Here is a 71,116-nt window from a genome sequence, read left to right as displayed (position 1 = left end):
AGCTTGCTTTGAGTGTTCTGTACAATACATATGATGGCTTTCAAATCTCTTCTGGGCCATCCAGAATTTGTTCATTCCTTCCCTTGATTAGACTCAGCAGGGAGGCTTGCCATGCAGGAAAGGGTGTTGAAGGGGGATAAGAAAGAGACTTCAAGCTGATAGAAAGAGTGAGATACGACTCAAGCATTCGGCATCTTAGAAACAGTAGAGACAGGCCAGGAAAGGCTGGGGGAGGGGAAGAAGCCTGCCCCCTCCTCCATTGTCAGGTTCAAAAATCAGGGGGAAGTCCTTTAGTGCAGGGCAGAGAGATTTGGCAGGAGACCTTAGTACAGGAGCCCTGCTTTTTACCTCTCAGGGCACATACCTAGAAAACAAAAACATCTCCCCTAGAAAGGAGGAGAGATGACCACAGTCCAACAGCATCCCCCAGCCAAGCACTCTGGAAATAGGGCAGAGGGCAGAACCCTCGAACACCACTCTCCCGTGAGTGTTCATTTGGGCAAGGGGCACAGCCCATCAGCGGGGCAGGAATGACTACTCACACAGTGACTTTGAGTGTTCCAAACCAGACTCTTACACATAATCCATTACTTACTTTAAACAGGAAAGTTTGGCTTTTTCCCCAGCGTCATCATCCCCAGAACTATGAACAATATGGTAATTTGCCCTTCTCTGCACATGTAAGTATGTTACATAAAATCTGCACATCAGCAAACCCAAACCTTCCTATCCGGAAACTAAGCCATGCTAATGGGGCACAGGGGACCAGGAGACTTGGAGAGACTGTACACCGGGGTCTGCACTCTGTCTCTACTGCACTCTCTGGAGGCTTGGGTCCTACAGCAAGCTGCTGTTCCATGGCCATGTGGGTGAGTAATGCCATCCTACTGTCTGACCAATGATGACAGTATAATTAGCACAAACAGCAATTAGAGTAATTGTTCTGTTTAGACATAACCAGACTTCACTGCTACAGGTTGGGAGAGAGGCAGTACCTAAGCCCTTTCCACGGGGCTGTGCACTGCTGCTCTTGGCTATCCCAACATCCACCTGCAAACCTCCCAAGCTAGGGCTGATGGTTCAGAAGGGAGAAGCCACCACTTGGAGAAGGAGGTCCCTTAGATGCACCTCCCAAGCCAATAGAGGGTGGGAGGCTAGACCATGTGGGGAATCCCACTAGCTTATCATCGCCATGGAAACTGTCATCTGTGCCAAGCCTCAAACACTTTAGACAGCAAATGGTTTCCCAGGGGAAAAGAAGAAGTGCAGAGTCCCTTGACTCCCTGCCAGACTCTCCCCCAGCTAGGTTTTGGTAGCTAAGGCCACAGACTCCAGGTGCAGTACCATCAATGAGACTGGACGGAAGGATTGGAGATCTAGTCTCCAGGAGAGTAGAAAGTCCTGGGACCCCATGGGAGGCTTTAGGAGCCAAGGCGTTATAGATAAAGTCCAGTTGGGAGGAGCAAGGGAAGGTGCAGGTGGAAGCTGCAAGTTCCTGCAACTGTTCCGTCCTGCAGCGTGGACAGCGGCTAGGGCGGGTGGAGGAGACCAGTGATTGTCATCTTACACAGGATCTTCTGCATCTAGCTGTTCAGTGGTCCTATCTCATTTCATCCTCCCCCAAAGCCTGTAACGTATATGCTCCTCCTGTTCCACAGGCACACACAGTGAAGTGTTTTCTGAGGAGTCCGTAGCTGGCGAGAGGTGTTAGGTCTTGATCTTGAGCCAAGTCTTTTGGTTTCGAGCATCCAGTCTTAATCATATTATTGGCGGTCTCTTGTGTTTGTCCAGGGCTTTACAGCACATAAAGTCCTCTTACACACCTTAGCCTACTTGTTTTTTGTTTTTCAGACAGTACCCTGGGATGGTGGTGACAATGAGCTGGTGGCACTTTACAGACCGTGATTAGTTAACTCGTTCTAAGTGTGCTACCTACAGCAAGGCATTCTCCTGGGAGCGCGGTAGAATGCAGAGCCTCAGGCCCCGCCCCATGACTGCTGCGCCACAGTCTGTGTTTGAACAAGATTCCTCAGAGATTATCTGCACCTTCAGATCCAAGAGCTACGGACTGGAGCATCTATTCCCACCTGCTCCTTTTAGAAGCAAAACAGGCAAACTGAAACTCAGACAAGGCCAGCGACTTGTCCAAAGTCACACAGCAAGTTGGCAGCCAAGCAGAACACTTTGTTCAAGTGTTTTGTATCAATCCAAACAAAGGGCCAGCAGAATAACGCTTTCTACCTCCAGGCTCACCATCCCATCATACCTCGCTGAGTTGGACGGGCTGTTTGCACTCCATTCTAGTCTTCTCTAAAAAGACACCAATCCAGAAAATAAAAAGCTTCCCTCTACAGTCTGGTAAGCCTTCAGAACTACATGTACGAAGGGCAACTTGATCAGACCCTGTGCTGGCTCTATTCTTGGACAAGACCTCAGTCTCCCCATTATTATAAAATAGCAGGTGGCCTCCCCAGAGCCTGGGTGCTGTCTGTGCTCTCCCATGAAAGGCTCATACAAAGACAAAGTCCTATTATGTTTTCTTGTGTTTAATTGTGGCTGCGTTGCTTTGACTGCCTGCAGACATCCCATTAAGTAGGAAAGTATGAAAATGATGGGCCGCCAGGCTGAGAGACTGGCAGTTATTAGAGGCTGGGCTCCTCTGACTTCCTGGCAAGAGAGGCGTAACTGGCTTCATAAATTCCTCCTGGCAGAGAAGTGACGTCTCTATGGCCGCTTCACTTTGCTGAGAGCCACGGGGGAATCATTCTCTCAACTTGGGGTGAAACCAAGTATCAGTGCAGGTGCAGGAGGAGAGGGAAGGGAGTAAGTGGTTGGCTCCCTGGCGCTGGGCAAGAGCTGGCTGTATATTGTGCCATCGTGAGGGATATTGCCATTCTGGTACCTCCTATTCCTAGTCAAGGGTTCCTGTCCCCACCAAGATGCATGTCAAGTGCCTTTGTTGCTGAGGAAGGCTAAAGCTCATGCTGTCCACTGGGGAGTTTTAGGGTCAATATCAATATCACATTCTTGGGCTCAAGCTCCCATGATCTCGTACCTTAGAATAGTAGAAATTATTCTCCCCCCGTTTTGAATGCCATAACCCCAGAATCAAGGTGTTTGCCTTTTTGGCTCTTTCTGGGGGTTCTGTTTCATATTTCTTGCAGTTTTCAGTGGCTTTTGAATCCCGTACCTGTGGCAACAGAGATATTATCACTGCTTCTGTCTCCACGAGTGGCTCACACCTCCATCCACCTTTCTCTTAGGAAAATACCTGATCTCAACTGTGGTCCAGCAAAGACCTCTTTCCCAAACACATCATACCCACAAACTCCAGTGGTAAGGATATTGATATTTGGCAAGAACAAAGACTATGTCCTTGGGCAGCTCTTTTGTCCCAGAGATGTCCTATGATGTGAATGGTGTGACCTGGAGGAAATTTGTCTCGGAATCACAGCAAGCATCTCAAGATTCATCCCTGCCACTAAGTAGTGGCAGCTTTGGGAAAGTCATATTTCTTCTCCAAGACCCAGTTTCTCATCCTCCCAGTGGGACGGGGTGTGATAAAAAGGTGAGTATACTTCTCAAGAAACTGAGGGGCAGAGCCCAAGAGATACAGGGCAGGAAGCCAAGACCATGGAATGCTAGACAGATTCGAATGTTATCAAAACAGATGGACGGGCAAATTTATCTGAACCACCAAGTAGTCCAGAAAACATTCATTCTTTGTGAGAATCCAAATGATCACTCTTTGTAACAATAAAAACAAAACCCTTTGCCCTGAACTTCAAACCTACCTTTCCTGTTTCGGTGGTCTCCAGAATTCTCTAGATTCTATGAGCCCTCCAAATCCTGTTTCCACATCGCCAGCCATTCCCAGTATTCTCCCTGCCCTCAGACTGAGCTCTTCAACCATGGACCTGGGATACCTGCCTAATCTAAGTTTCAGGAAGCAACAGGAGAGTCCTGGGCTCATGCCTCTTGCCGACTCCACTCCCTCTTATTGACCAGCTTCCAAGAGAGTAGGAGTGGGGATAAAAATCCTCCATGATAAAAGCCGCTTGGACTTTCTTAGCCTAGCAAAGGCTCTTGGAGCATGCCAGTCAGAACAGAATAGTTATTTTATAGCACACCCAGATGCTGCTTTGGGAAGAAGTGAGAAGGCTTTCCTCAGATGATCTGCCTCTCTGCTCCTGATGATCTGTCCTACTAGCTGTGAGGACAGCCAAGTTCTAAGTCTGGGGATGATTAGAAGAATAAGGTATCAGTGGATTCCCTCAAACCCTTAAGGACTCTTTGTCAAAATAGGTCCAAGCTCTGCCTGTGCCCCAGCAGTGTCTAAAGTTAAGGCCATGTGGGTGTTTTCCAACATGTGATCTGGTGACAGGGATGTCATAACGAAACATGTGACTGGAATGCAGCTTGGCTAGATAGGCATTTATCAAGCATTTCAATATTCAGAGCATGGTGGCAGGTGTGCTGCTGATGCAAATTGCTTAGAGTCACAGAAGGACAGCATGATGTGTCCAAGTGGGCATAGGAGTTGGCCATTTGCTGTAAGGCTTGAGAGGGGGAGGGAGGAAGGGAGGGAGGGAGGGAGGGAGGGAGGGAGGGAGGGAGAGAGAGAGGGAGGGATTACTCCCAGGCAAAGGTGTGCTCAGGGGAGCTTGAGATGGGTTCCGATTGGACAGAGCTGTCCATTTTCAGTGGGCTCTGGTGCAATAACAGCTATGTCTGGCAGAGAGAGCCAGAGTGACCAGGCAAGGCTCCCGCTCAGGACCAGTGGGTGGGAGACTCTAGACCCTTTGTTGCAGCCCACAGCTTGGGTTTTATTAAGTACAGGTGGGGGAGATGCTACGACTTGTTGCTGGTGATCTTAACAAGAAAGTGCCTGGCTTTCCATGGGAAGCTCTGGCTGGACCGATGGGGCAATACAGAGGGAGGCTTTGACACTCAGCAGATTCTTAGCCTGGCTTAAGGCCCTGGAGTGTCTTGGCTCCCACCAATGCCCATCCATGACCTGGCAGGCTGCCTGCCCAGCAGCTCAGAGCAGAAGCAATGAAAGGTGCCAGCTGCCTTGGGTGTGGCTGCCGTCTGCAGGCAAGGGCAGGTGACTCATCACATCACCAGCAAGCTGTGCAGGCCTGGGGTTGGGACTGGGCAGGTGACTGTGAGACAGAGAGGAAGAACACGGGGCCCTGCTGGGCTCTCAGGCACACACCCCAAGCTCCTACCAGATGCAGCTCCCACTATAGTCTTTCCTTGGGCTGTGGCTCCACCTCCTGAATACTAGCAATTCTCACAGCGTATGACATTGCAAGAGCGTTGTGAGAGCCGTTCTTCCCAGCTCAGATCTGTCCCAGGCACTTTACTCTCTTCCTTGCCTTTGAAGCATCAAGCTCATCACCCCATACCCACCTCACCAACCGAGAGAATACCAGTAACCCAGAAATGGAAGGAGGCAAGGCCAGACACCAAGGAGGTCCATCACAAGCCTACCTCACCAGGTCTCCATATACTAAGTTAGCAATTCCTAAAAGGCAAGGGATTCACTAGATCTCCGAGGGGCTCAACCTCTCGAGTATCCATGGGGAATGACAGGCCACTCTTGATACAAAAAGAATTGATTCAAAGAGGGGAGGGGGCAGGGACAAACAGAGATGGGTGTTTGAGTGAACCCTGGAAGGGGTATGACCCTGCTCTGGGAAGGAAGGGAATATCTGAGGGATTTGCCATTAAGAAGCAAGGGCCTGAGCTGAGCATATGGCCCTGGGTAGTATGGAAGACTGGCAGTTAGACAGGAGGTGGATGCTGCTGGTGGAAGATGCAAGCCCTTACTATATTTTCTTATTAAGTACCTACAACATTCTATGCACTGTGCAGTGTGTGTGTGTGTGTGTGTTGTTGTTGTTGTTGTTGTTGTTGTTTATTTATGGCTATACAAACCCTGTGGGGAAGTTTTTACTAACTCGATGCTGCCAATAAAGAATCCAAGGTACAGAAAGGCCAAGTGGTTCAATGAAGGTCACACCGCTAGCAGTGGCAAAATTGTGGTGCACACCTTGTCCTGTCGACTCCAGAATCCCGTTCTTGTCTTCCCAGGGCCCTTCTCAGAGTCTATTCTGAAGTGAGTGTTGGTGTCTTGGTGAGGCAGGGACTGACAGAACCCCTGAGGTCCACCAGGGAGTCCCAAGGCAAGACTACTAGCGGTGGGCTGAGGCAAGAGAAAAGGCAGCGCCTCGGGAAGCCCGTCTCAGGAGGACAGACAAAATCTGGGTTGGTAGCAGGGCAGGGCGTAGCGTAAGTCTAGTGCTGACAGCAACTGTCAGCCAGCGCTGGACCAAATCCCTGCCACTATCCATCTCCTTCTCTCGATGCTGGCAACTGCCCCACCCACCCCACCCAGAGAGACCAGAAGGGCAGCTCTGAGACAGTCCTGGTGGCCCAGGAGCCCTCAGTGCACACCCAGGCCTCACCCCTTAGCTGGTTAGCCCAGCACGCCCTAGATTCACCCAGGACCTTCTACACAGCCCCTTGATGCCTGTCTCCTCCCTCTGTCAGCCCTGCCCGCCCCCCCCCCCCCGAGCTCTTCCAGGACAGAGCTGGGCTATGTCTCTGCCCACAGGGACACAGGCCCTGGCCATATGCTCTAGTCTGCCAACTCGAGTGCTTGCCAATGGGACGTGGGCACAGCCTTTGCTGTTCCTAGGCTTCTTCCAGTCCCTCATCTCCTAGACCATAGCTGGGAACTTCTGGGTGCTCCTGTAACTTCTAGGACCAGAGGTCCTGCTGCCTGCTGAAAGGTGGTGTATGGTCTCATCACAAGTCAAGATTCACAAGTCTGGACCACAGGGTCTCTGTGAGGCATGGGTTTTAGAATCCTGGCGAAATGAGTCCCCAGGTGGGGTTATCTTTCAGTATGCTGGACAAAATGGAGTTAAATAAATTCTGCCTTCCTGGAGTAAATTTACCCTGGGACTTGAGAAAGAGGGGCTCCTTGTGTTCGCATGGACACCCAGAGATACAGGCTGGGAGGTGAGCGTGCATTGCTGAGATCCCTGCTAGCAGGTCGAGCCCTTAGGGGAGAGGAGACAGACTTTAGAGTCGAAGGCTTGTGGTATGCTGAGCCCGGCTGACTCAAGAGTCTGGGAAGGGTCTGCATCCAGGCTTGTTTGTGCACAAGATGAGAAGTTATTCACTCCAAACAAATGTTCATCAAGCACGTGGACTCAGGACGCTGCAATGAGCAACAGCATCTTCCCCTCAAGCTGCTCAAGCCGTAGAGACTCATGGGTCTCATGAAGGAGAGTGAGGGATAAGAACAGGGAGGCGCAATGGACTCCAGGAGGGAGATGGAATCTGGCTTGGGGTTTGCTCTTCAGGGATAACAGGAATGGATGTGGCAATAAGGAAGAAGTGGGACCGTTTGTCACCGCCTTTATTAACACCTGTAAATGGCTTCTCGTTACTCTGAGAAAGTTAAACTAGGTAGAAGTTACAGAGTCCTGTACAGACCGGCGTGGTGGCCACCAGCAATGGCTACCGGGGGGTTGAAATGTGGCAGGGTGTAAAATTCCATGTGGTTTTAACTAACAGAAGCAGCCATCACAGACAGACATTTCCCGTACTGCAGGAAGTCGTTCAGAAGCATGCTGCCTGCCTGCACACCTCGTGCCTCCCTGTCACTGATGTACGGCTTCCCAGGGTTTGCCAGACTCTGTGGAGCTCTTTCAGAGATGGACAGTTGCCTCAATGTTCCAGGTCTCAGCAAGCTGGCATTCTCTGTCCCAGTGGCTATAGCTGCCTCTCTGTGTTCCCTATCACCATTCACATTTCCCACAGGGTACCTAATACTATTCTCAGTAGTTTTGCTAGCTCATGTAATCTTTCATCCTTGTGCATCCCTGTAGCAGGTAAGCCTTGTGGGACACAGGCTGGGTGTTTCTTACTGGGTAAGCTCCAGGGGCTGGTATGGCCTCAAGCTCACTTAGGACTCAGTACACTTAAGTGTCTGACTGAGTATGCTCTGTGCAGAGGGAATAGTATCCATGTGAAGGCATGGGAGCAGGCATCAACACAGGGGTGGGAGCAACAGAAGGTAGAAGAAAAATGAAGGGGAAGGAAGGGCGCATATTTAGATTGCGGAGGAGGTGATGAGGATGTCTCAGGGAGGTTGAGTCCTGAGTTGGGCAGTCCTTGAGCAGCCTACTGTATGGCTGAAAAGCCTTGACAACAGAGTCAGCCCCATTGGCCACTGTCCTAGAGCACAGGACACATTCAGAGAGGTGGGCTAAATAAGGAACCCAGAAAACAAGAATATCCCATCTTTAATATCCCTGGGAATTCTGTATCAGTTTGGGGTACAGGTGGAGACAGTCCACTCATCTAGTAGGACTGAATCTAATCAAGAAGTAGCAAGAGCCCAAGGGACCTCTGTGCCTCCTCTGGGTCTTTCGCCTTCCTCCATTTGCCTGGCTTCCCTGTCATACAGTAAATAGCTGCTCAGTAAATAATTGTTGGATAAATGAATCCACACTCCACCAAGGCCACAAGATGTTCTCCTCTCACGGAGATAGGGAGGGAGCTTGAGTGCTGAGTGAAATCTGGGTCAACTTAATGCTGTAGGCAAGTGCCAAACAAAATTAGAGTCCATTCTTACTCATTCCTTTCAACAACATTGAGGATGCAATTTTGCTTGTATTGTTTCATAATTAGGTCAAAATAAAATTTCTTCTAGGAAGTTTTCCACAGACCGTTCCTTTAGCTTCCAAACTCAAACTTACCCATCAAAATTCTCTCCCTGCCTAAATGTGTGTTCAACGGTCTCCCAAAAGCATGCCATAGAACTCCACTTGGAAATTCTCTCCCTGCCTAAATGCGTGTTCAATGGTCTCCCAAAAGCATGCCACAGAACTCCGCTTGGGTGGCAGTACTCCTCCACTTTCTGTGACTTAGCACGATTACCTTCTTTTCTGGCTATTTTCTGAGGTAGGACCCCATACTGAGTGGGACAGGAGGGGAGAGATGGTGGAAACAGGCGAATATCCCCCTTCATCTGGTCTTGTACGGGTGCCTAGACTGTTCCAGATCCCTTCTCATAGCTCTCAGGCTTCACGGCTGCCCTAGCTTCAGGATAGCACCTCTCAGGGAAGGTTGGGGGATGGGGTCAGGTAAAGGACACGTGCAGTATAGACCAATGTAGACCTGCTGCAGTGCAGAGACACTAAGGGACATCACGAGGAAAGTCGGGGTTATATACCAGCTTGTCTGACTTCCGTGTGCTGAAAATCAATAGTTTTAAAATTGGGAGGGTTTGGAGGCTGCTGCTTGATAAGGAAACGGTAGGGAAGCAGCTGGGCCCTGCCATTCTCTGGATCCAGCTGTTGGTGCTCGGACTCGCTTCTGACAATTACTAACCTGGTAACCTTACAGTGCCTCAGTTGCCTCATCTGAAAAGGAGAAGCGATCGTGCTGGTACCGCGTTCATAGGATCATTCTAAGGAGGGCATGGGTCACATAAGGAGGACCTGGAGCTTGATCTGGAGGTAGTGCTTGTAATGGCATATTGAATGCTACCTGTTGCCATTGGTGCTGTCAAAATAATGCCAGTATCCAAATCATACCGCGGTAGCCAGACAAATTGAAATTTACACCTGGGAAAAGTTTTAAAGAAAATCAGTTTGGGCTTCCATGGACTTGATTTTCATAAGACTATTCCATCCGTGTTATTATATTCCATTGTGTGTATTATAGAAGGTAGCAAAATTATCATTATCTAAAGTCTCAATTAAGGTTTATTATGACTAACCCATTAGGTCTCAGGTAGTCCGAATGTATGATATAATGGAATTGTACTTTTATAAGCCTTCCTGTGAACTTGGTGGCACACTTGGGCTCTTATGTAACCAAAGTGTGCAGCACTTAATGCCCACTTTATAGGTGTTTGCTGAGAGAGGCTGGATAGTGTGAAGGAAGAAGCAATGGACCAGGAGCCGCCAGGCCTGGTTAGAAAAGAAGCTTTGTCACTTACTCACTGGGACACTAGGAGCAGGCTGCCTCTCTTCCTAACACTGAAATATGAAGCCAGGCAGGGTGATTTCAGGGCAGTCTATGGCTGGATGGCAAAGGATTGAGGTGTTTAATTTTAGTATTTAATGATGGCACATTTGGGGCCACATCTCTTAAGTTTGTTTTTTTTTAAGAACACAATCCTATACAGTATACAACTGTTTCCAGAGAAAGCTATTATCTGCCTTATAATAATCCGCTGTGCAGGTGGCTCCCATGCGTGCCCTCTGGAGAACCCCTGAGTGGCCTATACGTGACACCTGCTTCTCTGGACCCACTTCATGTGGTCACATCAGTCTCCTTGGCCATTCCTTGATGCGTAAGTAGTATCTAGTCTTACTTTGTGACTGTTCCTTCCTCTGCAGGTTAAAGGAGTGAACTACAAGGGACTTGTGTGGGCTATGAGCTACAGCTACACCTCAGAGCGAGAGCAGCGGCATTCACAGTTCCTGAGACCCTAAACCTAAGCTGGCCGGATTGCACTGCTACGCACTCCAGCGGTGGATGTCCAGAACCAGAAACCTGAGTCATCAAGAAAAGCATAAAATACTTCCAGTATCGCTTGCTTCGGTGCAAGGCTGGGTGTGAAGCCTTTTAGAAAGATTGTCATCAAAGAACTTTTCGGAGGACTCAGCTTCTGGTCCACACCAAGCTCACTGCCGTGGGCTCCCTCCGTAGCCCCGGAGGAGGATGCCGCGTGCTTGAAATATCCCTATGAACATTCTAAGGTTGCTCATACACAGAGGAGAACACACAGAGATACATAGTGCGGGGTTTTAGAAATGAGACAGTTTCCAGTTTTTCAGTCAGGGTCTGAATGGGTTTCGAATTAGAGTTCATCTTAACTTTCGTTGCGTGCCTATTGGATGTCGGCATTGTTGTAGGGGTAGTATACAATACTCCAGAGAAGACCCACTGTTGACACGATTTCTACGGTGGGTGGGTATAGCCACAAGTGTCAGAAGTGCTGCTTTGCAGGGTTGTCTTACTTTGCCCCTGCCTCGACTTCACTCCCTTCAAGCTGAAGGCTTCAGTAGAGTGGAATGGGTTGCCCTTGTAAAACTGAGCTATCTCTTGGGAGAGAAACTTCTACTATCAGCTTGGGAGCCCCCACAGCACAGGGCTGGTCTCTGCCATAGCCTCAGTGCTTGAGGGGCACCTCGCTTTAGGGGGCAGCGAGACGGGGAGTTGAGCAAGAAAAGCTTCCTTTTCCTCGACAGAGGTCCCCCTCGGCCCTGAGCTGAGCACACACTTTCTCCAGGAGCCGGTATGAGCAGGACCTAGGGGCGTTTCCCTTGGACTGTAGAGGAGGGAGAGAGGAAGGACCAGGTTGGGAACTTTGCACACCGGGCACTCCCCCCGCCCCAAACACACCCTTGCGCCCTCCCGGCAGAGGCAGTGCCCTGCACTACGCGTCTGAGCGGCAGCCGGCGGAGTGGGTGGTGCAGGGCAGGGGTGGTATATCCTGTCTGACGGAGGGCGGGTCCCGCCAGTGCCTGCGGAGGGACGAGCTGGGGCGGAGGCGCCAGGAGCAGCAGCCGGGAGCCTTCACGCGGATCAGTGCTCTATGGCCATAGGGAGCCGCTGAGAAGAGAACACGCTCCCGCACCCCGCTGCACTGCACCCCGCGCCTCTAGGCTTCCCCAGCCCGCGCCCACCGTCGCCATGAACCACTCGCCACTCAAGACCGCGCTGGCGTACGAATGCTTCCAGGACCAGGACAACTCCACGCTGGCTTTGCCCTCCGATCAAAAGATGAAGACCGGCACGTCGGGCAGGCAGCGTGTGCAGGAGCAGGTGATGATGACTGTCAAACGACAGAAGTCCAAGTCTTCGCAGTCGTCCACCCTGAGCCACTCCAACCGAGGTAAAGGCGCGCAGCGCCCACGGGATGTGCGTCTGTCCCTACGCGCTCCTATCTGCCGGTGGGGACTGAGCGTCAGCCTTCCCAGACGGGGTCTGCAAGGAATGACCACAGCCCAGCTCTCAGGTCATTGCCACAGGGTGGACTCGCCCGCCTCCTGCTAGCCTGCTGCTGGAGCTCGAACGCACCGTGGGTCAGGCTGGGTAGCTCACTGGGGGACACGGTTGGGAGTGAGTCCACCCTGTGGGTCAGGAGAGCACGCTGCGGGTCAAGATGGATAGCTCACGTAGGGGAGCATTGCTGGGAGTACTTTTCGAGAGAGACTTGAATCCAGAGGGATCTCTTTTCCCAATCCTGCTCTGGGGGTACCAAACCCGTGTTATCTTGAAATGTTTGTCCCGAAGTCCCAGACCTAGCGTGCTCACGCTACGTTTCCCAGGCTTTGTAATCACAGGAACCTTTAGCCTCCAGCTTCCACCCAGGCGCAGAGGGACAACATTCCTGGTGGAGGTGGTGTGTGCAGTGGGAAAAAAAGAGTGACTGAGTTACTGTGATGGAGTTTGGATTTAGGAGAGGCACTATGGGATGAGGAAAGTCAGCGCCACCTCCTCCCACAACTAGTCCCTGGGGCTCCCTGCCACTTTACCTGGACTCTGGAACCAAACTGGAAAGATGCAAATCTATTAGAAGTCTATCATAGGGCCAGTGTTCCTATGACAAGGAAGGGGTCCAGGTACCTGCCCCCTTTCTCTAATAGCTAATACAGAGCCCCCTTCTCCTGACCCAGCTTAAGTAGCAAACAGTGTGAAACCGGAAGTGAATACGAACTGGGGTGGGGGGAGCGGAACGTTCATAGTCTCAGCTGAGCCGACTTCACCAGTCTGGGCTTCCAGTTCTGTCCTCATCCCAGGGTCTGTGAGTGACAAGGTCTTAGATTAGGAGAGGCCAGGAGAAGGGCTGAAGATGGAGCATATACCTGACAAGCTGTTAATGTAGACATTTTAGAGTAAAATTTTCATACAAAGACTTCTCAGTGAGAAATACGCCAACCTTTGGTTATCAAACATAATCAGCAAAACTATGTGTTTCTTTATTTTTATTATTTAGCCAAATTGAGTAAAATGCTAGTAAGAGGGCGCAGTGTGAACCAGTCCAGGTCAAGTAGAGCATGCTTAGCAGAGACCTAGGAGACAGTGAGGGGCAGGGGCGAGCGACAAAGTAGATGGACTTGCCAGTTCTCCAGTGTGCCCACAGGCCCAAACTCTCTGCCCCGGGCATGTGTTCTTTCCCCTCTGTTCCCTGGCGAACTCTTTGTAGCACCGAGGGAGAGAAAATGGCTGTCAGCTGACTCTGCCACCTCCCACACCAAAAGGCTTCGCTGTTCTGGGTGCCCTTTGCCCTTGTCTGGGCTCCTGGCTCCTGCCCTACAGATGCGCACTCCCTGGCCTCTCTCCCCTTTTATTTAGTGCCTTTGTCATTGCTTACTAGCTTCATTTGAAAGCAGGTTTGGAGTGACAAAGGGCTTCATCTAGCCACAGCCCAGGGCACAGCTTAAGGCCACCCACTCTCCCCTGGCACATGCTTAACCTTGCCCCTTTCCACCCAGCTCCACCAGCCTCAACTCTGGGCCCATAGGGCCAGGAACATGTCAAACTGGGTGCGTGGCCCATCGTCCCTTCTCCCTATCAGGATGAACCCTGTCGTCTCAGAATGCTGCTTCTAGCTTGGTTTTTGTGGGTAACCATCAGATGGTGTCTCTACCAAAGGTCCCCCAAGGGGATCCAGCCAGGCGCAGGCTTAGAGCTGACTCTGATGCCTCCTAATGCATACTTGTCCGGTAGCCCGCCTGAGACTGGCCCTGTAGGTGTGTCTCCTCTAACCTCAGCCTCTGGGGAGGTTCCCAAAGGGGGCCAGTTTTCCCAGCTGGAATAGGCGGTTGGGGCACTTGAACCTGGTGTGTCTGGTTTGTCTGGCTTTGTTTTCATCAGATTTCTCCGTCCTCTTCAGCCGAAACGCCCAAGCATTCTGTATTTGCTTCGTGGGCCACTCTGCTCTCTCTTTCTCCTGGTGATTTCCATGCCAGGAGCCTGCTTTCCATTTTGGCAGAGACCAGTTGGCAGCTGTGGAAGTCTTCTGCCCCTGGACACTTGACTTCTCAGATAGTCTTCTTCTGGAACAAAGCCATGGTTTCAATGGGTCTTGAGCTCCTGGCCTCATATCCAGGGAGATTCTGGTTAGAATCCAGCTCTAAAGAAGGCTGCTCCAGCCCAAAGGGTTACTTGGCAGAATAGCCACTTGCTCCTTGTGCCCCTGGTGAACAATCAGGGACATTTACCCACAGTCCTGGTCAGACCCTTGTCCACCAGGTCCACTGTTGTCACCTTGTTATTTTAAGGATGGGGGATTGAGCTGTTACGGGCTGGAGAAAGAATCTGCCACTGTTTAAAGCCACATCTCTACCTGTTCCCTCTTGATTCATGGTAGATGAGGTTCTTTAGCTTGTTCATGAAGTCCCCAGGAGGGCTGGAGATTATGCAGAGGGAGGTAGCTATCTACCAGTTGGAACTGGCCTTGAAATTGCTTTCCTATGTTCTCAGGGTATCTCTTCTTGTGTTTTCTTCCTGACTGTGTGGGAAATAAGCAAATTGTGGTGGGATGGGGGAGGGTCGGGATGTCAAACCTGCTCAGCAAGAGGTCTTTGCTAGGGTTATTGTCGGCCCTAAGGGTGGGGGAAGCCCCCTGGTTGTTGATGGTGATCTTTGCTATGAGGGTGAAGGACTGTCAACCAGTTATGCCTTCCTGACTTTTACAACTCATCTGGAATCTCTTCGTACAGTTTACCCCACATCTCATTTGATTCAAGAGCAACACCAGACATACAGGGCACACACAAAGTTCCATAAAAGAGGCCCCCCTCTACTGCTTCTCCCAAAGAATCCCGCACAGCCAGCATTTGAACTACATGATGTTGCCTACTTAGATGTCTGTGATTCTAAATTCCCAACCGGGGCCAGAAGTTCTCCCTTCTCGGAAGTGGTATTTCCCACTGAAACACAGAGTCTTTATTCCCTGTGCTCAGAAATTGGAGTTTGACTGGACTCGTGGGGGTGCCTGCTCCGCTTACAAGCTTCCCGCCAGCTCCTCTGAGCTATGAAAGGGCAGCCTTGGGCGGCCCTGCCTTTGGTGACTTGCGTGTTTGTATTTGTCTGTATCTCAGCACAATCCCCTGCCCGAGGAAAACTCTGCTCATTCCTCTCTTGAAAGTTATCCTTCCCTGGCCACGGACTACAGGCTAACATCACGGTGGAGTTGTTTTCTCGGGCGCTAAGTGGAGCTGAGAGATGTGTAAAGGGCATTTGTGTTTAAGCTTGTTCCGGAGGCAAAACATGCTAATTAAACTTCAAATGAACTAATTCTGTTTCTTTACCATTCTTGGCTTGAAGTCGTGGTTTTAGCCAGTATTTCTGTTGACCTGTTACAACACATGCAAAAATGTGGCCTATCTCAGGGTGTTTTGTAGCAAACACTGCTTGTTTCCCTGGATCCCATCATTGGCAGAGTTTGTAAAAATGTCTTGAAGGGTAGACTGAGGGAGCAGTGACCACACTGCCAGGTAACCTGCTTGGTGGGCTGCCCTCCCGATTTTAAATACTAATGTGTCATTTAATCTGGGTTTAAAAAGCTAAAAAGTGCTTCTGTGAAGGGATATGACTTCTAGAAGGTGTATGATGCTTGACCATAATAACATGGAAGGATGTCAGATATCCTTATTGATATTCTTTGTAGGTTTGTGCTATATACATGTACATACATTCTTTACACAGATATACATGTTGTAGATGTACAGTTACTCTATACACATGGACACAATTACATATATACACATGCTCTGATATACATGAATATACACACATATGTTCACTTATATGCACATGTGACACATGCTCATACACAAAACAGTATACATGTGCATACAAACACCACACTCATGAGTATATACTTGCTTGCATACATTTAGTGCATGCGTGTATGTATACACGCAGATATTTTACATTACCAATGTATTTCCACAGATGAATACACACATTTACCATATACATCTATCCACAGAGACACACACAATACATCCTGTGCATGCGCATGCACTGATACACACATAGCACATAGCCTAGGCATGTACACTCACCACACCTTGCAGCTTGAACTGTGGCAGGAATCCAGCTTGGCTATTACTGTTCTCTACTATGCTGTCTTGGGCAAGTCACTGCCTTTCTCTGGGTCTCTGCAGCTGTTAGGAATTGGGTAAGATCATATCAAAAGTGCTTTGTGCCCTTTGGAGCTAGATTTAAGGTTCCCTCCCTCTGGAAAGGCTTTGCCCAAACTCTCTGCAGATGTCCTGCTCTCCAGGCCTCCTAGTTGTCCTGTCTCCCTGCATCCCAGCTAGCACACAAATGTAAAGTTCTCATCTGCTAATCTCAAACTTGGCTGCTGGCTGGAATGACCTGGGAATTTTTACAAAACAGTACCTATGTTCTGTCAGTATGTAGGGTGACACAGGAAGAGGAACTCTAAATCCTCAGCTGATTCTGCTGTGTAGCAAAGTTCGGAGCTGTGATCCCAGTCCCCACCCTTCACTCCTGGCAAACCAGCATGAGGACTGTAGTACTGGACATGCTCCCCTAGTGGAGTGGCTGCTAGCGATGGACTCTACTCCTGACCACAGATGGGGTCCTTTCTGGGCCTTGCCTACTCTCACCCACCATCCTGCCTATGCAGGGTCTGTTTCCACAGAAAGCTCACATGCTCCACCCATGTGTGGGTTCGCTAGTGGCCACACAGATACCATAGGAAAGAGCAGGCTCTGTCAGAACTGGCCTTAACCATTGCTAGGCAGAGCCTGCAGAAACTCTATGACGCTGAGGAGAGGGTTCCTAGTGAACGCAGCATAATGTACTTTGGCCTTTCTGTTGCGTGCGTAGCCCAGGAAAAGACCAAGAACCACAGCAGAGTGCTTGATGAGGTTTTATTGAGTTGTTTGTCCTTTTTGGGATCCTGGGAGCTCCAAAGAAGAAGAAGAAGCAGTTGGCAGTGTCTCCTGTGGTCAGGAAGATGCTTAGGAAGCAGGCTAGCCCAAGTCCTACTGGGACCCTTGACCATCCATTCTCACAGTTCATTCCTCCCTGGCTCTTGAATGTCTTGTGAGAGGGCAGTGTCACGCGTTTGCAGATATATTATTGTCTCATTTAAATGTCTCTGTCTGTGGCCCTAGCTGTGGGTACCATGGATAAAGAGAGCTCTGGGGGGCGGGGGAGACAACTTTTTAAAGCTGGAAGACTGTAGGCTTCTTTTTTGAGATCTGTCTATTGAGAAATAGGTGAACTTGATTCAGGTATAGAAGAAGCAAGAAGATACATCAGCCTAGAGATATAGACTTCCAGAGAAACTTCCCTCTGACAAGTCCAGTTTATCAAAGCAGAGAGACTGAGGAGAAGGGAAGTAGAAGAGTTTCTGATGTCCTCTGCCCCCGAGGGCTGTCTGTTGTTCAGGCGAACTGTGTCCCCGGGTCCTTTTTGATGTAGAAGCTAGACCTGGGGTTGGAGGTTACATGAATCTAGTTTAAGTACAAAGTCCCTTGCTTAGGGAGCTCCCAGTTTTCTGGGAAAAGGGTATACAGAGGTGCATGGATGCACACACACACACACACACACACACACACACACACACACACTTGTACAGGCTCCACACTCCAGGAAACATACCAGCCAGAACAGATAGAGCAATCACAGCCATTGGACCCAGGGCTAATGGGATTGGGATGAAGAGGTGGGTGAGATCTGTAGCTGCGTTTTGTACAGGATATTGAGTGCAGAGAGGGGGGTGGCTCAAGAAGAGAAAGAGTACCTCAAGTGCAGGGTGTGTGACCTGTTTGAAAGCTTGCAAGTGGAGAAGAATGAGCTGCCCCTCCTATGTGAACCTGCCTTCCAAAGATTGCCCACATGACACAGGGCACAGAAGGGAAGATGATCACGGGACAACTGTCCTCAGTACGAAGACTGACATGGCTTCACCTAAAATTCTACGGTGACACGGACTGAGACAAGGAACTCACACTGCTTGTAGAACAGAAAAATTCCTCGATGTTCTAAGGTGTTGGGGTTCTGCGTACAGGCAGATGTGTCCCCATGGTGCCCATGTTGAGAGGGCTGCCAGCTTCACTGAGAAAGTCACCATCATTTTTGCTCGTGGCGAATGCACCTTTGTAGAGAACAGTGGGAAGGCGGACGCCTGTCAGGAAGGAAAATATGATTCTGAGGGGTGAACCGATGTTCAGCCTTTCCCTTCACTCCCAGGGCAGAGAATCCTTCTCAAGGAGGTGGGTTTGAACAACTGTAATTTCATGCAACCCCCTCTTTTAGTCCAATTAGCACTACGCTCTGAGAACCTCTGGGATAGAGGAGGCCCTGACTGGTAGAATTCTAAGACTCTAATTCCATTTGGCATTCAATAGAGGTGTTGAGCCCCTAGAGAACAGAGTACCTTTCCCATGGGACTGGACAGGAGAGAAACATGCTACCAAAATGTCCTGCTCAGGCCAACTAGGCCAAGCCACAACAAGAGCAGTGCCTAGTGCAGAATCCCTGAGAAAGAGGAGCTTTCTATAGTGCCCAGAGTGCCCAGTAGTAAGAGTTGAGGCACGAACTAGAAATATAGCAGATGCAAGTTTAGCTAGCCCAGAAAAGCTTCAAGTACGTCTAGCCCAGAAAGGCTTCAAGTACGTCTAGTCCAGAAAGGCTTCCTAGGAGTGAGTCTGGGAGAAGTAGAGAGACCAGGTGGAGAGCAAGCTATCATGGTTACACTGTCAGGGAGTTCCATGTTCTTGCTGTTGAACTTGACTTACCATCCAGACACCCTGGGGTCAGGAGAGAGGAAGTGGTTTCTGTGTGCGAGCAGCAGTGTCACAGAGAACGCTCACCTCTACTCCTGACTGCTGCTAGGTGTGATCCCAAATGTGTCACATCTCTGGATTCCTCTCCACCTTTGCAGTCCCTGCAGCAGAGCGTATACCTTCTGCCAGAAAAGCTGTGCTGGCTGGCATCATGGCTGCCCCACTCTCCCGGGGAGCCAAGCAGCCCCCTAATTGAAGGTAGGGTTTGGAGGACACCTTTAGAAGTTGCCTGGAAGGAACCAACCAAGTGGGAATTACAGCACAGACTAGCTCTGGGAATTATAGAGCCTCGCATCTTCCGCTTCCTTCTGTCCACGTGTCCACGTGTCCATGTCTGCCTCCATGGCACAGTTCCTACTTCGCCTGGAGAATGTAGAAGAGGGCAGCCAGGCTGGTGAAGGGCGTGAGAAGGGGAGATGCTTATATGACCTGTGGGCGTCAGGTCATGCTGGTAGATTCCCTCCCGCGGGGGTGGGGGCCTGGGTGGGAGCCTCCAGGAGATGGTTCTTAAAGTAGGAGGCCTCCCTGGGGCTTTGTTGAAGTATCTGTCACCACCCAGAGTTTCCATCTGGAAGTAGCTGGCTGACCCATACCTGCCCTTTGGGGAGAAATGCCTGCTCAAGAGGTGAGAGCCAAGCAGACACTGGCCTGCCAAACTTTAGAAGAGATGATGGACATGGGCTGGATCAAGGCGGGTAAGACCTGGATGTCAGCTCCTTGGAGTTCTGATGGTACTTATGCCTGGCTGTGGCCCTTTCTCTGGTAACCGAGTCCACAGGAGTCTCCTTGTTCCCTATGAAAACACAGTCTATCCAGAAGAGCAGCTGCAGTTTGGACAGGGTCAGGAGCCAACTTGCTGTAGCCGCAGAGGGCTGGGAGTCAGTTGGAGGCTCTGTGGATCAGGCAGCATCTGAGGACTTCATTTTTAGGGAAAGGCCTGGACCTGGGCCCTATGGGGTAGAATTTTGGGGTTTTGTGGATGGAAAAGCCCCTGAGATGACCCTGAGGGAGGAGGCAGAGGAGGCGAGTGAGTCTCACTTGCTTGCCCATCTTCCCTGGAAGCTGAACTTTATCTTAGAGAAGGTTTTCAGGATGCCACAATAGCCACAGAGCTCTGGGAGTGTATGGACCATTTAGGACACAGAGAAACTGCTTCTTACAGAAAAAGAAGCTGAGACCCAGGGAAAACCTGAGGGCCAAGCCAGGACCAATTTCAACAGTTAGGCTGCTGGAGCAAACTGTGATAGTCACAGTCAATATCCCTAAGTCCCGTTCACCCTCCAAGACGAGGAAGGGGAATCAAGGAAATGTCCTTTGTTATGGGTCTGGAACTGGACAGGGGAGATGGCCCTAAGCAGGATGCTGGCCTGATTCTGAAGTACCGATCTTGTTCTTGTTCCCAGGGCAGACAGTTTGGTTCCCAGGAAGTGACCTAGAGCTATGTGGGTGTGGCCAAAGTCTAATGGATTCAAGGGACATCAAGGTCCAGGGCCCTCCCCCCTAGACAGGGTTTCTGATGGGGGATTCCAAGTATCACTTCAGAGATTGGGATACACATCCTGCACATCCCTGTCAGAAGGTTCTGCCTGCTCACCCAGAGGACACATTAGGTGAGAGTAAGCAAGCCTTGCTATGGATATACAGGCCAGACAACCATGGCTGAGCTTTTATAGAATTCTCAATGTAAGCCAAGAAAATGTGGACACTAGGCAGCACATGACTTGAAGTACAAGGGCAGGATATATATAGCAGAGACTCGAGAGATTGTCTTGATTGGGGGTTCCTGAAGGAGATGAGGCCTTGAGCCTTGCTTTGAAAGATGGGTTGAACGTGGTAGCTGTAGCCCAGAAGAGAAGACAGATTCAGCATAGAGAATGACATGTTGCAGTGAGCCATGTTTCATGACATTAGGATCTCAAACAGGCATACTTGCTTGAAGTTGGGGTTGCGTTGTAGGCCTGCCCACTCCCTGCCATTCTGTGAAAGAAAGAAGGAAGATCCGTCCCTGCCACGAACCTCAAATCCAGCCTGCTTTTTGTAATTCAAAGCCACTTTGCCGCTAATAACCCTAATGACACTCTGTCCTCCCTCAGAGCCTGTCATTTGTGGATCTCCAAGCACTGTGAAAACATTAATTAATCCTCACTGGGCCTTTGAGGTTGATCTTTGCTCCCCCTTTACCAGCGGGAGGACCTCAGAGAAGGAAGGGGCAGGTTACCCGATCACCTGTGGGGGCTGAGCTCAGGGTGGAACTCACAGTCCTGACAGGAGCGGACTGAAAGAGTGTGCACTACTGTGTGGCTCTGACCTTGAGGCTCTGGACCTGGGATGTCGAGACCCTGCCTTCCTCCCCCGAATGGGAACCTCATCTTTGTGGAACACGGACTGGGACTGGTGATTCCCTGTGCTGGAACTGCCATTCTGCAAGGCTCTCCAGGCCCGATCCTGAACTGTAGGTCTCAATATCTTCCAAGGGATCTAAGAACTGTCTTTGTGGCAGTTTGGTGCCTTATTGCTGGGCCCTGGCTATGGAGGATATGGAGAGAGAAGGGCTTGGCCAGTAGATGACTAGCCATTCTCCACCCTTCCCCAGGAACTCACACAGGTGGTGACCCTGGATGTGGGTGATAGCGTGGAAGCAGGGAGGGGTGAAGATGACGGTCATCCTTGCCCTAACCTCCCTACTCTGCCCTCCAGGTTCCATGTATGACGGGCTGGCCGACAACTACAACAACTATGGGACCACAAGCAGAAGCAGCTACTTCTCCAAGTTCCAGGCAGGGAACGGCTCGTGGGGATATCCGGTAAGGAACTGCTTCCACTTGGAAAGATCTAGAATATCTGCTAGCATGGTCTGGGGTTCCTGGTGCAGAAAGCTTTCACCGGTTGCTCAGAAAGAGAAACGCAGACTTCAGTCAGTACATGAGGGCTGCAGTAGGTTGGCCATTACCTCACAGGGAACTCTGTGCAGTCTCTTTTGATGCTGACTGGGGATTTCTGGGTATCTCAAGTGAAAAGTCTGAATCCTGGAGGTTCTTTGTACAAAGAGGTTTTCTTTTAGGGAAATCATGAAGTATTTTCCCTCTTCGTGTGTACTGATGGTCAAAGAAGGATCCAGAAGGTCCCCGGAGACAAGTAGATCATGTCCATTGCAGCAACTTCTGACAAGGCTGCCTTGGCTTGCAATCGAGCTTTGCTTGATTTTACTAGTCAGAGATGTTTGGGTTGAAACTCAGGCCCTGACACTCACTGAGCATGTATCTTTGGGTTTCCACTTCCGGGTCCCAAGTTCATCACAAACAAAGTAGATATAACAAAGTCCTCTTGGGTTATTGTCAAGATTAAATGAACTAATATACATAAAAAGCAGATTACAATTTGTAAGGTTTAAAAAAATTAATGTGGGTGGAGATAATTCTAGATCCTTTAATCCGGTCCTGGCTGTCTTCCTTAACACCCTCCACCCACCTGCCCGTTTGCTGAGCAGAGACCTGCAGGGCCGAGCTCTGTATATAGCACCATGGCAGGTGCTGGGGTAAACCAGACGAAGCAGTGCTTACTCGTCCTGTTCCTAAACCAGGGACACTGGTAGCCAAGGCGTCCCAGAGTCCTCAAATTCCAGGAGCTCTGTGTTTTACTTTTGCTGGTTTTACCTCTAACCTGCATTACTCTCAGAAAGTCTTATGTGCGGTTCAGGGATAAAAACTGTGCCTCCACGCAAAGCCGTGGTTATGTCCTCCAGGGGGTTCCAGGATCAGCAGCATCTTGTTTTGAACAGATGGTCACAGGTGTTGCTCCAAGTTGCTGAAGATCCTGGGGTCCTGTGCAAAGAAGGGGGGGAGGTTGGGGATGTAACGTTCCTTCATTGTGGCTTTATTTCCTTTCTTCGTCGGTTTTGCTGCGGTTGACTGTGGAGGATCTCAGTCTGCTACAAATTCTCATCCTTCTTAGGGGGGCAGGGGTTATATCCATTGTCGCTCTTAGTACGGCATAAATTTAGTTGATCCAGCCAGCTAAGCTTACAGAACACTCATAGATGTGAAATGGCTTTAACACAAAAGATGATGTCCACATAGATTCAGAAAACGCCTTCGTAATGCAGAGTAAATGGATTGGCTAAAACCCCCAAAAGGCTATCAACTGGACTTGCTGATCCAAGTGGATGATGCTAACATTATACATGTTCGTGATCATGCTAACAATATACGTGTTCCGTGTTCCCAGGCCAGAGTGTAGAGGTTTCTGAGCTGTTTCTACTCTCTTCTGTGACTCTGGATAAAACTTGTAACCATTCTGGGCAACAGTTTTCTCCTCCCTAAAATGAGACTGATGGTACCAGTTTTTCTACTTCATTCACATGTTGATATCATGCTACATTAGCTATGTTATCAAACGGAGAGTGTAACCATGGAAATGAGGGAGGGGGTGTTTCTAAAATACCTCATGTGGCTTGTGCCTTTATAACATCATCTTCTAGATAATTAATCCTTAGTTACCTCTCTTGCCTTTTAATGCTCACAAACAGCCCCACACCTCCTTGTGCCCGCTTTCTGACAACCACTGAAAATCCCTTTCCTACCCCGCGCCCTAAGGCCCATCCCTCTTCACTCCTTTTGCTGGCAATGCTGCAGACATGACTCATGACAGGGTAGCTGCTGAGGCTTGTCCCGTCTCCTCTCAGTTCAGGAGAGGCTATGGGAACAGGGAAGAGCTGCGCACACACGAGGATTTGGCAGAGGGAGGGAGGGCAGAGCAGAAAGGAAGTAGAATAATTGATATTGGAGTCAGACATATAATCAGCTGAGCACTGAGGAAAACAAAATGGGGTCCGGATTGAGAGAGAAGGAGAGTGGGAGAAACGGTAGCAACGATCTGCAGTGTGAGGTAACCCCATCCCTGTGGGATTTTCCCATGGTCGGTACAACTAGCGTGGAATGTTGTGTTTCCCACCCTCTGGTGAAACCAATATGGCAGCCCAAGGCAGGGACTACAGGAGGAGGGTGTGGCTCGTCTGCACGAGCCTCGTCAGCAATTTCCCAGGAGTTTCTATGAGCTGGTTAAGGACCATTTCCTACAGATGCGTCCTATTCATTCACTCAGTCAGCCAGCTGGCATGGAGCAAAGGCTGGGCACAGCATCACGGGAAGCACAATGTGGATGAAACGGCGAAGATTCCCTTCGCCCTCAGTGAACTTCCAGTCAAGCAGGGCGAAGCGAAGATCAACAGAAATAGAATACAGATAATCTCTGGACTTCTGTTTCTGTCCTGGAGAACCGCACCAACACCCTGCTCAAATGTTTCGGGAGCCTTAACCGTTTTTAAAAGGCGCTACTTTGAGTGTGGCTTCTTTCTGAAGATGGCTGGTGTTATAGTAGAAGCAGCAATGCCCACTTCGAGCACTTCATTTCTCAGAGTTGGTTCCAGTCCCAAATATCACACCATTCTCAAGTTCCAAGACTTTCCCACTAGTGAGTAAACATTTTCTTAAAGTATAGAGGGATTCCACAGGCAATTCTAAAAGAAAACTTTTACTGATATTTTAAAATGGGTGGTGTTACTTTATACTCTTATCACCAGCAGCATTCTAATTTAAAAGATCTTTTGTGTTTCATCTATGACCAAGTGTATCGCACATTCTAGAAAACTGAATATAAAGAGTCCAAGAACAAAGCTTAAGATGGAGGGATTCTGACATTTAAAGAAGCATCCAGGGGCTTAAAGAAAAGACTGGTCCGAAGGAAACCATTTGCCTAAGCATTCCTCTTCTGACTGTGGGTCACTCTAACCTCCCTCTTCAGAGACAAGAATCTTCTGGAAGACAACATTAGAGCCCCAGAGTCCCCCAGCCTCCAGAAGAGGGAGGGATCTGTGCCATGAGGCAGTGTCCCCACCCCTGACACCTCAGGTGGGCTGTTGCTGTCCCAGGTCTCTGAGTCAGGGCAGTGGGCTTTGCATTTTACAGTTGAGGAAACTCAAGCCCAGAGTGGATGAATTACTCACTGAAGGTGACACAGATGTTTACTAGGATGGCGGCCTAGATCCCTGACCTAGGCCTGCTAGCCTGGGAGCTTTGCTTCCCTTACTCTAGGTGCTTATACTCTTTGTGGCAATCACTGTATCCGTCTCCACAAACCTCTGCGTTTGAGGGACTCACAAGAGATCCCCAGATCCGAATCATTCAGTGCCTCTTCCCCTGTCTTCTAGCCAAGCCCTCTCTCCTTGAGGGAGTCTAATGCCAAGAGGAGAAGGAAGGGAATAGGCATATTTCCTCTGCCTAGACTCAAACTCTGGTTACTTGGCAATACTTATTAAAGGGGAGTGGTTAATAGTAAGCCTGTGGGGTAAAATACAGCAAACAAATAGTTTGGGACATAATTGTAATAAAAAAATTTAAATCTGAGATTCAAACACAGCTGTGTCCTGTGTCCTCAGGTCTGGTGCCCTAGGTTGTTCCTGCATTGAAATAAGTCTCCATTAAGAGCTCCTCTACTGAGCTCTGATCCCAAGCAGAGTGACGTCAGGCTGCAGCTGTTATGAGTTGGGAAAAGGAAGCTTTTGGCCCCTCTCAGTTGTCAGTACAGTGAGTGACTTGAATACCTCCCTGTGGGTCAGGCTGACCAGGGTGAAGAGAATAGAGAACCGAGGCTATTTGGAGAGCATAGATACTCTGTTTTAAATCTGTGCAGTCACTATCCTATGGGTCTGTACTGGGTGCAGCTAGAGTTTTTCTTGTTCTGGTGGGAGCTTTACCTCAGCCCCTGACATCTATAGACCCAAAGAGGTTGGGGTGTTCTGATGGAAGCTTCACGCCAGTCCCTGGCATTCATAGATTCAAAGAATCTGGAATGTTTCATGGGAGCTCCATCCCAAGTCCCCTCCCCTATCTCTTTCCAAACCCTGAAGCATCTCAGAAAGCCTGCCAAATGATGACCCCTTCCCCCAGAGATGCTCACTCCCACAGGGTACTTAAACTGCCTCCTAGTTTTCTGGTCTTCCTTTCCCATCGCCTCTCTGAGGGGCTGGAAATCTATCCAGGAGCATTGTATCTGTTAAACCTGTGGTTTTCCTAATTCATTTTAATTTAGTCTAATTTGGATTACTGTGTCAGCAGAGAGGCTTATTGGAGTGCAGAAACTTTTCATTTCTATGTTTAAAGCAAGAAACACATCATGAGCATTGCGTTGTTTTGAGAGTTTATCGAGTAACATGTCCTTTGGATCTGCATCGATCTTGCTCATCCTCCCCAGGATCTGGTAACACCGGCCAGGGGTTCTGAAAGCAGGGTGAACCACGCTAGCTGCCATATCCAATCACAGACATGCTCAGTTAAATCCAGCTTGGCAGTCCTGAGGTGAGACTCTCCAGGAACATAAGGAGAGAGACCCCTGTCTCTGCTCTGGATCTTTCTCCTTGCTGCTTCGTGTTTGTTCCCTTCATGACAGAGTCATGTGGACTATGAGAGTTTCCCCTGCAAGAGAACCAAGTCTGTTCATTCTGGGGCCAAAGCAACTGGTGGGAGCCCCTGGTACAGATGGGAGGACGGTAGCTGTATTAGACTTTTGCAGGAAGTAGCAAATCCAAGCACAGTGTTCTCTGGGTCGGTGGTTCCCCTCCTGTCAGAGTTACACTGTGGATTATACAAAAGACTGGGTTGTGAACACCACAGTGCTGAGAGGTTGCCAGGGAAGCATGGCAGGGCCCTTTGTCCCGAGAGCAGCAAAAAGAGGCTTCCCTTACTAATCCACAGTTAACGGAGGCTGTGCTCCAAGATAGCATGATGGAGGGGAACAAGCTGCAGGCTTGGCTCAGGAACTTCAGCCCACATTCTGGCTCTTCACTTGGTTACTTGTGTGACTTCAGACATGTTCTTAATCTGCCTGAGCCTCCGTCTCTGAATGAGGAAAATCTCTTTCCCAGAGCAGTAAGGGCTATGTATACAACACTTCCAATACAGCAGTTGGAGGCCTGGATTCTACTCTCAATGGGACAGCCACAAGGTGAGGGACCTGAAGAGGCATTTGTTTTCCAACTCAGAATGAAAATCTTTGATTAGCTCTTTGCCAAAGGCTAACATAGGGCTCCATGGAGCTTGAGAGCTCACTGGTGACTCTGAACCTCAGGGCTGAAGCCACACCTGGGTGGGTGGCCCTCTGGTTGGACTCCTTGCAGATCCTCTAGCCCAGAGACTCTGCTTCAACCCTCCAGGTGAGGGAAGGCTTTGTACTTCCTTCCTGCTCTCATGTGAGCTTCTCTTCCCACCAGGAAAACGGAAGTTACTTAACTCTTGCAACAGCTAGGAGACATGAGTAAGTACACTAACTTAGAGCTCTGACCCCTCATCTCCTCTTCCCAGCCCTGAGTGCCACTCTCCAGGTGTGCGAGCTGGGTTCCTCTGGCAGTGCCTGCTGGCCTCTGTCTCTTCTTGCAAAGCCCAGGTGAGTCTACAGAGTAGACTCTGGCTCTGGCTCCCAAGCAGGCATGGCTCCTGCTCTAGGAAGGAGCGATTGATGTGTTTGCCAACCCAGTGTCCCTGGTGCCAGCCCGTGACTCACTCCCACCCAGCCTTGGGAGATAGGAGGGTCCCACCAAGGCCCCAGGCTATCACCCAACAAGAAGAGACAATGATCCTACTTGCCAAGGGACAGAATGTGCCACAGAGAGAAGGAGGAGGGAAATGAGAGAGTTGACGGGTGGCTCAGGAGGGGACCCTTCCCGATAGATGTGGCATGTCTCTGCCAACTAATCACTGCTTTGGGGATGCTCCTGGCACTTCCACTGTGGAACTTCACCCATGACAAACGTCTGCATCTAAGGAGTCCCTGCACGAGCACTCCTTGACAAGCCATAGTCCATCAGAGTGGTTTTGCTTATACCTGAGAAGTTTCTAGGTTGGGCAGCTTCCTTTTTATGTGTCTCCCTCCATAGCTGACTTAGCTTTCCTAAGTAGCTTGTATAATTGTCAGCTGATAACCTCTCAAGGGGAAGAGAAGTGGAGGGTACTCGCTATGCAGGCCCGTGGTACCACAGAGGGAGGAGGACATGATTGTGGTATATAAATGTGAATAGCATCCCTGAGTATGAGCTTCAGATGGGGGACCAGAGAGGCCTGTAGGAGATGCTAAATGTTGAATTGTGTGAACAGAGAGGAGAACGCGGAGAACACAGCAAGGCCTTGAGGGTAGGATTGGGGAGTGAGAGTACCACTCTGGCCATCCCTAAAGAATGGACCACACCAGGCAGTAGCTTGCAAGCTGCCAGTTCTGGAGAGGTCTTACAAGCAACCTGGCTTCCTGCAGCCAATTACTGAGGGCCAGAACTTACCTGCCCCTTTCCCCATCCTCTCTCTGGTCCCCATGAGAGACTGAGGGATAGGTGGAGAGGGAAGACCCAGTGTAGAGCTAGCCCAGGGCGTGGCCAGCAGCAAATCCCCAGAAAAGAATGTTACTGTCTCCTGGGACAGCAAAGCCAATTTCAACTTGATGGGTCAGCTATGGTTTCCATCCAGTTAATGCAGAGCTCAGAGTTGGTGGCCAAACGGGAAGAACCAGGGTTTAGACAGATTCATTAGGGCTCAATTCCTTCCTTCCTGATAGGGATTAGGGGACCCATGATAAAGCTCCCTTTTTTATTCTAAAGAAGGAAGCTACCAGAAGAGGTAGCCGCTCATCCTCATCACCCTCCTCACATCTTCTAAATATAGCCTCCAAAACTTTGGAGGGCAGCTGTGAAGAATCAGGAATAATTGTAAATATCTTTAGTTTTCCCCAGAAGCGATTAAGAGAGTTTGATTTGGGGCCCTTTGGGGAGGGGGGAGGGAGGCTGACAAAAAGCCATCTACTTAACCAACAAGTCTTTAAAGTTCCTCACACTGTGGTTAAAAGCAAAGACCAGATGAAACAACTGCCTAAGAAGGGACATAATTAAAAGCTAAATTCCACAGCGCATGCTGACTTCAACTTCCCTAGGCCTCAGTTTCCTGGTCTGTAAAGGGAAGCTGCAGGGCAGGAGGCAGGTGACTGCCAAGCCTTCTCCGCTGGAGTCATAGGGTTTGGGGATGTGGTCCTGAGGTTCTGGATTCTAACAAGCAGGAACATGTAAGGCCAGCTCACCCCTCCACATCCTCCATCAACTCAGATAATGTGATAATCCCTAGGATTAGGGCTGTGTTTTGAATTTATGCAGACCGTTCGTGTTTTCACTCCCTGACTCGATTCCTTGAGTGTCTGTGAGATGAGTGGGCAGCCAAGTACCTTTGCTCTGATTTGATTTGCCGGGGGACTAAGTGGCAGAAAAGGGCAGGGGCTTGCTCTTTCCTGCATAGGTAGGGTTGGCAGAATTGAGTCTGGAGCCCAGTGGCCATGAAGGGGTGTGAAGGGTGAGGAGAGACAGGAGCTAGGAGGGGCAGGAGAGGATGGGTGGTGTCTCTCCCCTGCCAGCCAGCTCTAAGCCAGAAAGTGGAGACAAGAAGAAGGGCCATGGGAGTGAAGTGGTTGAGGGATCTTCTGGTGCCTCTATTGGTGAGAATTTTCCTTTTGTCACTGAGCCCAGAGAGACTTCCCAGGTGGGTGGAAGAGCTATCCCCACCCTTTGCTAGGGTGAGGCTCAGCTTTCTCCCCCAGGGCCCTGGCAAGTCTCTGCGAGGCCTGCCTGCCTACCTGCCCCAAGAGCGCAAACTCAGCTGAAAAACTAAATCAAATCTGGTTGTGGAGGGCAGGGCGGGGAGGGGATGAGAAGAGACAAAGGTGGGGAAAGAAGCAGCTTGGGGGCCCGCCCCTCCACCCCCACCCTATGTACCGGGGAGTGGCCTTGAAGGGGAGGAAGACATGGCTGAGCCAGGTTGGCCAGGAGGCCATGACTTCAGCAAGGGCTGAAATGGTCGACTGAAAACCAAAATGCCTACTGGAAACGTCTGTGATTGGAGAAACTGAGGCTGGGGAAAGGAGGCTGATTGCACAGACCTGTACACCTAGGCAGCAGGGAAAGGGGACTGAGTCCGGGTCTCCCTATCTGGTGCTCAGAGTTCTTGGCCCCTGGCAGCCTTAAGCTTCGCTTGTGGCTACTGTGGCATTCCTGAAACCCAGGTCGTGAGCACTCGAGTATCACAGTTTTACAAAACCATCACACCAACTAGAACTTATGGGTGAAGGGAGAACTTTTCCATTTCAGTATTTCCTTTGAAGAGAAGTCACGTATCCCTAAGCCAGATGACACAAACAGTATTCTTGCTATTCGAGGAAGGCTAGCCATGACCCTGATAGCCCGTAAAGAACACTTTACCGCTTGGGAGGTGCTTCTGCTCCGCTGGGAACTTTGAGCTCTTTTGCGCCGAAAGAGATGCTATGAGTAACGAATAAGCATAGGGACCTGTGCTTAGGCTTGTGGTCATCAGGCTGGAAATGCAAAAGTGTCTATGTGCTTCAGTGATGGTTACTGCCTGTGTCCTTGGGGTCCCTACGATCACCTCACGGTCACCAATGGCGCATGGCAAACATATGCGAGGAAGGATTCAGAGTCATAAGATAACCATGTGGGGTGGCTTTCCAACACTGACTCCCACCCTGGTCATGTAGAGCTCTGCCGGCCATGGAGAAAAGCACCTTGTGAAGCCCCTGCCCCTTAAGGCCACCAGCCCCAGGCCTAGCTGAATACTTTTTGCGAAAGGAGTATGTACAGAGGAAATCTCTAACTCCAGTGTCAGACAAGGGCCAGGCTCTGTGGAATAGAACCCCCATCTTGGAGCTCAGGAACAACCCCCAACTTCTTCCACCTTCGCCTAAAATTCTAACCACTTCTCTGGAGATCCCACACTGCTGGGGACAGAGTGGGGGTACTCAGGGAGCTGCCAAGGACCCATACTTCCACCCAAATTCAAAGAAGCCCAGCAACAGTTGGCTAACTTCAAAGGATTCCAGGGTCCAGCTCCGTTACCAACCTTAGCACGGACCCCTGTGTTCACCACACAACTTGACCCACCATTGCTCCTCGAGAAGGTGTGGCTCAAGGGAGCCAGTTCCTCCTCCCCATCATTGCACTAATGTTCCCACATGGAACACAGCAGCCACGGCAGCCACAAGGTCTCCACTGTCCTGCTGTCCTTTGGGCCAGAGGGTCTTTTCATCCCTGGCTTTGGACAGCACACTTGTGTGACACCAATGAGCAGCTAAGTTCTTTCTTTCTTTCCCTTTCTTCCTCCTCCCCACAGTGCTGAAGGTCGAACCCAAGGCCTTGAACATGGTAGGCAATCCTTCTGCAACTGAATTTGCCCTTCCCCAAGCTTTACTGTCTTCTTAAATATATTCAAGAATCTTTCATAACCCATAAAAAGAAAAGAGGCAAGTAGCTCCTAGGTCTGGGCTTTCTAAGAATCAGGTTAGCCCATGGGTAAACACCAGAGACACCTAGGATAGAAACACTTTGCTTTTGTTGTTGTTTGGTTTTGTCTTATTGAGACAGGTCCTGACTATGAAGCCCGGAGTGGTCTGGAATTCATGGTTCTCCTGGTCATGGAATTCATGGCTCTCTTGGTCAGCATCTGGAGTGCTAGGATTACAGGCATAAGCCACCATACCCAGTTCTCTTTGTCACTCAGATTTTGCTCCCATCACCAGACTCCAGTAGCTGATGGCTGGTCACTCGGGTACAAACACTGAGAGGAGACCAAAGGTCTGGTTCACCGTCTGCCATCTCTAGCCGAATGGCCTCAGATGAGATCAAGAAACTTTCAAAGATTTTCCTTACATAAGACTACCTCTGGAAAAAACAATGTGTGCTTCCCAAGTGAGCAGGTGGGGTGTGTACAGGATGGGTGTATGCTTGTGCACATCCACATGTGCCAGTAAATATATGTGCACACGCATGTGCATGCTTGTATGTACATTATGCACATATACATGTTCGTCTTCCAAAGAGGTGCTTTTCTACCCAAACATTGGGGTAGGGGGTGGATAAGGGGTGGTCACTTGTCTTCATATGAAGTTCTTGGTCATCTAATCAGCAGCAATGGATTCGGGTCTTTGGGGAGCTCTTTAGGACCAGGGAAGCAGGTTCCCTGGGATCCGTATCTTCCACAAAGCCTTTGACTCTCTTCTAATACTGAAATAACACTCAGGGCTCATGGTTCCCAAGGATTCTGGGGCTACTCGGTCTCCCCTCTGACATTCCAGAACAGGGTGGGGACACTGGCTATGAGAGATCTTCTTGACTTAAAAGTATCCTTCAGGGAAACCAGTTCACACTTCCGTGCCCCCCTTCCTCCTACCTCCCTCCCTGGATTGACCCATCACTGGATCAGCTGAGTTCAAAATTTAGAATCCATGACATTGCATTCTATACATGAAATTCTATACAGAATAACTGAGGCTCCATCTTCTCTGAGTTTGTAGGAGAGAGTCAAGCGTGAGGGCTCTACTGCCACCTGCACAGGAGAGGGCCACATGTCGAGCCCCTGCTCGGATTTCCCTTTTGGAAGGAAACATGGGGAATGGAGAGATGGCTTTGCAAGTCAGAGCACTGGCTCCTCTTCCAGAGCCCTGAAGTTTGACTTCCAACCCTCACATCACACAGCTCATAACTCTCTGTAACTCTAGTTCCAGGGGACTGGGCACCTGTCCTCAGCAGGTACCTGCACCTACCCAGACGCAGACACACACTCCTACACCCAGTTAATGATCATTGTCTTTTCATCTTTAGAAAGAAATATGCGTATGAAACCTATGTCCTGTGCCCCTGTTCATTCTGGCGGGGGCAGGAACTAAAACAGCCCTAAGTCTGTAAAACAGGAGGCAGGAGAGGAGCCAGGCGAGTGATAAAGCCGGGCATAGGGCACAGGGACAGCTGGCACTGTTACTGGAGTGGTGGGCAGTTCTGAGAGCAGCTGGCATAGAGTGCCAGCTCACTTTGACGCCTTCCACTGGATATGAGGAGCCCCTGCAGGCTTCTCACCCATAAGGAAGACTTGGAGCCTGCAGCCAAAGAGGCCAGGTTAGGGGCGTTAGGCACCAGGTGTTCCCGGAAAGATGGCCACCTCCTGAAAGCCTCCTGGAGTATTGGTTGGGATTCTGTAGCACCCTCACACTTGGGCTTCAGTCATCTTGACACGCTAGGAGATCTGCTTTCAGTCATCTGAAAGTTATTATTATTATTTGGTTTGTCGAGACAGGGTGTCTCTGTGTAGCTTTGGAGCCTGTCCTGGAACTTGCTTTGTATCCCAGGCTGGCCTCGAACTCACAGAGATCCCCCTGCTTCTGCCTCCCAAGTGCTGGGATTAAAGGTGTGCATGCACCACCACCACCCAGTTGCAAATGTTTCTTCATACTGACTGATTGGTAAGGGCTCACAGCTTTTATTTTTCAAAGGTCATGAGAGGCGCTATTCCTGGCCAGCTTTCTTGTAAAGTCTACATATGCTTCTGAGATGGGCACCAAAGCTTTGGTTTTTTACTTTTTCAAGTTTTTTTTTAGGTGACAACACACGTGCCGTGCTCAGCCTTATAATCCTAATACTCAGGAGGCTGAGGCAGGGTAATTATGACTGGGCTGTGTGTAAGACTTTATTTCGAACACACACACACACACACATACATACACACAATACACAAACACACACATACACTCACAAATACAAAAATACACACATACACAAACACACATACATACACAAACATACACACACACAAAAAAAAACAATTAATAAAACTTATCTGAGTCCTGGAATGGGACTGTATTGGAGTTTGCTCTTGTCCTCTTCTCAATAAATAAGAACTGGTTGTCAACCAGATACTACCCTTTAGTTCACAGGCATCTCTCGTGCTTCTGGGGTGTCCCTGGGAAGACACTGTGGGTTTCAGGGTGTTGGTAATGGAATTGTGGGTGTGTCTCCTCCCTGCCTTTGAGGACTCTACAATGAGGCACTCCTACCCCAGCCTCCTTCAAGGCCCAGTGGCACCACTCTCTGCCTGGACAGACATCAGGGATTCTGACCAGTGGGGTGTTCTCACAACTGTGTGCCAGGAAATAAGAAACCCAGCCCAGGGTGGGACTTGTGCTTCTCTAGAGGAAGGTGTGCCCAGAGGAGTCAGGGACCGGCACTCTCCCTGATGAAGCTGCATCTTTGGTGATTCAGGCCTCAGTGGCTTCTTCACTGACTCACATGGCTAAGTAAGCAGCACCCTGTGCCTTTAGGAGAACTCTGCATGCCTCGGGTCCTATGTGCCCCTCTTGGGTGCCTTCTTGGTAGAGGGCCCTAGTCCGCCAGCACTAGGAAAGAAGGGCAAGTCACCTGTAAACCAGATGTACTTTGCTACTCACGAGTGAACACAACCCAAAAAGATGCAAGAGGGCCGTTGTCATTATTGTGTGAGGGCCTTCAGTGGGCACAGACAGGTAGGCAGTAGTACTTGCTAGATAAACTACCTTGGAGGCTGTTCTTGTGGGGAGATGGGGAGCGCTGCCAAGGCCCAAAAGCTCTTTCCAGGTCCAAAAGGGATGAGGACTCTGTGAAGTTGTATGTGTGCTGGCTTTCATGAGAAGGGTGTGGGGAGGTTGCCTTGCTGAACATGGCCCTGTTGGACACTCCACTGGGTGTGTGACTCTCCAGGCAGAGAAGGGTGTGACCTGTGGCAGAGCCAGTTTGGCCAGCCCCACCTTGTTGGCAGAAGCGTGGTTTCAAAATGGGCTAATAGCTGGGGACGTGGACACTCTTTTCATCTTGGCCTGCCTAGCGCATATACTGCTTCCAAGGAGGCAGGCAGTTTCAGTCTGCTTATCCAGCTCTGAGGCAGAACTTTCTGGGCTCAGCCAGGTATCAGCTATGTCCCAGGGCAGGGTAAAGGAAGTCCTGGACTCCAGGCGGTGAGCTCAGGCTGTGCTTCTGGGATAGGCTGTCTTGCATTGCTCAGAACCCTTCTACCTTCCACCAGCTCACTTTGTCTGTGGTAGACCCCAGGCAAGGAGGCCATGGAGAACCCAGTAGTGCTCATCAGCAACCAGAGTGTCCGTTCCCAGAAGAAATCCTCCAGAGCAGAAGTAGCTTTCTTTTCCACAAGTGCTTGCTGGGAACCCAGCCCCCTGCTAGGCAGAGCTCTTTGGCTTGAAAAGCTTGGCATAACAACCCTACTGTAGTAACAAGAGAACAGACAAGGCCAGGGGAAACTAGGTGTGTAGCTAAAGGATTCCAGCTGTGAGCATCCAGGGCCAAGAAGGGGCAGAGCAGCCCTCGTGGAGATGACGGGTTAGAGCAGAAGCTTGGGAAAAATATGGAATTCGAAAGTAGGTGGGCAGAAAGCAGGGGAAGCAGGGGCTAGTGTGTATCTGTTGTTGTGGGACCATGTGAGAGCGCGTGCTAGAGAAGAGGCCGCTGGGTAGGTGGGCCAGAGGCAAGTTCATGTGCTTACCTGGTAAACGGCAGAGACACAGTGAGTTCTCCAGCAAGGCCAGGGCTAGGGGAAGCTTTGTCTGAGGAAGAAGGAAGTGACGGGGTGAAAAGGTGAGGATCAGAGTGATAGTTCTCAACCCGTGTGCCACGACCCCTTTGGAGGTTGCGTGTCAGGTATCCTGTCGATCAGATACTTACATTACAATTTATAAGTTAGGGGGTGCCCAGGAATATACCAAGGACATACAGGACCACGGTCTAAGAGGTGGCAATGCCAAAGAAGGAGGCAGACAGCATGCTCAGGTGGGCATCACCTCCTCCAGAATGGTTGCTTACTGTCCTCCCAATAACACTGACACATAGGGGTCTCTCAGGCCTTCGGAGCCTAAGAAAAGCATTGGTTTACTTTGATTCAGCCCACTCTAGAATTCACGTTCCTTGCCTACACAGTGAGAGGTGGGCTCCTGAGAGCTTCCTACTTAACTTAAAGAAGAACAGGGCTCCAGGGACCATGAGTGTGGGTTGAAATACCACACTTCTTCAGGACAAGGCAGAGAGAAGTGAAGAAGGCATTTAGGGGCCTGATGGCCTCAGAGGCAGGGCCACTAAACAACAGGGTGCTTCATTAGTGTAATGAAGACACTTCTTCCTCAGATGCAGGAACAACCATGTTAGGAAACAAATGCCTCCAGGCACGCAGCTTGGCTTCACTCTTTTTTAACAGGTGAGTAACTAGACTTAAGTTAGGAGAAGAGAGGGCAGAACACAGGCTGGCTAGGGAGGCTTCTGGCCAACACAGTCTTGTCTGGCTAGCCTTGGAATGTGGTCCCAACAGTTGAGTCCCAAGAGCCCAGCTAGTGTTCCAACTGGAGAAGCATGTCTCTGTGTCCACACTCTGGGCTTCAGTGCAGCCAAACTCAGGCCTAACCCGGCCTGTTGACTACATGGTCTCACAGTCTGTCCCACCTGAGGTTTGAGTTTCTCAAAAAGGTAATGGGATAGTCCTCTGACATCGCGCGCGCGCGCGTGTGTGTGTGTGTGTGTGTGTGTGTGTGTGTGTGTGTGTGTGTGTGTGTACCCCCTTTGTATTCAAAGAAGAGGAGGCTGCCAGCAGATTCCTATCTGAGTGTGGGGGTGTGGCTGGAGAGGCATTGGCAGCAAAGTTCTCCCACCTGCTGTGGGCACAGGTGCCCATGAATTCTCTTCTGGCTGCAGCTGTTTGCTTAAGACTTGGAAGCCGGTGTTTGGAAGTGGGGGTGGGAGTGGGACTGCCTGGGGGCGGGGCTCCCACAAACATCCTGTGGTGCCTGGGCATCCAGACAATGGAGAAGTGTCCTGCCACAGATGCCAGGAGCACCCATGGAAGGACAGCGCCATCTTGGCAGAAAGCCTGCTTCGTTCAACATGTACCATCTGGGCAGAATGGGTACCTCTATTTTTCCCAAACATACTTAGACCTGTTCTGTGCTATGGAATGAGCGCGGCGTGGGCTCTGAATCCTGGGTGTCACTTCCTTATCGATTATCTAGAAACTTCTTTAGAAATGGTGTGAGTTATTGAAAACCCTCTGTAACCCTGGTGCCGGGGGAACGCATCACTGAAGTCCATTGGCCTGCTAGACTAACTGAATCCATGAGCCAAAGTAAGAGGCTTTGTCTTAAAACATTCAGGTGGGGAGAGAAGCAGAAAGGACAGGGAATTAGCGCAGTCGGTAGATTTATTGCCATGCCAGTTTGAGGACCTGCGTTCGAATCCCCAGTACCCATGTAGAAAGATTGACCTGATGGCATATGCATGTAATCTCAGCATTAGGGAGGGGGAGAGACAGGAGGATCACGGGAGTACATGTGCATGTGTGTGCTCTCAGCCAGCTCCTAAAGGCAGCCAGCGAGAGAGTCAGATGGATGCAGACGGTCCAAGTACTCATGTCATGTCCAGTTCTAATTCACGAACATTAGCCTAATGATTCTAATGACCCTCTATGTCATGAACAATTAGGATCTCGGACATACAGCTGGAGAAACTCAGACACACTGGGTTTAAGTCTCTTGCCTCAGGTTAACCCAAGGAGGCTGCTGACATAGCCAAGACGGTCTGACTCCAGCCTGCACTCCTGAGTCCTAACCTGCTCACGCTCGAGGAAACTCTTTGGAGTCCCTAGATGCCACTGCCAATGCAGCCTTAGCAGGCTGCAGCTACAGCAGGCGCATGGGCTACCTGTGCAGGAGGCCTAGAGGCAGAATGCGTTATCTGAGCCTTGGAGAGTTTATCTCCTGCTTGTCAACGTGACCACAAAAGGCAACGGGGATGGGAGAGCCACCTCTAGCTGTCACGCTCTTACAATCCAGCACTGTGACTTTAAACGCTGGGGTGGGGCTCCCAGGAATGGATGACATTACTGGGGTGTGGCTGATGTGGGGGGAGCTGGTACTGCAATCTCACAGGGGCGTCCTCGCCCATTCCCTGGGGGCAGCCCACCTAGCCGAGACTTGCCAGGGCCGCCTGCTGCTCCCTTTCCCAGCACAGGTTGCTGAGACCAGAACGTCTCTCAGGCTTAATCAGCAGGATGGCGTCTTTGCTGGGTTTGGGCCAGGAGAGCATCTGCACTCCTCATCAGGTGTCTGAGATGACGTCCAGGTGTGTCACTTACTGAGAACAAGGGAGCTCCTTGTTGCCTTTCCCTCTTAAGCCCAGCCTGCCCTGGGGAGTGTTTGCTTCTGCTTTCCCTCCAAAGCGCCATCTGCTGCCCTCCTTCCCTGGGAGAAGGCAGAATGTGGCCACTGCCCGAGGCAGTGGAGGCCTCTTTACATTTTGTGTATAATTGCCTGGTTCACCTCCAAACTCCTAGCTCCTCTCACCTCTGCCTTGCTGTTGTTTGTGTCTCTCCCGACTCCCACAGAGCAGCTTACTGTGTGTGTGGCAGGGTGGTTTGACCCAGTTGGGGGCAGAAAATTGTGCCTGCTTGGCATGGCGAAGGGAGAGTACCTGCCACCACCAAGGTTAACAGCCTGTGGCTTCTGGGTTTTGGATACCACTTCCAGCTGGTAGCTTTACACCAATTCTTTCAGGGAACTGGAACAACGGGTCCCTCCTTTGTCTGTGTGGCCAGATCCAGTGTAGAGGGGAATTGCTGGTCGCCAAACAGCCTCCCCTGCAGACACACAGTTTGCAACCGTTTCTCTTCTCTCACTTTCTCTACCCCATCCTGTGCTTAGGGTTGGGTGGGCAGTCTCTGGGCTGGACTTGGCCCTCGCTCATCCCAGCGAAGGTGAGTCCCAAGTCAGCACCTGTATAGAGAGGTTTTATCAGGCTCAGTGTTGATCCTGTAGTCTGAGAACAAGTTCCAGCAGGCCAAACCTGCCAGCTTTTGGGTCTGGGAAAGTCTTCTGTGGAGAGTTCAGTACCACAGCTGATTCTCACCAAGTCTGTGGCTTTGCAGGCTCCTCCCAGAGAAGTAAATTCCCACTTGGCTTACAAGACCCTTAGGAACACCTTGTTCGTGGGGCATGTTCCCCTTTGGATGAGATTCTGCGCTGCTTCTTTCCCAGCCTGCCTGACAGCACAGCCCAGAGGTCTCCCTGTGCCCCAGCCTGTGGCCCTGCGCTGTCTGTTGCAGTGGCTTCCTAGCAACTGACATTTCCAAACGTGCGCAAGTGCTGAGGCAGGGCTGGCTGTGTCAGAAGCCACTGCTGTTGGGGATGACCCGAAGGGACAAGGCAAGGACTTGACACAAAGGCTGAAAGACCCCCTCCTCCCTGGCTTGCAGACCCCATCCTAGACTTTGCACATGTGGCCGGATCAGTGGTATAGAACGTCTTCCTTTCAGACATTTCCACAATAAGAAGTAAATTTGGGCTGTGGAGAGATGGGTCAGCAGTTAAAGCACTGGTTTCTCTTCTAGAGGACCAGAGTTCTATCCTCAGCAACCATATGGTGGCTCTCAACCATCTGTAACCGGAGTTCCAAGGAATTTGACACCCTCTTCTGGTACCTTCTCGGGCACTAGACATTCACGTGATGTGTAGACATACATGCAGACAGAATACTCATGTACACAAAATAAACCATCTTTTAATTTAAAAAAAAAAGTACATTTTTCATCGCAATTCAGAATCAAATCGCTGTAGTGCAAAACAGGTTATGTCTCTACTGTGTTACACTCTGTATTGTATGTGTATTTTCCAATACATTTCTTTATTCAATACTTTTAATAAGGGTGGACATAGCTGCTAATATGATCTCGTATTCCACAGTGGATCACAACCTGCCCTTGGAAAAAATAATATAGCAAGTAGACGATGCTCACGGTTCCTTTCTCTGCAAGTATTTCCAGATCCTCTGAACACTGTAGCTAGGGTGGGAAAGGCCGCCTTTGTGGACAGCTAGATCCAGGATCCCAGTTAAGCGCTTGGCTAAACAGCTCACGCCTTTCCTGTCTAGATCTACAATGGGACCCTCAAGCGGGAGTCTGACAACAGGCGCTTCAGCTCCTACAGCCAGATGGAGAACTGGAGCCGGAACTATCCCCGCGGAAGCTGCGCCACCACAGGCGCCGGCAGCGACATCTGCTTCATGCAAAAAATCAAGGCGAGCCGCAGTGAGCCCGACCTCTACTGTGACCCGAGGGGCACTCTGCGCAAAGGCACGCTGGGCAGCAAGGGCCACAAGACCACCCAGAACCGCTACAGCTTTTACAGCACCTGCAGCGGTCAGAAGGCCGTCAAGAAGTGTCCCGTGCGACCGCCCTCCTGCACCTCCAAGCAGGACCCGGTGTATGTGCCGCCTATCTCCTGCAACAAGGACCTGTCCTTTGGCCACTCAAGGGCCAGTTCCAAGTGAGTGCTGCGGGGCTGTGGTGGGGCCTACGGGAGGCAGTCTGCTAGCCAGCCCACTCTGCCAGGGGCTCCCAGGGAAGTAGAGAGAGGCTCCGCCTGTGTTCTGATTTCAGCGTTGCCACCTTGAGAAATCTCTGGTCTCATGGGCCACTGACTAGAGAGTCCTCAGAGTGAAAAGGCCCCAGAACCCAGCCATTGCATACACATGTCTTAAGGATCCCCAGCTGTGAACAGAGGAAGGGCAAAGGAGAGATTAATAGGCCGAGGGCTGCCACACCATGTCTCTGTGATCAGCAACATCAGCAGCACCGGGGAATGTGTTAGAAATACTTGTTCTCAGGGCGGGAGAGATGGCTTAGCAGTCAAGAGCACTGGCTGCTCTTCCAGAGGACTCAAGTTTGATTCCCAGCACCCACATGTGACTTACAACCATCTGTGACTCCAGATCCAGAAGATACAACACCCTTTTCTGCCCTCCAGTTAGGCATTCATGCAGGCAGAATACTCATTTACATATAAAATGACATCTAAAAAATAGATATTCATTCCTGGGCCTCACACAGTCCAACACAATCCTACAGACACCTGGAGATCCTTGCAATATGTGTTGCAACAAGCCTTCTAGGTAATAGACTCTCTCTCTCTCTCTCTCTCTCTCTCTCTCTCACACACACACACACACACACACACACACTCTGAAGCAGACCTGATGAGCTGTCCTATAGAGAGACATAAGCAGAGGGCACTTTGGGGCTATAGTAACACTGAACCTGCCTTTAAGGCTCAGAACACCATCAACCTTCATGAACCTTCCCACTGTCCCTTATCTCCTCATGACAGCTACTCATTTGGCAAATATTTAGGGAGCACCCACTCCATGCCAGCTCTGCGGTGATCCCAGGAGGCACAGCCATGGTGACACAGTCTTAGTGACCGAGGAGCTTTGCCTTTTTCCTTTCCAGGCAGACCGTAAGGAAGACTAAACAAAGCTGGCAGATGGCGGTGCTTGTCCAAGGCCACACAGCTGGTTCTGTGTGCTGTACTCTTTCCTCCCAGTCCCACACTGTTCTGAACGAAATTGGGGTCCGTTTCAAGTGGACCTCTCCTGTTTGAAATATGTAACAGGTATTTAGAATAACTTGTGAGAGGACTCAGAAATGCTTCTCTTCTGGAGACTAATCATGGCACCCTCTGACCCCAACTGGAGGTCTAGGGTTGAGTGACAAGCCATGTAGAAGGGACAGTTGACTGATAAAGGTGAGGTGAGGCCTTCTCAATAGAGGGCAGGTGTGCAACTAGCCTGGAGCCAGAGAACTCTGCCCTTTGGATGATGGATTTCAGAAATGAAGTTGGATTGCCTTAGCTATAACTGTGGTTATTTATTGAGCATACCATGGGAGCTGAAGGAGTTTCCAGACGAGGATTCCCTTCCTTGGAAAGGCTTCTTGGAAGGGAGACTCCAGCAGGCCTAGGCTAGGCCTTCGTGCCTGGAACCGCGGATGTCTTGCTACAACCAACGGACTCTTGCCAGAGGCGAGGGAACGTGCCAGAGGTTGCAATGGAGCCAAACACTCAGTTGAAGCAGTGAACTAATAGCCATTTGCTGTGGTTCAACCTAAGGCATGCCCTTCAGTGTCTAAGCAGTTTGAAATTGAACCTGCTGTATGGAGAAGCTGCAGGTAGCTTCTGAGCTGGAGAATGATCTAGTGGACAGGATTTCAGGACCTAGCTAAAGGCTGTAATGTGCTGGGTAGAGCTGCCTCTAGACACTGGCCCCACAAAAGTGACCCTAACCCAGACGAGTATGGTGACAGTGAGAATTTGTGTGTGTGTGTGTGTGTGTGTGTGTGTGTGTGTGTGTGTGTGTGTGTAAGAAGCTAACTGGACTTGGGAGGACGGGGCAGAAGGAGAGAGGGAAAAGACAAGCCATTCACTTTCACTTTCCCGGGATGAGGCACAAACACATTGGCAGGATAGACGGAAAGCTTCATCTCAGGAAACAGGGCTAAGTTGTGCACAGTGTAAGGGTGACTGTCCTGCTTCGGCTTTAACCCATGACAGGGGCCTCATCCCAGGAGAGGGGAACCCAGAGCACACGGTTTTTCCTTCCTCATAGGGAGCTGTTCACAAGATGTTCTCCAAGAGAACCTGGCTGCCTTGTTTTGTTTCCCTGGAGGCAGAAGAGGCTGTGGCTGTTCGGTGTATAAGAAAGAATATAGAGCCTGCTCGCCAGGGCTCCAAGCTCACCCTGTAATGTACTGTACCCTATTCTTCCAGAATCTGCAGTGAAGACATTGAGTGCAGTGGGCTGACCATCCCCAAGGCTGTGCAGTACCTGAGCTCCCAGGATGAGAAGTACCAGGCCATCGGGGCCTATTACATCCAGCATACCTGCTTCCAGGATGAATCTGCCAAGCAACAGGTAACAGGCCATACACCTTTCTCGGTGCCAGGTCCTGAGTGTGTCAGCCTGGCCCTGGATTTGCAGATGATTGGAAGCAGTTGTAGTTGGTTCCTTTCCAAGGCACCCAGATACCAGGAGGAGGAGTATTCCCTGCAAGATCAGAGCTGCATCCTAACCTACAGAGTAATGCCCTCCTGAGTGGACCTTAGACAGTTGCCTTTCCCCCACTCGTCATTGCTATGTGAACCTTTCCTAGGGAGATATAGATAAATGGCTATTCACCCGAGACAATGTACTAACAACAGACCAGAGTAGTGATCCCACCAAGACACAGCCTGGCATGTCAATGAATTTATTGGGTTTATTTAGAAAGCATGGGTAATGAGACACTTGCAAGCACATAAGTGACCCCAAAGCAAGTCTCATCCCAGCACAGATGTATAGATGGAGTGCCCCCCCCACTTTTCATCTAATCTTTCATATTCTATATACTCTATCACCTCCAAGACCTGAGACCACGGGACCTTATACAGCTTGGGTAGGATTACATATCTCTGGGAGGGAAACATGGGGGGAGTGGCTTGAATCTCAGGTGAAGATCTAATGATTCTCTCTATCCTCTCCTTCTGGTAACAGGCCCAATCTTTTTACTCAGTGTGTGTGTGTGTTTGTGTGTGCATGTGTGTGTGCGTGCCCATGCATGTGTGTCTATGCAGTGATCAGAGGACAACTCAGGATTCAGTTCTCTCCTACTGGGTGAGTCTTGGAGATTGAGCTCAGATCATCAGGATTTGCGGCACGCACTAAGCTCTCAGCAAACACCATCTTGAGGATCTCTGAGAAGCCATTGCAGCTGCTGTGATGAAGATAATAATGGCTGCTACACTAGGAGGCTTGTGTTCTACAGCAGCCTTGGAAGGGGCCTGCGGCTCAATTTGATAGCCATGAGTTTCACAGAAATCCCCTTCCTCAGGTTCCACTCAAGTATAAGACTCTCTCCCTCCCAGCTCTTTCCCTCAGTGAAAACAGGGTTCATTAACGCCTCCCACGCTTGGCTGTTGGCCGGCTAGGAAAACACCTACACCACACAGTATACAGCTCTATGTGCCACAAATAGCTTCCTATTTGTGAAAGCCCGGGGTAGCTTTCATCAAAATTTCGACCATAGGAGACCTTCTGTGGCACCTTCAGCGTGTTTTGCCTTGGGATTCTGAAGTATGGTGGTACAGCTTCTCAGCTGGTCTTTAGCGTGCTCCAGAAGAGGAACACAAGGCTCCAGACAGAGGAGAGACTTGCTAAGGGCCCTGAGTAGGATATGAGGAGCTAGCTCTGAATTCAGGTCTTTGGCTTTCTTGTCTGGGTCAGTTGCCGTTAACTCATTATTGCTTATGTGTTGTGGTGGACTTGTGTGCTTCTGAACTGATTTTTTTTTTGTCCTGAGAAACAGCTACTTTAAGTAGAGAATAACTGTCTCAGCCTCCTTTCCTTTGAGCAAGCAATGTGGGCAACTTTCTTGGCAGGTCTTTCAGCTGCAAGGCATCTGCAAGTTGGTGGACCTCCTCCGCAGCCCCAATCAGAACGTCCAGCAGGCTGCTGCTGGGGCCCTGCGCAACCTGGTGTTCAGGAGCGCCAACAACAAGCTGGAGACCAGGAGGCAGAATGGGATCCGTGAGGCTGTCAACCTCCTGAGGAGGAGCGGGAGCACGGAGATCCAGAAACAGCTGACCGGTAGGCTGTTGCAGTAGGAAGCCAGGGAGGGTGTGTCTCTGACCAGTCCCTTTTAGGCTAGGCCAAGACACAGCTGTGCTACAGTTCAGGAGCGCAGTGGCACTGGCTCCAGCTGGGACAGTGGCATCCAGATGATGGCCTGAGATGGTGTACACTCTTCAGAGGGCATCTTCGAGACTGGGGTGCAAGGGAAGGAACCGTATGTAGTAGGCACAGAAACATGTGGGATGGGAGGGGAGCACAACGTAGGGCAGGGATTAGTGGATCTGGAAGGACGCCCTTACCCTGAATTCACGACACACATGGAACATTCAAGGTGGGGAACAGGACAGCAAAGTAAGTCACCGTGAAGACCTTGAGTTGGACTGGAAAGAAGAGAATTAACAATTCTCTTCTTCAGATTAACAATTGATAAGAGCTTCTAGACCGACCTCCATGGTTGATACTTCCCATATATTGTTTCAGGTGGAAAACAAAGACTGTAAAACGGGTCTAATTTCCAAAATATATGGTTAAAACCACTGATCAACCAGCTGTATTTTAGGAATCTTTCCTGCTCTGAGATAGTCTCAGACCCCAAAGAACCTGCAGTTTACAGGGACACTGAGACTAGGATCAGAGAGAGTTAGACAATGGTCAGATGGGCCAAGCTTACCTGGAAGGGAGCCATTGGCTAGAGCCCACGCTAGGGGCGGCACCTTTAGTCCTTAGGTTTTCGGAGCCTGCCGTGTTGTGCTTATCATGTCTGTGTTCAGGGCTACTCTGGAACCTGTCCTCCACTGACGAGCTGAAGGAGGAGCTGGTGGCCGATGCCCTCCCTGTTCTGACTGACCGAGTCATCATTCCGTTCTCCGGCTGGTGTGATGGCAACAGCAACATGTCCCGGGACGTGGTGGACCCTGAGGTCTTCTTCAACGCCACGGGCTGCTTGAGGTACCAGAAGATGGCACATAGGTCTTTCTGCTCAGGCCCTTCCACAGTCAGCCTCCTATTCAGCCAGAGTAGAGAACATAGCGCTCATCTTGGCTCTGCTTTTTGTGGCCTGGCTCCAGGACAAAGGGCCAGGTATTTCCAATGTCTCTGAGTCTGGCTATGCCATGCAACCTCCTGGGAGGATCTAGAGGCCATCATTGGAAATCTAAGAGAAAAAAAAAACCTGCATTTGAATAACAAAACTCATTCAACTAAATCATCACTTTCACCCTCAAAAGGGAAGGGGGTATTTCTTGTACTATCTTGAAGAGCATTCTTTTATGCAAAAGTCTGCTGACTGGCTGCTTTATGAGTCACCTCCCGCCCAAGTGCTGAAAACATTTGCCATGTTCATTGGCATGGAGATGGTACTGCCTTGCCCAAAGTTGTTTGAGTTCCACGGCAGGGTGTGGCAAAGCCCTGGTGGGATCTGGATGTGCTGCTGGTGGGTGCTGGCATGGAGTGAGTTCCCTTCTAGGATCTCATTTTGCTATAATGGAGCTTGTCCCTCAGAACCTCACAAAGAACTGCCAGAATAGGGGTGAAGTTGATATATGCGTCTGTGTCTCAGCTTGCTCTTCTCGCAGCCAGCCAGCCTCCAGCCACAGCTTCCAAAGGGCAAAGAGGCTGGGTAGATGAAAAGCCAGTGCAATTAAGGACTTTATGGGGCCACATGGCTCCTGGGTGTGACAATATACACACACGCATCCTATACATGCACCATACACACTGCCTAGGGCAGGAGGACCCACAGGGCTTGGGAATGAGCACAACCTTTGGAAGAGGTAGTTACATCTGAACCCCAGGTTAGCCTCCCTCCTGCACTCCTGCTAGCTCTGGTCCAGCACCCCCTCAGCTTTGCCTTACTCAGGCAAAGACAGCATGCTGGCATTTCCAATGCCTGTCCCTCAAGTGACCACTAGAGGGTAGGAGCAGGGCTGTCACATGTAGTGGAGCCAAGGAGAGCCTTGTGTCAAGGGACTAAATCACAGAAACAATGAAAACTGAGTTCAGAGGAGACTCCTGTCAGCCAGGAGCAGGCAGATAAGGTTAAATCATTTCTTTTCCTTCTCTCCTTTTCCCTCATTTTTCTCTCTCCCTTCCTCTTCTTCCTTCTTCTTTCTGCCACAACTTCCAAATTCTGCCCTGTGCTTTCTGCTGTTCTTCCCCATGTGTCCCCGTGACACTTTGCCCCTCCTGCCCTGCCTCCTCATCACCCCACCTGCATCCTCCTCCTCCTCCCTGGTCCTCTCCTGCAGGAACCTGAGCTCTGCTGATGCTGGCCGCCAGACCATGCGGAACTACTCTGGGCTCATTGACTCCCTCATGGCTTACGTCCAGAACTGTGTGGCTGCCAGCCGCTGCGATGACAAGGTGAGGGTGCAGGCCCCTGGTGACACCCCTATCTCCAGCCCCAACGTCTCTGCCCATAACTGCAAAGCCCAGGAACACATGTTTGTTAGGAACTCTCCTGGTCCTGACATTTCTCTCTTCGAGAACCCACAAGTCAGGGTTATACTTTCTGGATGCTTCTGTAATCTATCTCAGTGACAGGAGCAGAGGCAGGAACAGTGGAGGGGACATCTAGAGCTTGCAGGTGTTCCCTGCTTGAGCTCGGGGGCCACACTGTTAATGTGGTGCTGAGCCCATGAACATGTTCCCAGGGACCCTGTGTCCTTTCCAAGATATAACTCCTTCCAGTAACTCCAGAAAAGCCACTGGCAAGCTCCCCCCGTCCCCGCCTTCTCTAGATTGCTGGATGCAGCATCATGCACAAATTGAAAGGACGGGTCTTGGAAAAAAGATAAACTGGGGGCTAAGGTACCCCCACAATAGCCAGACGGTGACTCAGGGCACTGAGGTCTAGTGAGGTCTAGTCCCCACACCCAGGTCACCAGGAAGGTTAATGAAGGGAAAGTGCTATCTCTTGCTTCCTTCACTGGAAGGGGTAACAAGGTCTCTGAGAACAACCTTATCATTAAGCTGCAGGACAAAGTGCCTTTATCCCCCTTTCTCCTGATCTGTGTATATCTCCTATGCCTGGACAACCCTAACCAATAGGAGTCAGATTCACCCTGACCCCAACAGGGACCAGGCCCTGTCTAGGGGTAAATCTGCCACCCCAAGCCCTTAGCCTGGAGGCTCACCAAAAGACAATGCACCTGTGCCCTGGGACCTCTGTGAAATCCCGAGTCCCAGGTCTCATTGTTGCTATGCACCAAGACGTTTGATGCTGGGGACTGAGGAGTGATCATGGGAAGAAGGGACAGGAAAGACAGCAGTGACTAGATGCTTTTAAAACTAGGAGTTAGGACTGCTTCTGAAGGAAGTTGCTTTAGGACAGAGATGCTTTTTGCCTTTTGGCCCACACATGGTCTGTAGCCATGGAAATGGTCACCCTGCCTGCTGTGTGTACTATGTGCAAGGCCCCATGGTTGGTATTCCTCCTGTGCCATCATCCCCCAGTAACCACAGACATTGTTCCAAATCCCCATTCACACCCAAAGCCACAGTCTCAAGCCCTCCTATAAAATGACCAGTATCTAAATATAACCTGTACTCACTCCTTTGTACACTTTAAGTCATCCATATGTTGTTTATGAACCCTAATTCAATAGAAATGTCAAATGAATAGTTATTAAAGTGCCAAGAAAGAAATCTGTACTCAGGAATCCCTTAGATTTTTCAAAATCATTTCAATTTGTGTTTGGCTCGTACTGTGGGTGTAGAACTGGGGACCTAGTGCATAATCTCCCCCACTGGACAAGTGAAGTGAGAACAGCCCATTTTACATCTGAGGACACTGAGGCCCACAAAGATGAGTTATTATACATGTTCAAACAGCCAGGAAGTGGCAGAGGAGGAATTGTGGCTAGTCCCCAGGGTGTGCCTGAGAGATCCTTCCAGACTGACGGTGGAGCAGCTCACTATGAATACTCGGGGTGGGTGGCAGCCCCAGCAGTCTGTGAGGACTGGACAGGACTCAGGCGCTCTCTGCTTGCCCCTAGTCCGTGGAGAACTGCATGTGTATCCTGCATAACCTCTCCTACCGCCTGGATGCCGAGGTGCCCACCCGCTACCGCCAACTGGAGTACAATGCTCGCAACACCTACACTGAGAAGTCCTCCACCGGCTGCTTCAGCAACAGGGGAGACAAGATGATGGTGAGCCGTGACCACTGCAGAGCCAGGGCCCATCCCCCAGCACCTACCAGGTCTACCTCCCCCATTCTGCAGGCCTCCATTCCTCTTCTTATATAATGCGGAAATCATCCTTGTCTTTCTCTGACTGCCGAGCACTTAGGAAACAATGGAACTCTTTCCATCTTAGGCAAGGGTTCCCACTACCTCAAATCTCTTAAGAAAGATGCTGTAGACGACAGTCAGAACATAGAAGCTGGGCTCCAGACCAGCCTGGAGATCCCAAAGTAACTAAAATTCTCAGCATCTTGTTGCCAAACCTATGTGGAGGCTCAGGGATGCAGCTACCCTGGAGCACCCTTCCTGTGATGCTTCCCGGAGACCATCTAGAGAACCCCTCATTTTGTGGGGGGTTCTGGAATGCTCAGAAGAAAGGGTGCAGGGAGCAGTCTTATCCCATCCTTCTCCACAGAACCCACAACCTGAAACTGGGGGAGAGGCACACTGCTGGAGTGTGTTACCTCACCAGACCCCTCACTAACCTGTTGTCCGTCTTCAGAACAATAACTACGACTGCCCCCTTCCCGAGGAGGAGAGCAACCCCAAGGGCAGCAGCTGGCTGTACCACTCAGATGCCATCCGCACCTACCTGAACCTCATGGGCAAGAGCAAGAAGGATGCAACCCTGGAGGCCTGTGCTGGGGCCCTGCAGAACCTGACAGCCAGCAAGGGGCTGGTGAGGACGCTCACTCTCCTATTATTCCCTGTTCTTTCCACCAGTCTGTCCTTTCCCTGCCTGAGTCTCTCAAACACATCTGGCTCCATGTAAGCTTCGAGCTGCAGATGTGAGCATGGTGGGCCTTGGGCTGGTTACCAGAGCAGTGATGGGGCAGACACACCTCTGCCCTCCGAGAACTCCTGGGTAATGGCCACACTCTAATCTCTTGTCCTGTGGTGCTGACTACTTGGGCTCCGTATACAGTGGGAGACAGGAATGAGGAGTGTGTTTAGCAAGAGAAATCCCTGTCTGATGAACTGGCAGACAGAGTTTGAGACATGGCAGATTTGGAGAAAGCTGTGACAGAATCAGCTTTGGGGCTTAAGGTCATGATGGCATAGGGTAAAGCCATAGGATATTGGTGGATGGCCAGCTTTTGTTCTCCAGATGCACTTGGGACAAAAGAGACTTGGGGAACAGTAGACATGGGTATTTTGAGGGTCAAGATAACTTCTCTGGTTCTTAGAGGAGGAAGCTGGGCTTCTCAAGGACACCAAACTGGCCTGGATTAGGTTCACACCAGGATGTTGGTTTGCAACCCAGATAAGCTAGATTACTTGCAAGGGATCCCAGTTCTATCTCCATGGTGACCCAGACCCCTTCTGAGCCAGCTTGGTGTTGGGCAAGCCCTCAGTTAGTGTGGATTGGACTCTGTAGAGGTTGGGGAGTTTGAAAGGAAGTGGGCTTTCCGTAATTGTCACATGCCCTTGGCGGCATGGTCTCGTGCCCACAGATACACGAAAGAAGGAGGTGTCTGAGACAGAGGAGTGAGACAGTGAGCAAGGATGGGACACTGCCAGTCTGGACACCCATCCTGGGTCACCATGAGTGAGAGAAATGACACTTCCCTGCCTACCCACCAGAGCTTCAGATTGACTAGGCACCGGGACCAGTCAGGGGCAGGTGGAGCCTGCTGTTCCGTAGTCACTCATAGGAGCAATTCTGTCTCCTCCCAACTTTAAGATGAAAGAGAAAATGCTCAGGTTTTCTTGTTTGGTGTTATCTGCCTCTCTCCTAACCGTGGTGCCCAGAGGCCACAGGCCAGCTCCTCCCTGGGTCTTCTCTTGTAGATGTCCAGTGGTATGAGCCAGTTGATTGGGCTAAAGGAAAAGGGCTTGCCACAAATCGCCCGCCTCCTGCAATCTGGCAATTCAGATGTGGTGCGGTCCGGGGCCTCTCTGCTGAGCAACATGTCCCGCCACCCCGTGCTGCACAGAATGATGGGTAAGATGCTGTCCCCTCCTCCTTCCTCATAGGACACACAGGTGCCTGTGTTTTCTAGAGCCTTCTAGAAGGTCATTCTCAAACTGTTCCATAGTATGTGTATTCTGAGAAGAGTTTGGCCCAAGAGAGGTGTGGGGGGAGGAGGGAATTGTCACTTGATGGGTGAGTTGCCAGAAATCCTTGGGTCCTACGAGTCCTTGAGGAGCCACCTTGCTTGCCGCCTGGAAGAGGACGATGGCTACTGAGGCCCCCAAAAGAATCTCTCCGCTATTCCACAGCAATCCTGACCCCATTTCTCAACTCCCTTTTCTCTAGGAAACCAGGTGTTTCCGGAGGTAACCAGACTCCTCACCAGCCACACTGGCAACACCAGCAACTCTGAAGACATCTTGTCCTCGGCTTGCTACACCGTGAGGAACCTGATGACCTCGCAGCCGCAGCTGGCCAAGCAGTACTTCTCCAGCAGCATGATCAACAATGTCTTCAACCTGTGTCGCAACAGGTGGGCAGAGAGGGGGCGCACGTCCCCTCCCCACGCTGTAGCACCCGGGGAGGCAGGGGACGGGATGAGGAAGAAGTTCTAGAAGCTGAGTGCCGAGGGGATGTCACTCAGACTCCAGGCCCTAGGGATGCATAGAGGGGATAGAGCAGCACACTTCTTAGCTGGGGGACGTGTGGGACGCCAGGCTGTCCAGGGTTCAGCAGGAGACATAGAATAGTAGGACCGATTTTATGAGAACTTTTTTTCTGCTTCCTAGGGCTCTGTTCATTCAGGGCTAGGGAACTAACCTCTAGGGTGCCTCCAGATGGGCCGGGGATGAGATGTACCACTGTATAATGGCTCAGGCTCACTACCCCCATTTGGGTTCTTCTTTCATGCACTCAGGGTATCCCCACATCTCTGGACCCTAAAGAGGGGGCTGGCAAGGGAAGGGGTGTTTCTGTGTCATAGGTATTCTCACCTCACAAACCCACTTTCCACCTGCACAGTGCCTCACCCAAGGCTGCAGAGGCTGCCCGGCTACTCCTGTCTGACATGTGGGCCAGCAAGGAGCTGCAAGGTGTCCTCAGGCAGGTAAGAGCATCTACCAGGGGCCCTCCTGCCTAGGCCCCTCCCACATCTACCCTGTACTGGGAAGGGAGGGAAAGATTCGTGCACTCCCTAAAGGTGAGGCTGACTCAGGGGGTGAGTCAGAGCAGATGTGGGTAGCCGTGGAGTGTGAGCGGGGGCTCTGACCAGAAGATCTGCCGTGCAGCCGGGGGGTGGAGGAGATGGGAGAGAAGCCCAGTGTAAGAACACTTAGAGCAGTGGTTCTCAAAGTGTGGGTTGTGACCCCTTTGGGGGTCAAACGACCCTTTCACAGGGGTCACCTAAGGTCATCCTGCTTAGCAGATATTTACATTATGATTCATAGCAGCAGCAAAATTATAGTTATGAAGTAGCAATGGAAATAAATTTATTGTTGGGGGTCACCACACCATGAGGAAATGTCTCAAAGGGTTGCAGCATGAGGAAAGCTGAGAACTGCTGGCTTAGATCAAGGCAGCAAGGATGGACAAAGGGCACACCAGCCATTTGGGAGCATAGCATGTCCTAGAGAGGTTCAGAGTTCAGCAACAGAACCCCTTTAGTTTCAGCTCAAGGGTTTGCACTTGTGCCTTTGGCACTGGAGAGCTACTAGGCCTGTCCTCACTGTCTGAGACCTAGCAATGCCAGCTGCGGTGGCACACAGCTGTAATCCTCGCTCTTGGGAGGTAATGAGGGATTCGGGAATTCATTGCCGTCATTGGTGCCTAGGGTTTCTACTGCTGTGATGAAATACCATGTCCAAAAAACAGGTTGGAGGGGAATCTCACACAGGGCAGGAACCTGGAGGCAGGAGCTGATGCAGAGGCCATGGAGGGATGCTGCTTACTGGCTTGTTTCCCATGACTTGCTCAGCCTGCTTTCTTTTAAAACCCAGAACCACCAGCCCAGGAATGGCCACACCCATAATGGGCTGGGCCCTCCCCCATTGATCACTAATTTAAAAAATGCCTTACAGCTGGATCTTATGCAGGCATTTTCTCAATTAATGTTCCCTCCCTTCAGGTAACTCCAGCTTGTATCAAGTTGGCGTACAACTAGCCAGGACCCTTGGCTATGTGGAGAGTGCTACATCAGATCATTTCTCAAAAATAAAGAACTCTACTTCCTTGCTTGATTTCTGCAAACTCAATTAGAAAACTCAAATGTGCAAGAGGAATGCCAAATGTAATTCACGAACACACTGATGTTCGTGGTGTTACGAACATCACAATCAGGCCCCTTGTAGCCCAGGCCTATGAATATCATGGTTAGAGCACACTGGCGTGTTTCAGAGTCTAGATAAACCCAGAAAAGTGGCTCCTGACCAGGCATCAAGTTTCACACTGTTGTCCCATGATGGATCATGTGTTTGTTTCTCCTCTTGCAGCAAGGTTTCGATAGGAACACGTTGGGAACCATAGCTGGGGCCAACAGCCTCAGAAACTTCACCTCCCGGTTCTAAGAAGAGACTGTCCAAGCAAGTTCACCTTGCAGGTGAGAATCAGACTGCCCAACCACATTAGGGACATGTAATGCTTTATTAACACTGGTAGGGCCAGAGATCTGTGTGGGACTACTGGGTATAACGGTGTTGGTCACCCAGTGCACAGACCAGGTAGAGCCACTCACAGGTGGGTTATGTAATAATGGAGTCATACAGTGGCATTTTGGGTTAGGTCAGCTATAACTTACTTTCCATCCTTTTAAAAAAAATTTCTACTTTTTTGTGTATGAGTATCTTGCCTACATGTATGTCTGTGCACCATATGTGTGCCAGGTATCCAAGGTATACATCCTCTGGAACTGGAGTTAGGAACAGCTGTGAACCACAGGGGTGCTGGGAATCAAACCCTAGGCTTGTGAAAGAGCACTGTGCTATCCCTCAAGCCCCTTCATCCTTCTTAAAGCCCATTCTCATTCTGCACACGCTTGGTGTGAACAAGCTTTGTTTCCAGTTGATGGTTCTAGAGACCAGACACTCAAATCCAATACTCTGTCAAGGCTTTGCAAGCTGAATATTCTCTGGAATCAACTGGAATGCTTGCTACTCACGTTCTGGCCTTCCATCTTGCCAATTCTGACTTGATAGCCTGTAAGTAGCCCTTAAGTGGGGTGCAGAAAATGTAATTTTAGATGGGTATCTGAAGGGATTCTCATACAGATAAATCAAGAGTCACAGCTAAGCATTGAAGCAGACACCTTTGGGAAGATGTGAGGGAGAAGCTGTGTATTACATGGGTCCGACAATCTTGTGTGGCAATGTCTCACCACATGAAACCCCGCACATTGTGTAACCTTGCACGTCATGGTTTTGGGGGATTTAATCTAGGGCCTCACATATTCCAGGCAAATACTCTACCACTGGCTTCTAACCTCAACTCTTATGTTTTATATTTTACATATTTTATCTTGAGATAGTCTTCCTAACTCTCCCAGCCTAGCTTTGGACTTGCTCTGTAGCCAAGACTGACCTTAAACATGTGATCCTGCTGTCTTAACCAAAAACTTAGAACTGCAGGCATACACTACCAAGGCCCACCTTTCAGTATACCATAACTTGATATTTTCTCTTTCTAGGAAGACACAACCCAGCTCAGAAGACCTCAGGCCTTAAGGATGGGTTACCTGCTTCATCCGGTGCAGTATTTGGAGACGTTCAGATGCAACCAAGAGCAACCTGAAAACTGTGGATGATGGAAACAATTTCTGATTCTTTTTTTTTCCTTAGGGGAACTGGGAGGCAAGAGGGTTTGGGAGGTTGGGTGGGGGGACTTTCTTGAGTTAAAGGGGCTTATATCTGATGTCAATACTTTCTTCTCTGAGAAACAGTATATATATAATGTGTATAATGTAAGTATGTACGTGCATGTGTGTGTGTGCATGTGTATGTGTGTGCGTGTGAATGCCTAACAACATAACCAACAACTGCAACAGGCTAGGTTCGCTGATTCTTTGCAGTTCACAGACAGCACAGAGGACTCTCCATGTCTCCCCCCTAGACAGGAGCCATGTGTGGTTTTGGCTAGCTGGAAATACAGTGTGTCCAGACAGGGGCCCTTGCCAGTCAAGCCACAGAGAGTTCAGTAGCCTTTCTCTGCCACTGCCCAGATGGCAGAAGAAGGGACAGTAGCCAAGGCTAATGTTCCCTCTTAAGAGGCAGAAGGGAGCTCCAGAAGATGCAGGATAATGTCATGTGCTTAGCTAGCGACTAGGAGCAGAGAGACAGACTTACCATTCTTTGGGGTTCTGCACCCACATGAAGCTTAGCCAGCAGAGCCCCCGATTTCAGAAAAACTACAAGCAGCTGTTTTGGGAGAAAGAAAGCAAGAAAAGTGCCCAAAGTCAAAGAACTCTGGAATGGCTGCTTGTTCCCATCTCCCCAAGGGATGGGCCGGAGCAGGTACCTGCCCACTCAGGCTTCTCACAGAGCAAGGGAGAACGGGAAATTATCTGCCATGTGCCTCAGACCCAGTCTGCTGAGGGCCAGGTGAGAGAGTGCTTGGGGGTCCCAGAGGCTGAAGGGAGGGGATGTGCTCGGATGGACCAGGAGAAGGCAATGTCCTATTTTGCATCAGTCAGCTCACATCCCAGCCATCAGCTGTCCTTCTTTCTCCCTAAACCTTCGTCGTCCTGTCTGCACACTGGCCCTGTGGAACAAAGAGGCCCATCGGGGTGAAGGCAGTCAGCCCCAGGACCCCAGACTTTGCACTGCAGTAGCAAAAGAGCCCCTGAGAACCCTGTAAGTGGGTCTGTCTGTGTCAAGGTCCCTAGGACAGATGGCGGGATGGGACAGAGCTGAGTCCCAGGGCCTCTCATGTCTAGGCTAGCACCTCTCAGCTGGTGTGGCTAACACTGGGTAGACAAGAATGATCAGGGTCACACTTCTCTCAGGGAGGACATAGAGTGTGCCTTGGCCCACCCCTTTTCTCACCCCAGCAGTAAGACTGTAAAAATCCCTTGTGACTCAGGATGGCCTAGTAAAAGATCTGTCCGTTAAAGATGGAGGTCAGATACGCGAGGACATTGTCCCTGAGAGGCGTCCTAAACTATCTCACCCAGTGTGCTCTGGCACCCTGAGTCTGCCGTACCCTTCCCAGTTTGACTTGTGTTGGAATCTGCCTCCTGCCTTGCCTCTCCTCCAATACCAATGTGGGGATGCTGCCCCACGACACTGTCCTTGAATCTCCCTTGCCAGTCATTAGGATCCAAAACAATCCATTTCCTAGAGCATGCCATCGGCACACTGCTCCATGCTGGGAAGTGTTCTACGGGAGCACTTAGAGAGCAATGGTATATGAAACCTTCCAGGCCCCAGGCCCAGTCCTGGGCTTTAGGGACCGTCCCCTTTCTAAGTAAGCTGGAGAGAAGCTTGCAGAACATCCAAGTCAGCAGGAGGAACTGTTACAGACTCCGAGCAACATCCTCACTTCCTGCAGCCCAGGGCCTTAGCTTTCCTTTCCCTAGGAGGAAGACTTGGGAGGCCCACCCTTTGCTTTGGGGATGAAGTGGGTGCCCAGACACAGACCTATCTTAGTGTTTTATATCAACTTGACCTCCTATTTCCATGCCTAAAACAAGTTACAATTGAGGATCAAAGAGAAAGTCTTCCTTGACTTTTGGATCTCCGGTGAGAGATTCAACTGTTGGCCACCAGCAGCCTGCCCGGTGGGAGATGGACCAACCACCCAGATCCCACGCCTCTCCCAAGGACCCAAGAGGCCAAGGATGGCCTGTGTGTGTCTACCCAGCCCTGACTGGGACTTGGGCTTGCAGGCTCTGGGAGTCTCCCTCCAGTCCTTACTCTCCTTGCTCTATCTTATATGAGAATCTTGTGTTTGCCAGGCCCAGTTTCCTTGTATGATACACCATGTATTTGCTTTGTTGAAATATAGAAAATCAATAAATTGATAGTGTTTCTTTGAACATGTGTCAAGCTTTGTATTATTTGGGTGACTATTAAGGGATGAAGGCCTTATCTCCAATGCCTCCTCTTATTGACTACATATCAAGCAAGCTATGAAAATGTCACCCAAGGGCATTCATAGATACCTGCTCCCCTGTAACCTGTGTGAGAACCAGGATGTTGGGATTGCAGTCCTAATTTGCAGATAGGTAGGGTTTTAGGAGGGAAAAAAATCCAATTGATGCTACCCTGGTTACAAGTGGGAAAGTCATTCTGAGCACAACCCCATCCATCCAGGCAGAGGTCTGTAGGGAAGAAAACTACAAGGGGGGATACTTAGGGGTCCTTGTTTCCAGAATGTCTACGCTGCATAGGTTCCATGTCAGCTTCTGGAGAGTCGTAGCACAAAGGATATGGAGGACCCCAGGCATGGTATGGGCTGAGGGTCATCATCACCTGTAAGAACCAGGGATGCCTGGGTTGAGAAGGGGAGATGCTAAGGAAATCCATGCAGGGAACTCTTCCCATCCCAGAGGAATGAAGGCTAAGAAGGCCTCCATTAAAGCATCCTGGGATATCACGGTGTTTGGTAATGGACCCGGGAAAGGCGCTGAGCAGCACTCAGGATGGACTGTGGATCTCCATGACCTACATGAGATGTGCTAGACTAAGGCTTTGGGAAACGCTTTGGGACCTACAAGCTTGTGCTGACTGCAAAAAGCGGGTCAAATCTACAGAGAAAAAATACAAAATCAGTGTTGTCTTCATGCTTTCATTAAAATACAACTTGGAGATCAAAATCCCACTATTTAAAACATACACAGCTATGACCTTCAAACTAACAGCACCCAGACCAAGAAATGGTAAAGAACCAAACCCTTAAGCTTTCCTCATGCCCCTCCTGTTTCTGTCCAACCCCAAGGAGAACCTGGCACTACCCTGACTTCTAACACTATATTTTAATTTTGTCATTTTGAGCTTTATAGAAAGACTGCCAATGCTAAATCCTGTTTTTTGGGGGGTTTTTGTTGTTGTTGGTTTTATTTATTTATTTATTTGTTCTAGCTTTAGCTCAACAACATGTGGGCAAGATTCATCCAATCCTATTGTGTGCCTGGTTGTTGCTGTCCCACTGCAACTATGCTGCAACACAAAATGCCACATGGCATTACCGTCTTTATGTCTGTGCAATTTATAGATCCATTGTCCCACTTTCCCAGAACTCCAGTACATATGATGATTGGGAAATCGTAACAGTGTAGAAATTCAGTATTGTACCTGATGTGGGCACAGGAGTCCAGATGACTACAGCTGTGAAGTCCTGATTCAGCTGCCCTTGAGGGCCTGGGCTCTAGGATCGGATGGACAAGAACAAAGGGACACTAAGCACATGGAATGTTTGAAAGGTGAGAAGGAAGAGATCAGGAGGCTGAGTCTCAGAGCCCACGTCCACACGTGTCCTCATGCCTGACCTCGAAGTCACTTCCTCTTGTTCCTTTTGCTACTGACCTGGTGTCAGGCTGGGCACCCCCATGAATCAGGGAACTAAAGCATCAGTCAACCCCTCCACACACACACACACACAAAGAAAAAAAACAGTGCATTCTGCTGCCAGCGCAGCTGGAGAAGGGAAGAACAGATGTTGAGCAACCGTCTTCTTCTTTGAAGAGCCACACAATGACCCTTTCACTTTCAGACCCCTGAGGCATTGTTCTCTGGTTGGATCTGTACTTCTCTTTAGTAACCCAGGCAGAGTACAAGACATCAAATTCCAATCAATAGAGGAGGGGAAACCGAGAGAAGGTAACCAGCTCAGAGTCACACAGGGAGTTTACAGAAATCTCCAGCCTGGCCCGGACCCAGGCCTCCTGAGTCCTGAGCATCAGAACACGATAGGGAAGACTGCGGAGGAGGCAGGCAGACTGCGCACTATCAGATCCCCAGTGAATCAGGGTTCACAGAGCCCTGAGACAGCGTAGGATTGCACATCCTATGAGGGATGGTTGCTGTGCAGACATGCAGGAGAATGAGAGTTCTGATTTACAGACTGTCTGTCAGATGCCAGGAACTGCTGTGCGCATCATCCAGTCTAGAGCTGGCAGGTTTGGTTGGTTAGAACACGGAGCTAATGAGCCAAGGGCTTCAAGGCAAGAAATGTCTCCATGACCCCAGCGCATATTCCCCAACCTCGCTAGTCATCCTGCAGACATCAGCTGGGGCAGCATGTGTGTATATCACCGAGAGATAGGCTGGCCATCTTGAGGAAGCCTGTGAAAGCTGAGAAGCCTGCTACGGGGGCTCAGTAGAGAACCCCACATTTTAAGCTTCTAATATACTAGTGTCTCCTTTACTCAACCAGTAAGAAATTTCACAGTGTTGGGGCATTGGGGCATGAAGTTTAGTCAGTAGAGTCTTTGCCTAGCATGCACAAAACTCTTGGTTCAATCCTCAGCATTGCATAAAACCAGGTGTGATGATATATACCTGCAATCCCAGCACTGGAGAAACTGAGGCAAGAGGATTGTGAGTTCAAAAGCAGCCTGGTCTACAGGACTACAAAGTAAGACTCTGTCTCAAGAGAAAAGAAAGAGAGAAAGAAAGAAAGAAAGAGAAAGAAAGAAAGGAAAGAAAGAAAGAAAGAAAGAAAGAAAGAAAGAAAGAAAGAAAGAAAGAAAGCTGATGGATTAGCAAACAAGTTTTAAGATTTGCTTCTGCTGGGCATGGTTGCTAGCACACATCTGTAATCTCAGCATTCCCACTACTTGGAAGATTGAGACTGAGGATCAGGAGTTAAATAAAGGTTATCCTTGACTATGGAGTGAGTTGGAGGCTAGCCTCGGCTACAATAAGCCCATGTATATAGCTCTGGAGCCTCTGAAACTCTGAAAACCATGTTTTCCTGGAGGACAGTTAAACTGCAGGCGACAGATAGAGACTTGACCACCTCACCTGTGACGATAAGCAGGGTGAACACTGACATGGACAGACTGTTAGTATTCAGGCAGGGTATATGACCTCACCTGTCGCCACTAAGAGCACCTCCTGTGCACATTCACTAAGTTCCCCTTTAAAGGGTCCTGCTCACTTTCCATCGCTCCCTCTTTATATCTGTCTCTGTCTCTCTCTTCTCTTCTTCCACTCCTTCCCCAGATTGTCACCAGTCTCCCCTCTCCCCGAACCCCTTTTCCCATTTACTTTCCCCCAATAAAAACCCCTCCACGGAGCTCTGTCGCATGGAGGCTTTCTCTCGCGTGCTGCTTTTTCTAAATGACAACACAGACACCATGAAGCTGGCCCAAATGTGCCCACGTCACTCATTTGTGGTTTAGAGAGGCAGAAAGGCTGAGTTCATGGGAATTCCTATGATCCATGTGACTTGTGTGTATGTAGAATCTGGTAATATTGTTTGAGAAGAGGGAGAGAGGGAGAGAGAATGGGGAGGGAAAGAGGGAAGGAGAGGGGAGAGAAAGGATTTTTTTCATGCTGGCTGTTCCTCTTGTCTTGTGTCCTGGGAACACATGACTGTCACCTGCCAGACTCTTCCAATTCTGTCTGTGACCTGGATATGGATTAGCTCCAAAGGAAAGACCTGGAAGCCAATGGTGAGCCTAGCATGCCACCTCCTCGGCTGGCAGCTGTGATAACAGCCCCACCCACCACATCCTGCCAAGGGTGTCCAGCTATCTTCTTTGTTGGGGTTGGCTCAGTCCCAGGAACAATCAGAGCCAAGCAGAGTGAACCAAGCAAGACCAGTCCTCTCTCTCTCTCTCTCTCTCTCTCTCTCTCTCTCTCTCTCTCTCTCTCTCCTCCCTCCCTCCCTCCCTCCCTTCCTCTCTCTCTCTCTCTCTCTCTCTCTCTCTGTGTGTGTGTGTGTGTGTGTGTGTGTGTGTGTGTGTGTGTGTGTGTGTGTGTGTTGAGAAGTTAGAACTAGACTCAGAAGTGGACCAGACACAGGCTTTCTGGGAAGGGTTTTCTTAATTTTAAAAGGGGCTGTGGAGAATTATCTTCTATTTTTGCCTAGAAAAGGTGTTTGGAGGACATGGATGGACCTTTTCCCCGGACACTGCTTGAATTGAAGAAAGACGAGAAGTACATGCTTGGGACACAGGTGCTCATCCTTGTCTCAAACCCAGGCACTAAAATCCAGGCTTGGTATGAACTAATATGACAAACAGGAGTCTTCTTGTAACCCTAACATGTGTGTCCAAGAACAAACTGGTCCCAAGTGCCCTATGTTCTAAAGAGGCTTTAGGATATCTGGGTCAGACATTTCTAAACAAAAGCCCGAGGGATTTTAAGGCAGAGCCGATGAGAGGAGCAAGGGAGCCTGCAGAGTAGAAGAGCAGCCCACACTGGACACCTGGCTGGTGCAGGTGACAGGGAGCACTGCGACTGAACCCCAATGTAAAGCGGGAAAGCAAGGCACAGGGCAGCCAAGGGCGCCCAGAGATGGAGGGCTAGCCCATCAGTGTAAAGTGAGCTGAGGAGCATGTGGAATGATGGAAAGCTGGCCCCTAGGCTTATGGTTCCTTAATTTTTACCTCCTCCTCCCTCTTAGGTGAAATACAGATACAGAGAAATGCAAGCGTTAAACGTATCATCCCACGCAGCCTTCAGACTCCCACACCTGTGCAGCCCAGAGTCCCACGTCACCACCTCAGAAAATGCCTTTGCCCGTGCCCCATCAGTTCCCCCCTCCAGAAGCAGCACTGTCCCATAGTCCTCATGTTCCCTCCCTCCCTTCCTCCATCCTTTCCCGCGCCCTCCTTCTCCCACCTCCTTGAACAACCTAGCTAGATGTATGTAGCTGTCTTATTTACCAGTTTCTGGCTGTGCTCACTTTCTGTCTGCTCCTTAGTGCTTTCTCCTATGTACTTTAAATTTATTTTGCCTTTTCCCCTCTAGATATTAGTTTTGTTTTGTTTGGGGTTTGTGTGTGTGTGTGTGTGTGTGTGTGTGTGTGTTTGGTTTTTCGTTTGTTTATTTGTTTTAAGTCAGAGTCTCTCTCACTCTGTAGACCAGGCTGGCCTTGAACTCACAGAGATCTGCCTGCCTCTGCTTCCCAAGTGCTGGGATTAAAGGCACGAGCCACCACCACCCAGACTTTTCTAGATTTTTATTTTTGTTATTTTTTTTCCAATTTCACCAAATGGATAGTGTCATCAGACTTTTTTGGTTTTTTTCTTTCTTTTTATTTTGTTTTCCGAGACAGGGTTTCTCTGTGTAACAAGACTTTTTTTTTCTTTTTTTATTTATTTATTAAAGATTTCTGTCTTAGCAGGGCGATGGTGGCTCACGCCTTTAATCCCAGCACTCGGGAGGCAGAGGCAGGTGGATCTCTGTGAGTTCAAGACCAGCCTGGTCTACAGAGCTAGTTCCAGGACAGGCTCCAAAGCCACAGAGAAACCCTGTCTCGAAAAACCAAAAAAAAAAAAAAAAGATTTCTGTCTCTTCCCCACCCCCACCTCCCATATCCCTCCCCTCCCCCCATATCCCTCCCCTCCCCCAATCAACTCCCCCTCTCTCATCAGCCTGAAGAGGAGACCGGGTTCCCTGCCCTGTGGGAAGTCCAAGGACCTCCTACCTCCTTCCAGGTCTAGTAAGGTGAGCATCCAAACTGCCTAGGCTCCCACAAAGCCAGTATGTGCAGTAGGATCAAAACCCAGTGCCATTGTTCTTGACTTCTCAGCAGTCCTCATTGTCCGCTATGTTCAGCTAGTCCGGTTTTATCCCATGCTTTTTCAGACCCAGGCCAGCTGGCCTTGGTGAGTTCCCAATAGAACATCCCCATTGTCTCAGTGTGTGGGTGCACCCCTCGCGGTCCTGAGTTCCTTGCTAGCGCTCTTTCTCCTTCTGTTCCTGATTTGGACCTTGGGGTTGTAGTCCGGTGCTTCAGTGTGGAACTCTGTCTCTGTCTCCTTTCATCGCCTGATGAAGGTTAATATCCAGGAGGATGACTATATGTTTGTCTTTGGGTTCACCTTCTTATTTAGCTTCTCTAGGATCACGAATTATAGGCTCAATGTCCTTTATGTATGGCTAGAAACCAAATATGAGTGAGAACATCCCATGTTCCTCTTTTTGGGTCTGGCTTACCTCACTCAGGATAGTGTTTTCTATTTCCGTCCATTTGTATGCAAAATTCAAGAAGTCATTGCTTTTTACTTCTGAGTAGTACTCTAATATGTATATATTCCATACTTCTTCATCCATTCTTCCATTGAAGGGCATCTAGGTTGTTTCCAGGTTCTGGCTATTTCAAACAATGCTGCTATGAACATAGTTGAGCAAATACTTTTGTTGTATGATAGGGCATCTCTTGGGTATATTCCCAAGAGTGGTATTGCTGGGTCCAGGGGTAGGTTGATCCCGAATTTCCTGAGAAACCAGCACACTGCTTTCCAAAGTGGTTGCACAAGTTTGCATTCCCACCAGCAATGGATGAGTGTACCCCTTTCTTCACAACCTCTCCAGCAAAGGCTATCATTGGTGTTTTTTATTTTAGCCATTCTGACAGGTGTAAGATGGTATCTTAAAGTTGTCTTGATTTGCATTTCCCTGATCACTAAGGAAGTTGAGCATGATCTTAAGTGTCAATGCAATCCCCATCAAAATCTCATCAAAATTCTTCACAGATCTGGAGAAGACAATAATCAACTTTATATGGAAAAACAAAAAACCCAGGATAGCCAAAACAATCTTATACAATAAAGGATCGTCTGGAGGCATTACCATCCCTGACTTCAAACTCTATTACAGAGCTACAGTATTGAAAACAGCTTGGTATTGGCATAAAAACAGAGAAGTCGACCAATGGAATCGAATAGAAGACCCTGACTTTAACCCACAAACCTATGAACACCTGATTTTTGATAAAGGAGCTAAAAGTATACAATGGAAAAAGAGAGCATCTTCAACAAATTGTGCTGGCAAAACTGGATGTCAATCTGTAGAAGAATGAAAATAGATCCATATCTATCACCATGCACAAAACTCAAGTCCAAATGGATTAAAGACCTCAATATCAGTCCGAACATACTGAACCTGATAGAAGAGAAAGTGGGAAGTACTCTACAGCACATGGGCACAGGAGACAACTTTCTACGTATAACCCCAGCAGCACAGACACTAAGGGCATCATTGAATAAATGGGACCTCCTGAGACTGAGAAGCTTCTGTAAAGCAAAAGACACTGTCACTAAGACAAAAAGGCAACCCACTGACTGGGAGAAGATCTTTACCAACCCCGCAACTGACAAAGGTCTGATCTCCAAAATATATAAAGAACTCAAGAAACTAGACCGTAAAAGGCTAATCAACCCAATTATAAAATGGGGCACTGAGCTGAACAGAGAATTCTCAACAGAAGAAGTTCAAATGGCCAAAAGACACTTAAGATCATTTTCTAGATTTTTAAAGTAGAAACTTTGGCAATTGATTTCAGGCATTCCAAGCACTGTTTTAGCTGCACTTTATAACTTTGATACACTGGTTACTTCTTTTGTGGGTTTTTGTTCCTTTCTTACTTGTGGGTTATTGAGAAGAATGTTACTTGATTTTAAACATTTGGAAAAATTTTACATACTTTTTATCTATCCATTACAAACAAGAACATATTCCCTATTCCGTATAATTTCCATTCACCTAAGAATATTGAAGCAATTACTTTATTCCGTGTCCTGACATCTTTTCTCAGTGAGTGAATTGTGCAGAGTTGTTGAGTGTGCACGTTCATCTGCTTGCTGTGATTTCCCAGTGGCTGTCATCAAGCGTTCTTGTTTCTGATGGTTTTCTTTGGAGATTTTTGTATGGATATTTGGCTTCGTTATGACCTCTTCATATGTATACATTATGTACTTCGCTCATTTTCACCCCATTACTCCACTTCTCTCTCTTGTTCCCTCCCACTAGTTCCCATCCTCTTCCCAATCTCCTGTGTGTGTACGTGTGTGTGTACACATGTGTATTCTGTATTTTACATATGAGAAAACATACACTAATTGTCATTCTGATCTGGCTTATTTTTTTTTAGCACAGTGGCTAAAGTTTCATCGTGTTCCTGCAAATTGTACGATTTCATTATGAACAAGTTGCCATTGTAGTGCTGGCTACGTGGCTCACTGGGTAAAGGAGCTCGCAGCACCCAGGTATCAAGCCAGTCCTGACTGGGGACTCCTGTAACCCCAGTGCTGTAGGGAGCAGAGACAGAGGGTCTCCTGGAGCTTGCTAACTGCCACCCTGTCTTAAAAAAAGAAGGCGGGGCCATGCTGATTTCAGGGGTCTGGGCCACCACCTGGGGCTGTGTTGGTGTCCAAGGACCATGCAGATGCTGGGGCCATGCAGATCTGGGTGGTCTTCACTGCCACCTGGGGCCATGATGACATCCAGACCCAAACTGCTGCCAAAGACTGTGTCTAGATCAATGGTCCCACTGCAGCCAGGGCCTGTGTGGAAGTCCATGGGTCATGTTGCCACTAGGGCCCACACAGAGGTCCAGGGTCTGGGCAGCAACTTGTGGCCTTGTTGGTGTCCAAGGGCCATGCTGCAGCTGCGGCCATCCAGGACTGGATGGCTTGTGCTGCCCCCCGGGGCCATAGTGCCATCTGGGTCTGGGCTATGCCGAGGGCCATGTCTGAGTCCCTATAGAGGCCAGGGTCTGGATTGACATCTGTGACTCCTGTTGCCACCAAGGATGCCTAGGGTCAGATCAGCCGCCTGAGTCCATGTTGGAGTCTGGGGGTCATACTGCAGCCGAGGCTGTACAGATCTGAGGGGCCTGTGATGCTGCCCAATGCCATGGTAGCATCCAGGCCAAAGCTACAGTTGAGGACCATGTCTGGGTCCATGGTCGTACCAAGACTGGGGTCTGCTCTGACCATCAAAGGCCATGCGGACACCCAAGGTCTGGGGCCGTGTTGGTGTCTGAGGACCACGCTGCCACTGGGCCATGCCAGTTTGATGTCACCTGGGAAAATGGTGACATCCAGACCCACCTGCTGCCAAGGTCCTACTAAGGCTGGAGTCTGTTGAAGTCTGAGCTCCGTGTTGCCACCAAAGGTCACATGGAAGCCTAGAGTTGGGGCCATAGGAACATAGGAACAAACCTGAGGCTTTGTTGGTGTCCAGGGGCCATACCACTGCCAGATCTATCTACATCTGAGTGGCCAGTGCTTCTACATGGAGCCAGGATGTCATCCAGCCCTAAGCTACTGCCCAGGGCCTTGTCTGTGTAACTGGGATCTTTGTTGTTGACTGAGGCCTGTGTCATCTCAGAGGGGCCATAGGAGTCATCTGTGATGAAATCAGAGGGTCATGCTGGGCTGGGCCTGGGAAAGCTGGCCCTGCCTCTTGCTGGACACTGTAACAAGAGAGTTGGCCCACACCCTCACGGGAGAGCTGGACTCTGTACTCAGGAGAGATGGCCCCACTACTCACCACAGGTGAGGAAGAACTGACCCTGATGGCACGGGCACATGGGAGCTGGCGCCATCCCCTCACCTGAGGCGCGTGGTCCCAGTGTCCTGGACTTACCAAGCTCAGCTACCACCCGGGCCCACAGTTGGGCCTTGGATTGGCACACCCTAGCATCTTACTCTAGGACCTGCTGGAGCTCATGAAGGAACTGGTCCTATGGATCACCTTCAGGATCTTCATGATTCGAGGTGGCTGCGGGACATCCCAGAGGAGTTCCGGTGAGGATCCAGTGGTGCCAGAAACCAGAGGCCTTGAGCCAGACCAGTGACTCAATGAACATTGGCTAATAACGCTGATGGAACAAAGGTAAACTGTGTGGCACACCTTGGCTTCCAATGCCACCAGGACAGATGAAGAGGTGTTGGAGGGGTGGGAGACATGGAGACGTGGAGAGGTTTTGTTTTTGTTTTTTTTTTTTTGGAGGTGGGATGGGGTATTTTTTTCTTGATATATTTGTTTGCTTTCTTTGTTTTGTTTTGGTGGGGTGCTGCAGGGTGAGGGGAGAATATGGGAGGACTGGGAGGTGAGCAGAGCATGATGTGAAATTCCTGAAGAATCAATAAATTTTTTAAAAGGTGAAGAGTGATAGAGCAGGATTCTTAATTGAGTCTTCTGGCCTCTGCTCATATACAGAGGCGAATGTACCTACACACAGACACATACACACCCATATGCACTTGTCACATGCATGTGCACTCACACACATGCGTGTACTCACACGCACACATGCACACACGTGCACACACACATGCACATACAGACACACACATGTACATATATACACACCACATACAGAAACACACACCATGTACAGACACACATGTAAAGACACACCACATACAGACACACTACATACATACACGTCACATACAGACACACACACCACAAACAGACAAACCACATATAGACATACACACCACATACAGAAACACTGCATACAGACACACACGTAAAGACACACCACATACATACACATACACGCCAAAGGATAGGAGGTAAGCACCTTTATTTTACTTTCATACTTACTGAGGAATAAGCTATGAGTGATTTGAGGTCCGTTTATCGAAGACAGAAAGAGCTTGTTATCATTCCTCACCGTGATAGAGGGATGAATGGGTAGGCTATGGATTTGGTCACTGGATCTAGGATTATGGAAACTCGTATTATGCCGTACCCTCCTAGTTTTAGTAGGATTGCTGCTAGGATTATGGACCCTGAGATAGGGGCTTCTACATGGACTTTTGGAAGTCATAGGTGAACGCCATATAATGGTATTTTAATCATGAGGGCTATTGTGCATGCTAATCATAAAATATTATTAGGTCAGGCTTTGTTAATGGATGATGAGTTTAGTGATATTAGAATGAAGTTTAGGGTTCTATTGAATTTTGGATACGGATAAGAGCAATTAATATGGGAATTGAGCCTACTAGTGAAAGTAGTTTCAAGGATGTTTCTCCAGATCCAGGATCCCGATGGACAGTGTCTCTCTTCTTCTGTCACTTTAAAGATGGGGTTTCTCTGTCTTCTCGTTGCCATTATTTCTGATAAACAATTGGCAATCATTTGTACCACTTCTCTAAATGTGTTCTATCATTTTTTCCCATTTTCCATACATTATTACTTTAGTTTATAACAATAACACACTCGTGCCGGTCTTGCTTGGGCTTTACTGAGCTTCTAGGACTTCTGTGCTGTGTCTAAAATAATAAAAATGTATTTATTATGTTCATCAGATGAGTTCAACCCTGTTGGTCTGTGCTCAGGTTCATGACTCTTTTATCATTTCAAATGTGAGCTTGAACTTTTCAGCTCATTTTATGGATTTTTTTCTCAGCTTTAGAGTTTCTATTTGGTTCTATTTAAGATTTTTTTCTTTTTTTATTAGATTTTTAAATATACCAATTCAAGTTTTCATTCCCTCCCCTCCTCTCATTTCTTCCACACACCCTTCCACCCCACCCCCATCCAACCCTCAGAGAGGGTAAGGCACATTGCTTTGAGAAAGGTCCAAAGCCCTCCCCACTATATCTAGGTTGATGGTATCCATCCAAAAAGAAGTTTCCCAAAAAGCCAGTACATGCAGCAGGGATAAATCCTCGTGCCACTGCCAGTGGCCCCTCAGTCTTCCCCAGCCATGCAACTGTCAACCACAATCAGAGGGACTAGTTTGGTCCTATGCTTGTTCCTTCCCAGTCCAGCTGGAGTTGGTCAGCTCCCATTAGCTCAGGTAGACTGTTTCAGTGGGTGAACCCATCATGGTCTTGACCTTTTCGCTCATATTCTCATTCCTCCCACTCTTCAAATTGACTTGGGAGCTTAGCCCAGTGCTCTGCTGTGGGCCTCTGCCTCTGTTTCCATCAGTTGCTGGTTGAGGGTTCTATGGTGATATTTAAGATATTCATCAGCCTGACTGCAGGGCAAGTCAAGATCGGGTCCCCTCTCCTCTATAGCTTAGGGTCTTACCCAGGGTCATCCTTGTGGATTCCTGAGAATTCCTCTAGATCCAGGTTTCTGCTAACCCTATAATGGCTCCCTCAATCAAGGTATCTCTTTCCTTGCTCTCGTCTCTGTCCTTCCTCCATCTCGACTACCCCATTCCCTCAAGTTCTCCTCAACCCTTCCCTTCTCCCCTCCTCTTCCCTTTCCACCCATGCTTCCAATTTTGTCAGGTGATCTTGTTTGTTTCCAATTTCTAGGTGAATCTATATATGTTTTTCTTTGTGTTCTCCTTATTACTTAGTTTCTCTAGGATCATGAACTATAGGCTCAAAGTCCTTTGTTTATAGCTAGTATCCACTTATGAGTGAGTACATATTCACCTTTTTGGGTCTGGGTTACCTCACTCAGGATAGTGTTTTCTAATTCCATCCATTTGCATGCAAAATTCAAGATGTCAGTCATTTTTCTTTTTACCATTTAGTAGTACTCTAATGCATAAATGTGCCACATTTTCTTTATTCATTCCTCGGTTGAGGAGTATCTAGGTTGTTTCCAGGTTCTGGCTGTTACAAATAATGCTGCTATGAACATAGTTGAACAAATGCTTTTGTAGTATAATTGGGCATCTTTTGGGTATATTCCCAAGAGTGATATTGTTGGATCCTGAGGTAGGTTGATTCCCAATTTTCTGAGAAACTGCCATACTGATTTCCAAAATAATTGTACAAATTTGTATTCCCACCAGCAATGAATGAGTGTTCCCCTTACTTCACATCCTCTCCAGCATAAGCTATCATTGGTGATTTTGATCTTAGCCATCCGACAGGTGTAAGATGGTGTCTCAGAGTTGTTTTAATCTGCATTTCCAGGCTGGCTAAGGATGTTGAACATCTCCTTAAGTATCTTTTGGCCATTTGAGATTCTTCTGTTGAAAATTCTCTGTTTAGTTCTGTACCCCATTTTTAATTGGGTTATTTAGAATTTTAATGTCTAAACAATAAGGACCCTAAGAGAGACATACTCAGATCTAATCTACATGGGAAGTAGAAAAAGACAAAATCTCCTGACTGAATTGGGAGCATGGGGACCTTGGGAGAGGGTTGAAGGGGAGGGGGGAGTCAGGGAGAGGAGCCGAGAAAAATGTAGAGCTCATTAAATGATCCTTTTATTTCAATTATGGATCACATTCTTGCATTTATTTATTTATATTTGTTTGGGGTTTTTTTGTTGTTTTTGTCTGTCTATCTGTTTTGTTTTGTTTTTTGATACAGGGTCTCTCTACATAGATCTGGCTGTTCTGGAACTTGCTGTGTAGACGAAGCTGGCTTTGAGCTCACAGAAATCTGCCTGCCTCTGCCTCCCAAGTACTGAATTAAAGGCCACCATGCCCAGCTATATTCTCTTATTTCTGATTTGTACCCTGAATGCAATGATGATGTTTGTGTATTTTCTGGTTTCTCCTCTTCACCATCTGAAGGATGCTGACATTTTGTCAGGTAATTAACCACTGAACTCAAACTCCATCCTCCATCTCCACTGTGATGAGCAGCAGCCAACCCACTGGTCAGGTCTTTGGGGTCTGTTTGAGCTACCCAGGTGCTCTTCCACTTGTGCATAGCCGAAGAGACAACCAGAGATTTGGGTGTGGTTTATTTATCTTTTTAAAATGTTTATTACATCTTTATTTTAGTGTGCTTAGTATACATATCTGTGTGTTGCCCACATACAACACATGCCAAACACACATGTAGAGATAAGAAAACCACTTGCAGGAGTCAGTTCTCTCCTTCCACTAAGTGGGTTCTGGGGCTTGAACTCGGGTCTTCAGGCTTAGTGGCAAGCGCCTTTACCTGCTGAGCCATCCTGGCAGCCCTTAGTTATAGCTAATATTTGAAATTTGAAGCATTTGCTCTGAGACTGTATTACATTTGCTATACCCCCCATTTTTTAAAGATTTATTTATTTATTTATTATGTATACAGTGTTCTGTCTGCAGGCCAGAAGAGGGAACCAGGTCTCACATGGTTGTGAGTCACTATGTGGTTGCTGGGAATCAAACTCGGGACCTCTGCAAGAACAGTCAGAAGTCTTAACCATTGAAGCATCTCTCCAGTCCAATTTTTAAAGCTTTTTTTTTTAAAAAAAAAAAACTTTCTGGCTACCTCAAACAGTCTCCTAGTCCTTAACGCTAACAAGATGGTAAGCTTCAATTTGACTCAGTCTGTATGGAGCCAGCTGCAGCCTGTACTTGGATGAACATAGAAAACTCACTGAGTGCAGTTTCTTCTCCCCTGCTTGTCTTTGGTCACTCTCTGGTCTCTTCGGGTGCTTGATACTTTTTACTTATGTCTGGAGGGCGTGGCTCTTATCTACAGCAAAAGTGTTTGGTAAGGGCTACTCACCACGTCTGGAAATGGCACTCTCTGGCCACCATTTGAATGGCATGGAAGACCTCTAGGTTTAGTAGGTCCGGTTAAGGCTGACTAGAGTGGGACAAACATTTGACTGGAGTGCATTTAAGCAGAAGGAAAGCAAAGAACTCAGTTTCCGGAAAAGTTCTTGGTGAAGGCAAAGAAAGAAAATAGGGGGCTGGTTCCACCCACAACTGGCTACAACTGCAGTTGCAGGGGACCCAGACACCTTCTCCTGGTGTCCGAAGGCACCGTGCATGCACTTGGGGTACAGATACACTATACATGCATGGTGCTTTTCTGTGTGATGTTCTGGTGACAAGGAGCAGTTGTTGGTCCAAGAGGAGAGAACTGATGAAGCGAGAGGCCTTTGTGTGGATGAGAGAGATCAGGACCTGCTGTCCAAACAACAGCTGTGGCTAGTCAGTCTGCTGCAGCCACAGACACAAGGCTAAGTTAATGTTATAGGAGCTTTCTGGCCTTCTTTCT

The 71,116-nt window shown here is 49.3% G+C and overlaps 1 protein-coding gene across 1 annotated transcript; it reads left to right on the top strand.

The window, feature by feature from the left end:
• Nucleotides 1-11,456: 11,456 nt before the first annotated feature.
• On the top strand, nucleotides 11,457-56,318 carry Pkp1 (plakophilin 1). Its single transcript, XM_075987420.1, has 14 exons — nucleotides 11,457-11,932; nucleotides 21,573-21,679; nucleotides 39,688-40,082; nucleotides 42,360-42,504; nucleotides 44,007-44,214; nucleotides 44,970-45,147; nucleotides 46,446-46,560; nucleotides 48,195-48,350; nucleotides 48,886-49,062; nucleotides 50,175-50,328; nucleotides 50,644-50,830; nucleotides 51,319-51,403; nucleotides 52,785-52,891; nucleotides 53,975-56,318. Exons 1-13 carry the CDS (start codon nucleotides 11,731-11,733, stop codon nucleotides 52,857-52,859), a joined length of 2,184 nt encoding a protein of 727 aa, XP_075843535.1. The 5' UTR covers nucleotides 11,457-11,730; the 3' UTR covers nucleotides 52,860-52,891; nucleotides 53,975-56,318.
• The last annotated feature ends 14,798 nt before the right edge of the window (nucleotides 56,319-71,116 follow it).

The sequence above is a fragment of the Microtus pennsylvanicus genome, chromosome 10 (genome assembly GCF_037038515.1).
Source record: "Microtus pennsylvanicus isolate mMicPen1 chromosome 10, mMicPen1.hap1, whole genome shotgun sequence".
In the NCBI taxonomy this organism is placed as follows: domain Eukaryota; kingdom Metazoa; phylum Chordata; class Mammalia; order Rodentia; family Cricetidae; genus Microtus; species Microtus pennsylvanicus.
This window is presented reverse-complemented; position numbering and strand designations above follow the sequence as displayed.

Bases quoted from the DNA above. Each gene is read 5' to 3' on its own strand.
- Pkp1 (XM_075987420.1), top strand. From the start codon at position 11,731: ATGAACCACTCGCCACTCAAGACCGCGCTGGCGTACGAATGCTTCCAG. The intron at 21,680-39,687 runs GTAAGGAACTGC...TTTCCTGTCTAG, and splicing joins ACGGCTCGTGGGGATATCCG to ATCTACAATGGGACCCTCAA. The intron at 51,404-52,784 runs GTAAGAGCATCT...CTCCTCTTGCAG, and splicing joins TGCAAGGTGTCCTCAGGCAG to CAAGGTTTCGATAGGAACAC.